Below are 71519 nucleotides of genomic sequence, written 5' to 3'. Positions count from 1 at the left end.
GAGTTCAAGACCAGCCTGGGCAACACAGCAAGACCTCATCTCTACAAAAAATTTAAAAATTAACCAGGAATGGTGGTGCACACCTGTAGTCTCAGCTACTCAGGAGGCTGAGGTGGGACGATCACCTGAGACCAGGAATTTCAGGCTGTAGTGAGCTATGATTGCAGTACTGCACTCCAGCCTGGGTGACAGAGTAAGACTCCATCTCAAAAAAAAAAAAGAAAAAGAAAAAGAAAAAAGAAAAAAAAAGATTTCACCAAAAATTAAAATTACAGATCAAACACAAAGAATATGAAGGGAGTTTCTTAACTATCAGCAAACACAGTCCTACAGCACATACACAAATTGTCCTCCAGATCACAGCATTGTAGAGCTTATTCCAAGAATGCAAACGTGTTTCAATATCATTAAATCCAATAATATGATCTATTGTATCAATAAAGCAAAAAAGAAAAAATACATGATCACCTCAATAGATACAGAAAAGGTTTTGATAACATCCCAACATCCATTCATGTTTAAAAGAACTCAAGAAAATGGGAATTGGTGGATTTTTTTTTTGGTGGATACTTTCCTTTTTTTATTTTAATTTAATTAAGTGAATTAATTAATTTTTTTTAGACAAAGTCTCTCTCTGCTGCCCAGGCTGGAGTGCAGTGATGTGATCTCGGCTCACTACAACTTGTGCCTCCCAGGTTCAAGCAATTCTCCTGCCTCAGCCTCCTGGGTAGCTGGGATTACAGGCATGCACCACCACGCCTGGCTAATTTTTGTATTTTTAGTACAGACAGGGTTTCACCACATTGGCTAAGCTGGTCTCAGACTCCTTACCTCAGGAGTGATCCGCCACCCTCAGCCTCCCAAAGTGCTAGGATTACAGGCGTGAGCCACCACACCCGGCCTGATTTTTATTTTTTAGAGACAAGGTCTTGCTATGTTGCCCATGCTGGCCTCAAATTTCTAAGATCAAGGAATCCTCCCACCTCAGCCTCCTGTGTAACTGGTACTATAGACATGCACCACCACACTGGGCTTGGTGGATACTTTCTTTTTCCTTTCTGTTTTTTTTTTTTTTTTTTTTTTTTTGAGACGGACGGAGTCTTGCACTGTCACCCAGGCTGGAGTGCAGTGGCGTGATCTCGGCTCACTGTAAGCTCTGCCTCCCAGGTTCACGCCATTCTCCTGCCTCAGCCTCCCCAGTAGCTGGGACTACAGGCACCCACCACCACACCCAGATAATTTTTTGTATTTTTTACTAGAGACAGGTTTCACCATGTTAGCCAGGATGGTCTCGATCTCCTGACCTCGTGATCTGCCTGCCTCGGCCTCCCAAAGTGCTGGGATTACAGGCATGAGCCACTGGGCCTGGCCTGGTGGATACTTTCTTAACATGATCATACACACAGACAAATGTGCACACACAATCCCCTGGGGCAAAGAGCCAGCATATTACTTAGTGGAGAAACACTAGAGGCTTTCCTGCTAATACAAAAACAAGACATGATGCCCACTTATCTCCTCTCATATTTGACATTGTGTGGGAGGTATTATCCAACACAATTAGCAAGAGTAAGCAATTAGAAATAAAGGAAGGGGTAAAATTCTTTTTATTTGCTGATGTGATGGTTATACATTGGATAATCCAAAGAAACAATAGAAAAATTATAACAAACAAAAAGAGAATTTAGCAAAGTAGCAGATTATACTATCAACATCAAAAATCAATAATTTTCAATATACAAACAAAAATTCAAACATATAATGAAAGAGAAGAAAATTATTAGCATAAACTTAAGAAGTAATGTCCAATACTTAAAACAGAAACTTAGACTCAAACAAGTAGGACATATGATATTCTTGAGTAAGGAGACTCAATACAATTGAAATGTTAATTTCCCTATATTAATTTATTAATTAAACGTGATTCCAATAAAAATACCATTAGCTCTTTTTGTGGACTTAGACACGTTGATTATCAAAGTTATTTGGCAGACTAAACAGCAAGACTAGGCCGGGCACGGTGGCTCACACCTGTAATCCCAGCACTTTGGGAGGCCGAGGCGGGCAGATCACGAGGTCAGGAGATCGAGACCATACTGCCTAACACGGTGAAACCCCGTTTCTACTAAAAATACAAAAATTAGCTGGGCGTGTTGGCGGGCACCTGTAGTCCCAGCTACTTGGGAGAGTGAAGCAGGAGAATGGCGTGAACCCAGGAGGCGGAGCTTGCAGTGAGCCGAGATCACGCCACTGCACTCCAGCCTGGGCGACAGAGCAAGACTCTGTCAAAAAATAATAATAATAATACAAATTTAAAAAAAATAAAAAAATAAAAGCAAGACCAGTCAGATAAACTCCGATAAAGAAGAGTGAAGGAAGGGGGTTACAGCTGGTCCTACCAGATATTAAGACATATAATAAAGTATGTACAATATGAGTGTGGTACTGACTCAAGAATCGACAAAAAAACTAATGAAACAAAAGAGAAAATATTGATATAGGTCTAATCATATTTGGAAATTTAATATGTGATTAAGGCAGCATTTCAAATCATTTGAGATATAATTGATTACTTAAATGGTAATATTGTGATAAACAGATAACCATGTGTTTAAAAAGCTAAAAACGGGCTGGGCATAGTGACTCATGCCTATAATCCTAGCACTTTGGGAGGCCAAGGTGGGAGGATTGCTTGAGGCTAGGAGTTCAAAACCAGCCTGGTCAACACAGTGAGAATCCCATCTCTATAACAAAATTTAAAAATTAGTCGGCTCTGGTGGTGTGCACCTGTAGTCTCAACTGCTCAAGAGTCTGAGGGGAGAGATTGCTTGCGACGAGGATTTCGAGGCTGCAGTAAGCCATGATCGCACCACTGCACTCCAGCCTGGATGACAGAGCAAGACTGTCTCGCTCTGCCAAAACAGAAAAGTAAAAATGAACTCATTTCTCCATCTTAAATCAAGATAAATTCTAAATTGTTCAGATTTAAATGTAAAAATGAAGCCATCTAAGTATTAGAAGAAAAACAGTGAATTCCTCTATAATCTGGAAGTAGGGAAAACTTTTTAAGTATGATTAAAAATCCAGTGGCATTAGGTGGCAGGACACAAAATGAACCCCAGGCCTCAGTGCCCTCATAGACTGTGCTTTTTCCTCTGTGGACCCTGCAAGACAGTTGGGAGGGAAATTGGTGTTGTGCTCCTACTTCTGACTAACGGTTTAATCATCTTCCCAATCTGTTATCTACTCATCAATCAGTAGGTGTCTACTGAGTCTCTACCATGCTTCACTTCCAGTGGTCTTGTGCTATGAAAGCTACATGTAAGTGCCCACAAGATCTTGCAAGTAATAATGGAGCTCTGTAGGCCAATCTGATACACATCAAACAATTTCAAGGGAGGATTCAAGGCAGCACACTTGGAAATGCTTAACAGTTTTCTGCATCAGTCTACTCATCTCTTGCTAGACCATGGGGTGTTTTCTTTTTTTGTGAGATTGTTCATACAAAATTGGGTGCATTCAGGGTGGTATGGCTGTAGACTTTTCTGAGATTATTCAGAGATTTCCCCCAGGGGCCAAATGAAGCTCTGAAGAGTACCTTCTTCAGAGGGAAGTAAAAACCACTGCTCAGTAAGAGTAGCTCTCTACCCTCAGGAGGCCAAGTATAAATGACACAGGAGGTAAGGACCCTCACTGTCTCTTACATGGCAGGGGCCCTATATTGGTTTGATGGAAATTTGGATCAAGGCTGGCTAATATGATGCTGCTCTGGGACTGCCACACAGGAATGGTTGGTGTCTTCAGAGAAAAACCCTTGATATGTTTTCACATACAGTTGGTAAAATTTGAACTGGAACCCAGGCCTGTTGACTCCTAGCCCTATGCTCTTCCTTCCGTGCTGTTACCCTCATACTGAGTAAAGTTCCTGTCTACTCCTCACTTCTGCACCAGAGTCAGTTCACTCACTTTGTGTGCCAATCTCAGGAGGGCCATGCTTTTCCATGGCTCAACACTGGAAACAATCATCCCAATCAGAGAATAGCAATTGTCAAACCTTTCTGGGTATTATTATATTGTCAATAAACATGAAAAGATAATTGAAAGAGGGCACACCCTTTAAGCCTGCAATCACTCCTCTAGTAGTGTTTCCTAAGGAAGTGGTTAACCATGTGCACAAAGACTTAGACATAGAATGGCTGTCCTTACAGATTGCTCATTTCAGTTCTCTGGCATGGGATGAGTTTCGAGGAAGAGAAAGAGGTAAGGGGAAAAGGAATCAGGGACAAGGAAGAAGGAAACAGCTTCACATACTCATATTCTCTTGTCACAACTCGACGGTTCTACCAAGGATTTTGATCATAGGCAAAGAGGGAGATCCACCACTACTGAATGATTCCCACAGTCCATAAGATATTACCCACCCACAAGCAGTCTCACGTTCTCCATAGCCCTCATCTATCTTTCTTCTCATCGGAGGACAATGGTTCTATTTCCATGACTCAAACCCTAAAGGCTCTTACAATACTCCAGTGCTCTCTGACAATGGTTTACGATAGGGATGAAAATTGAGACTACAGTTAAATCCTCACTTTTTGTCCATAGGTTCTTGGAAATGGCAACTTCAAGTGAAATGATGTATAATGAAACTCCTTTTACCACAAGCTAATTGGTATAAACAAAAGTTAAGTTTTTGCTTTTATAACAGTCTGTTTATAAAAGCATCACCAAATGTTTAAGTAAAGATCAAAACACTTCTAATATTAAACACTGAAATAAATTTGAGCTATACCTACTGATATGGTTTGGATCCATGTCCTTGCCCAAATCGCATGTCCAACTGTAATCCTCAATGTTGGAGGTGGGGCCCATTGGGAAGTTATTGGATCATGGGGGCAAATTTCCCCCTTGGTCCTATTCTAGTGATAGTGAGTTCTCTTAAGATCTGGTCATTTAAGTGTGCAGTACCTCCTCCCCATTGGTCCTGCTCCTGCAACATAAGACACCTGCTCCTGCTTTACCTTCCACCACCAGTAAAAGCTTCCTGAAGCCTCCCCAGAAGCAGATGCCATCGTGCTTCCTGTATAGCCTGCAGAACTGTGAGCCAATGAAACCTCTTTTCTTTATACATCACCCAGTCTCAAGTATTTCTTTATAGCACTGTGAGAACTAATACATCTGCATTTAAGAAACATTAATAAGAACAAGATAATTATCTACCCAATTATTCCACTTCAGGGTCACCGGTTGCTGAAGCCTGTCTTCAAAGCTCAGGGTGCAAGGCAGGAACTAGTTCTGAACATGATATCATTGCATCACAAGGTGCACATACACCCACGTTCACTCACACTGGGACCATTTAGACATGCCAGTTCACCTAACCTGCAGATCTTTGTGATGTGAGAGGAAACTGGACTACCCAGAGAAAACCTAGGCAGACATGGGGGAGAATGTGCAAACTTCACAGAGATCAGCCCTTGCCAGAAATCCAATTTTTCCCCTGTTCAGTCTTACAATAAAACATTGAACAAAATGACAATATTTCAGGACCCGCTATATTTCAGAACTGTAGAAGGTTGGTCTACTGGAATCGTAGTACATACAGAGCTGTGTTTCCAACATTTTCCAGCTTTTGGAAACCTGTTGAATTCTATCCTGACAGCCACTGTTTGCCATGGTCCTCAGAGTCTCCGACGGGAACGAGAGTAAGAAATATGCCACTCATAATGCTTTTAAATTTTCAACATTATAATTTAAAACTACTACAGCTCACTATTAAAAACAAACAAAAAGCAATGGCTTGGGAAGCCTCAAATATCAGTGCCAAAAAAGATTAGGGCAACCAGGGCCCTGGTGGCTTTGTGTCCAGAATTGGTGGGTTCTTGGTCTTGCTGACTTCAAGAATGAAGCCGCGGACCCTCACGGTGAGTGTTACAGTTCTTAAAGATAGTGTGTCTGGAGTTTGTTTCTTCAGATGTTCAGATGTGTCTGCAGTTTCTTCCTTCTGGTGGTCTCATGGTCTCACTGACTTCACGAGTGAAGCTGCACACCTTAGCCGGGAGTGTTACAGCTCTTAAAGGTGGCTGTTCTACCCGGTGGCTTCGTGGTCTGGCTGGCTTCAAGAGTGAAGCTGCAGACCTTTGCAGTTAGTGTTACAGCTCATAAAGACGGCATGACCCAGAGTGAAAAGCAGCAGGATTTATCGTAAAGAGCAAAAGAACAAAGATTCCACACTTTAGAAGGCAACCCCAGCAGGTTTCCACTACTTGCTCAGGCACCCTGCTTTTATTCCCTTATCTGGCCCCACCCACATCCTGCTGATTATTCCATTTTACAGACAGCTGATTGGTCTGTTTTACAGAGAGCTGATTGGTCCGTTTTGATAGGGTGCTGATTGGTGTGTTTACAAACCTTTAGCTAGACACAGAGTGCTAGAGGGAAAAGTTCTCCAGGTCCCCACTAGATTAGCTAGATACAGAGCACTGATTGGTGCATTTACAAACCTTGAGCTAGACATGGAGTACTGATTGGTGTGTTTACAATCCTCTAGCTAGACATAAAAGTTCTCCAAGTCCCCACCCTACTCAGGAGCCCAGCTGGTTTTGCCTAGTGGTTGCCACACCCGGCTTCGGATGGAGCTGCCCGTCAGTCCCTGGCTGCGTGCCTGCACTCCTCAGCCCTTGGGCGGTGGAAGATACCTAAGGCCAGGGAGCAGAGGGTGGCACCCGTCAGGGAGGCTCTGGTGAGCTGCAGCCCATTGCGGGGAAGGGTGGGGGAGGGCGTGGCGGGCTGCAGGTCTGGAACCCTGCCCCTGGGAGGCGGCTGAGGCCCGGGGGGAATTTGAGGGGGGCACTGGCGGGACCGGCAGTACTGGGGGACCCGGCACACCCTCCGCAGCTGCTGGCCCAGGTGCCAAACCCCTCACTGCCCAGGGCGATGGCGCAGGCCAGCCGCTCTAAGGGCGGAGCCTGCAGAGCCCGCGCCCACCCAGAACTTGTGCTGGCCCGCAAGCACCGCTCACAGCCCCAGTTTCCGCCGGCAGGGCCTCTGCCTCCACAACTCCTCACAAGCAGAGGGAGCCGGCTCCGGCCTCAGCCAGCCCAGAGAGTGGCTCCCACAGTGCAGGGGTGGGCTGAAGGGCTCCTCAAGTGCAGCCAGAGTGGACTCCGTGGCCAAGGACGTGCTGAGAGCGAGGGTTGCTAGCATGTTGTCACCTCTCAGCTTCAGGGTGCAGTATTAAAAGCTTGAGAGTAATTCCGGGTTTGGCTACTGATCAGCCATTCAAAGTTGTTTCCCTGATTTATTTAACCTCTCCTAATTTCTATACTCTGAAATAAACTATGGGACAGGCACAGTGGCTCACTCCTGTAATCCCAGCACTTTGGGAGGCTGAGGTGGGAGGATCACTTCAGGTCAGGAGCTCCGAGACCAGCCTGGCCAACTTGGTGAAATCCTGTCTCTACTAAAACAACACACAAAAATTAGTAGGGTGTGGTGGTGCATGCCTGTAGTCCCCACTACACGGGAGGCTGAGGCAGGAGAATTGCTTGAATCTGGGAGGCGGTAGTTGTAGTGAGCCAAGATCGCACCACTGCACCCAAACCTGGGTGACAGAGTGAGACTCTGTCTCAAAAAAACAAAGAAAAAAATATGACTTTAATATAAGATTGCTGAAATAAAGATTAAGATTAAAGGGGTTACAATTTTTAGTACCATTTGCTTACATTAATGTTGTTAACAATAATTTTCCATCCTTCACGTTATCTATCCCAGAGAAAACACCTCTGGCTCTGATTGAACCCTTGTCTGTCTGCCACCTTAAAAACCAGTCAATTCGGCCAGGTACGATGGCTCACACCTGTAATCCCAGCACTTTGGGAGGCCGAGGTGGGCGGATCACTTGAGGTCAGGAGTTTGAGACCAGCTTAGCCAACATAGTGAAACCCTGTCTCTACTAAAAATACAAAAATTAGCCAGGTGTGGTGGCGGGCGCCTGTAATCCCCACTACCTGGGAGGCTGAGGCAGGAGGATCTCTTGAACCTGGGAGGCAGAGGTTGCAGTGAGCCGAGATCACACCACTGAACTCCAGCCCAGGCGACAGAGTGAGACTCCGTCTCAAAACAACAACAACAACAAAATGGTCAATTCACATAGTGCTCAAACCAAGGTCTCCTGGTCCTAGGGGGATGATTTCACTTCTCCAGCTATTATCATCATCAACAACAGGATTATTTGGTGAGCATCTATGCGGGAATATAAAATGACTAGTCCCTAAGTCTTGGTGGTTAATCATCTGTAGGAGAGGTCACTGGGTATATAAAACATTTCTCAATCTTCTTTCAATATCACCTCCCTTAGGATGATTTTTAGACATATTTTCCTTATCAACTACTTTCTGCCCAGATAATGAAATTTTAATACTGCAGACGAAATGTTAACTCGTTATATACTATGGACCTTTGTAGTACCAAAAATCATTCCAAAGTCTATTATCCCTCTATCCTCAAAAATCTATTTTCAGCCCCTTACTGGTAATATCACCCCTCTTGAGAACATAAAATAATGTTATGAAAGCTAAAGCTGGAACCCCATTCCTGCCCCTTATTTGATGTGTGACGCTGGAATCCTTTTTCAGCCTCTGTCGGCCTGCCCTTGCTTATCTGTGAAAGGGAACTCATGATGCCTTTCTTAGAAAAACTGTTCTGTGGGGATAAATGAGAAATACCACACAGAGTATATGGCGCCTAGTAGGATTTCAACAAATGGTCAGCCAGGCCCACCTTTCTTCTCCCTCCCAGAGAAGTGATGACTGTTATCTAAACCAAGCAGCATAACTACCACAGGAACCATCTGAAAGTGGAGCAGGAAGATGGAGCATGTGCTCACACTTACATTATACATGAAGCTTTGGGGCCATTTCTGTGTTGCAGGATGGTTTGTTAAGGCATTGGGGTGAGGTGAGAAGATTTGTCATTTTCTTCCCCAGTCTTTGCTCTTCTAGATAGATATTGGAAAAGCAGTTTCCCATTGAGTCTCAAATGAAGAGAGAGTGCAGATTAAGAAGAGGCAGGAGTCACAAGCCCTTGACCCTCATACCAGACACATTACTGCTTACAGGACCTTGTGCTGGGATTTCATCTGCACCATCAGCTTCTTCAAAGAGAGAGACGTTGTTGAGTGAGTACACATAAGGGTACAATCCTAACAACATAAAAAACTACAGGTGTTTAAGTCCTAGAAGGTCATTCTTTATAAAAGGAGACCATGTGTTGTCCTTTGAGGAGAGTAAGAGTTACACCCCCATTCCTAATCATTATTAGAGGCCTCTGCAAAATTAATTTTCCATCAGTGAGTCTCAATTGGTCATCTGTAAACTGGAAATAATGATGCCTTCCTCACAGACTTGTTGTGAGAGAATGATGCAAAATATGTAATTGCACATTCTCGGCTGTAAATATTTGTGCTATCTTAGAATAAGTGCCCCTTTGCACCTTCTTCCCCCTGAAAATAGTGTTTCTGATATTTGTCTAGTAAGGTAACTTTGCAGATGTTTAGATATTATGAACCCTGACCATTTTTTTGTACCATTGCCCAAACTGCTTGATTCTATCCCTGGCTCCATCAGTTTGTGTGGTGAGCAAACTCTTTGCCATCCAGCTCTGTGCTTAGCAGCAAGTGCGTTGTAGTCATATACATCCATGAAGACAGCATAATTGTACCTCACTAGTAGGGTTGTCATGAGGATTAAATTCACCCACCAAAGTGAAGAACGTGGAGCTGGACCTTCTAAACAATGTGCTCCATCAATATTGTTAGTTGCCTTTCCTCTCTGGATCAGGGAACTAATGTGGCTTCTACCCAGACCCCTCAGGTAGGTCCCCTTCACTTGCATGCACATCAGAATTAGCTTGGAGAGCCTTTTAAAAACTTTTAGCAGAAACTCTCTTGTTGTTGGAAATAGGACTTATATATTAAAGTGCATTCAAGTGATTAAGCCATAGTAATATGGGCCTCAGAAAGTAATGTTCCATTTGACACCTGAAGTGTTGCGTGAAAGCTTATTTCCCCTTCATTCCACCAGTGCCAGATATGACCAGCTTTTGCCTTTACTGACACTTTGAACGCTCATTTCCTTACACCTGTCCATTGGAAGAGCTCTCTCAGATGATCGTTAACTTAGAGATTCACAGCTCTTGTTCCTCTGTGGTGTCTCCTGTTACAAGAGCTCAGCGTGAAAACATGGCATGCTTCTATGATGTTAAGCCTGAAGGTAAAATGAGAGGACACAAAATAGCTTATTATCTGGAAATAGGTTGTTGAATTTTTTTTTTTTTTTTTTGAGATGGAGTCTCACTTTGTCGCCCAGTCTGGAGTGCAGTGGTGCGATCTCGGCTTACTGCAACCTCCACCTCTTGGGTTCAAGTGATTCTCCTGCCTCAGCCTCCCGAGTAGCAGGGATTACAGGTACCTGTCATCACACCCAGCTAATTTTTTTATTTTTAGTAGAGATGGGGTTTCACCATGTTGACCAGGCTGGTCTTCAACTCCTGAACTCAGGTGATCCACCTGCCTCAGCCTCCCAAAATGTTGGGATTACAGGCGTGAGCCACTGCGCCCAGCCAGATGTTGATTTTTGTCCCTGACCCCAAAGGCCATGAATGAAGTGATGAGATGGCAAGGGACTGATGATGCTCTATTCTTTACAAGATGCCATCAGCTGGAGATGGAAGCCCCAGTGCAGGCTCCTGGGGGTGCCTCTACTTCCCTCACTCCCTGAATTATTTTCTGTGGACTAAGATTTGTGCTCTGTTTCTGGCTCTGATGGTGTTGGAATGGTGTCGGTGTGTGATTTCTGGGAAGTAGGAATGGGGAGGAATGCTAGGGAGGTGTCAGCTGTTAGGGAAGCCTTGAGAGGAAGGGATCCTGATGGAAGAAAGGAGTGAAAACCATGGCCCTAAGTCAGGTTTAGTCTGGCATGCACATGTTGTCTATTTTTAAATTCTTTTTCTTTTTTTTTTTTTTTTTTGAGACAGTCTCGCTCTGTTGCCCAGGCGCAATCTCGGCTCACTGCAAGCTCTGCCTCCCAGGTTCACGCCATTCTGCTGCCTCAGCCTTCTGAGTAGCTGGGACTACAGGCACCCACCACCACGCCCGGCTAATTTTTTGTGTTTTTATTAGAGACAGGGTTTCACCGTATTAGCTGGGATGGTCTCGATCTCCCGACCTCATGATCTGCCCACCTCGGCCTCCCGAAGTGTTGGGATTGCAGGCTTGAGCCACTGGTGCCCGGCCTTAAATTCTTTTTAGAGAAATTATTTTTTCAAGAAAGAGATGAGGTCTCACTGTGTTGCCCAGGCTGCTCTTGAATTCCTGGGCTCAACCGATCATCTTGTCTCTGCCTCCCGAAGTGCTGGGATTACAGGCATAAGCCACCATGCCCAGCCACATGTGATGTCTAATAATAATCTTATATTTCTCCTCCTCAGAGGCGTCTGAATTTCCTGTCAGGCTATGACCCTGTTTGTGTGCCTTGGAAACTGGTTTCTGACACTGTGAGTAAGGACAGCATTAGTGTTGTTCTCAGAAGGCCAAGTGGTGGCATGAGGATGGGAGTTGTGGGAGAGGATTGAATCCTTTGGAGGACACAGGTGGTCAGAGCAACTTTCAAGACCCCACTGATGGGAAACAGAACAGCCTCCTCTGGCTGAGAGGAGGGCAGTAGAGACAGCTAGGAGGGCAGTAGGTGCCTCTTAAAGCAGGAACCATACAGTGGCACATGAGGACCTGGACCATCAACTGTGGCTAAGTGAGATGCCGACCTGAGATGTTAGAGCACTTTTACATGCTTTCATGAGCTGGAGCTAGAACATAGGCCTGCTGATTTCCAACTCTGCACTCTCCTCATGAATTACTGCAAGCTGCCTTTTCAAAGGAAAGGCAGACTTGTTTCTTGCCATCTTGAAGACAGGGTTTCCTCATCTCAAAAAAGGGGATAGACACCGCTCCCTTAAAGAGTGGTCTTGAAGGTAAACTGCCATCTTGTGTGTGCAGAAAATAAGCTGAGTGTAAATATAATCCCATTCATGTTAATGAGACCCAGAGGTGATTGGAAAGTGGAGGGATCAGCCAATGGTGCAGTTTGCTCAGAGCACAGAGTGCTTAGCACACAGGGCTAGAAATGTGGGCTGGGTCCATGGGGAAGGAGGTGTCCTTGGCAGGGAGAGAAGGTGGGCTGCTTTTGAGGATGTTTTGAAGGCATGATTATCTTCATCTGCTTTCCTAACAGCACCAACATTATCTGGAACCATCCTTTCTTTCAAGGGCTATATTTGGCTCTGAGGCTCTGTTGCTATGCAACAGGCTCCTCTGAGCTCAGAGCATGATTCAGGGATACTAATCTGGACAGCTGCGTCCACAGAGTCCTGGAGAGAGGATGACAAAGAGGGGGTGGGAGGAGGTCTGGGAAGCCTGTACAGGAGTAAGGTCGTAGAGTCTGGAATGGCCACCTCTGGGAGGGGCCAACTGTATGGTGTAGACATGTCAGTCAACACTGGTGAGGGACAGAGCAAGCAAAGGAGATGGATTAATGAACAAAATATATGGAGTTAACATAAAATGAAATTTATGTTTAGTCTTTGAATATACATAGGAATTTTCCAAACATAACTGGCAAAAGACTCTCCAAAATGTTTCATAAATTACTCTGAAGAATAACCTGTTTTGTCATTTCGATAATTAGGGGCTTTAAAGCAATCCTAGGCAAAAAGAACAAATCTGGGGGCATCACATTATTAGACTTCAAAGTATGCTACAAGGCTATAGTTACCAAAACAGTATGGTACTGGTATAAAAGTAGGCACAAAGGCCAATGGAACAGAATAGAGAACCCAGAAATAAAGCTCAATACTTACAGTCAACTGATCTTTAAAAGGCATACAAGAACATAAATTGTTCCACTTAAATGGTGTGCAGTAGGAGAAATTTTTCAAAAACATAAATTGGAGAAGGGACAACCTATTTAATAAATTGTGCTGAAAAAACTGGAAAGCCACATGTAGAAGAATGAAACTAGATCTCTATCTCTCACCTTGTAGAAAAATCAACTCAGGGTGGATCAAATACTAAAATATAAGACCTGAAACTATGAAAATTCTTGAAGACAACATTGGAAAAACTCTTATAGACATCAGCCTATGCAAAGAATCTATGACTAAGGCTCCAAAAGCAAATACAACAAAACCAAAGATAAATAAAGGGAACTTAAGTAAACCAAAAAGCTTTTGTGTTGGGAGAAAAGCTGAGTGTTGGGAGAGAAGCTGAGTCAGGGCTTGCATGTCTGCTAGACTTGCTGGCTCCTTGCTTCTAGCACTCCCATTATCTCAAGCCACCACATGTTTCTCATTCACTTGATACACTGTTTCCTTTCAACCACCACATCCCCACCACCTGTTTGAGCACCAGTAAACAGCATGGGCTTCCAGAGCTCAGGGCCTTCAGAGCTTCCACACTTGCAATGGTCCCCTAGTCCCACTTTCTCTCTCAAACTGTCTTTTTCTCATTCCTTTTACTCCACCAGACTTCATCGCTCCCAGGACCTGGTGTTAGGTCTGATCACCCCAGCACTTCTGCACAGCAAAAGAAACAATCAGCAGAGTAAACAGACAACCCACAGAAAGAGATAAAATATTTGTGAACTATACATCTAACGATGGACCAATACACAAAATCTACAAGGAATTCAAATGAATCAGCGAGAAAAAAAGCAAAAACAGTCCCATCAAAAAGTGGGCAAATGACATGAATAGACATTTCTCAAAAGAAGATATACAAATGCCTAACAAACATAAGAAAAAATTCTCAACATCAATAATTATCAGGGAAATGCAAATGAAAATCACAGCCATACCACCTTACTCCTACAAGAATGGCCAAAATTAAAAAGTAAAAAAAAACAATAGATCTTGGCATCAACGTGTGGCAAAGGGAACACTTATATGCCACTGGTGGGAATGTAAACTAATACAACCTCTCTGAAAAACAGTATGGAGATTCCTTAAAGAGCAAAAAGTAAATCTACCATTCGATCCAGCAATCCTGCTACTGGGTACCTACTCAAAGGAAAGTAAGTCATTATATTAAAAAAGTCATTGCATACATATGTTTATAGCAGCACCATTCACAATTGCAAAGATGTGGAACCAACCTAAGTGCCCATTAATTAATGAGTGGAGAAGTAAATTGTGGTATATATACACCATGTAATACTACTCAGCCATAAAAAGAATGAAATGATGTCTTTTGCAGCAACTTGGATGGAACTAGCGACCATTATTCTAAGTGAAGTAACTCAGGAATGGAAAATAAAATATCATATGTTCTCACTTATAAGTGGGAGCTAAGCTATGAGGACATAAAGGCGTGCTGAGTAATATAGTGGACCTTCAGAACTCAGAAGGGGGAGAGTGGGAAGGGGCTAGGGATAAAAAGTCATACATTAGGTACCATGTACACTACTTGGGTGACAGGAGCACAAAAATCTCAGAATTCACCACTATTTAGTTCAGTCATGTAACAACAACAAAAATTACTTGTACCCCAAAAGCTATTGAAATAAAAATTAATAAAGAACAAAAACAAAAATTAGGGGCTTTAAATTTTAGGATAGAAAAACCAAAAATGAAATGGAGACCGATGCCTCTTTGCTCATCGCATCCAGAATTACAGCTTTAGAAACCTCAGATGAGGAATTACCAAAAGTGATAGGAGGGAGAAAGGGACCCAGGCTTGATGGCATCAGCCATGGCCTTCTGGAATTTTCCACACATTGTCAGCAATTCCTCTGTATCCATCACTTTTTGGCTTTTTTTCTTGTTGTTTTTCTGAGAGAGTGTGTTGCTCCATCACCCAGGATGGAGTGCAGTGGTGTGATCTCGGCTCACTGCAAGCTCTGCCTTCCGGATTCACGTCATTCTCCTGCCTCAGCCTCTCGCATGACTGCCAGCAGGTTGTAGTCCAGACTTATGCCACCCGAGATGATCTCTTGGAAGTCCCCTTAGCTAATCCTGACCTTAACCTATATACCGATGGAAGTTCATTTGTGAAGAATGGGATATGAAGGGCAAGTTATGCCATAGTTAGAGATGTAACCGTACTTGAAAGTAAGCCTCTTCCCCCAGGGACCAGTGCCCAGTTAGCAGAACTAGTGGCACTTACCAAAGCCTTAGAACTGAGAAAGGGAAAAAGAATAAATGTGTATACACATAGCAAGTATGCTTATCTACTCCTACATGCTCATGCTGCAACATGGAAAGAAGGGGAATTCCTAACCTCTGGGGGAACCCCCATTAAATGCCACAAGGAAATTATGGAGTTATTGCACAGTACAAAAACCCAAGGAGGTGGAATTCTTCACAGCATTCTACAAAAACCCAAGGAGGTGGAGTTCTACGCAGCATAAGCAGCTGGCAGAGGCAGCAGAAAAGAAAGAGAGAAAGAGACAGGAAGTCAGAGAGAGAGAGGGGGGAAGAAACAGAGACAAAGAGGAGACAGGAAGAGACAGAGAGACAGAAAGTCAAAGAAGAAAAGAGAGGAAGAGACAAAGAGGGAGTCAGAGAGAAAGAGAGAGAGAGACAAAGGAGAAGTCGAAGAGAAAGAAAGAGAGATGGAAGTAGTAAAGAAAAAACAGTGTACCCTATTCCTTTAAAAGCCAGGGTAAATTTCTAAATGTCTAGCCAGCCAAGGTATATTCTTCTTATGTGAAACATTGACCTATATCTGCCTCCCCACTAACTGGACAGGCACCTGCACCTTAGTCTTTCCAAGTCCAAACATTAACATTGCCCCAGGAAATCAAGACCTTATCATTAGCCCTCAAAGCTCAAGTCCATCAGCACAGAGCCATACAAGTAATACCCCTACTTATAGGGTTAAGAATGGCTACTGCTACAGGAACCGGAATAGCCATTTTATCTACTTCGTTATCCTGCTACCACAGACTCTCAAAGGATTTCTCAGATAGTTTGCAAGAAATAACAGAATCTATCCTTACTCTACAATCCCAAATAGACTCTTTAGCAGCAGCAACTCTCCAAAACTGCCAAGGCCTAGACCTCCTCACGGCTGAGAAAGGAGGACTCTGTACCTTCCTTCTTAGGAGAAGAAGAGTGTTGTTTTTACACTAACCAGTCAAGGATAGTATGAGATGCTGCCCAGCACTTACAGGAAAAGGCTTCTGAAATCAGACAATGCCTTTCAAACTCATATACCAACCTCTGGAGTTGGGCAACATGGCTTCCCCCCTTTCTAGGTCCCTTGGCAGCCATCTTGCTGTTACTCGCCTTTGGGCCCTGTATCTTTAACCTTCTTGTTAAATTTGTTTCCTCTAGAATCGAGGCCATCAAGCTACAGATGGGTTTATAATTGGAACCCCAAATGAGCTCAACTAACAACTTCTACTGAGGACCCCTGGACCGACCTGCTGGCCCTTCCACTGGCCTAGAAGGCCCCCCTCTGGAAGACACTACAACTGCAGGGCCCCTTCTTTGCCCCTATCCAGCAGGAAGTAGCTAGAGCGGTCATTGGCCAAATTCCCAATAGCAGTTGGGGTGTCCTCTTTAGAGGAGGGATTGAGAGGTGACAATGTGCCAGCAGCCCTCACTCACTCTTGGCACCTCCTCAGCCTCAGCATCCTCTCCAGCCGTGCTTGAGGAGCCCTTCAGCCTGCTGCCGCACTGTGGGAGCCCCTCTCTGGGCTGGCTAAGACTGGAGCTGGCTCCCTCTGCTTGCAGGGAGGTGTGGAGGGCGAGGTGCAGGTGGGAACTGGAGCTGCATGTGCCACTCGTGGGCCAGCATGAGTTCCAGGTGGCCCAGGCTCGGTGGGCTCTGCACTTGAAGTGGCTGGCCGGCACCGCTGGCCCTGGGCAGTGAGGGGCTTAGCACCCGGGCTAGCAGCTGCGGAGGGTGTGCCAGGTCCCCCAGCACTGCCGGACTGCCTGTGCCATGCTCAAATTCTCACTGGGCCTCAGCCACCTCCCCACAGGGCAGGGCTCCGGACCTGCAGCCTGCGATGCCCTAGTCCCCCAACAGGGGGATCCCGCACAGCCTAAGCTTCCCCGACAGGCACTGCCCCCTGCTCTACAGCGCCTAGTCCCATCAACCACCCAAGGGTTGAGGAGTGTGGGCATGCAGCGTGGGACTGAGGAGCAGCTCCGCCCATGGCCCTGGCATGGGATCCACTAGGCAAAGCCAGCTGGGCTCCTGAGTCAGGTGGGGACTTGGAGAACTTTTATGTCTAGGTAGAGGATTGTAAGTGCACCAGTCAGCACTCTGTATCTAGCTAATCTAGTGGGGACTTGGAGAACTTTTTTGTCTAGCTAAAGGATTGTAAATGCACCAATCAGCACTCTGTGTCTAGCTCAGGGATTGTAAACGCACCAATCAGCACCCTATCAAAACAGACCAATCAGCTCTCTGTAAAAACGGACCAATCAGCTCTCTGTAAAACAGATCAATCAGCTCTCTGTAAAATGGACCAATCAGCTCTCTGTAAAATGGAACACTCAGCAGGATGTAGGTGGGGTCAGATAAGGGAATAAAAGCAGGGTGCCCCAGCCTGCAGTGGCAATCCGCTGGGGTCCCCTTCCATGCTGTGGAAGCTTTGTTCTTTTGCTCTTCGCAATAAATCTTGCTGCTGCTCACTCTTTGGGTCTGCACCACCTTTATGAGCTGTAACACTCACTACAAAGGTCTGCAGCTTCACTCCTGAAGCCAGTGAGACTACAAACCCACCGGGAGGGATGAACAGCTTCAGATGCACTGCCTTTAAGAGCTGTAACATTCACCGTGAAGGTCTGCAGCTTCACTCTTGAAGTCAGCAAGACCACGAACCCACCAGAAAAAAGAAACTCCGGACACATCTGAGCATCTGAAGGAACAAACTCTGGACACACTATCTTTAAGAACTGTAACAGTCACCGTGAGGGTCCGCAGCTTCATTCTTGAAGTCAGCGAGACAAAGAACTCACCAATTCCAGACACAGAAGCATGTGCAGTGCCTTTCTTATCCTTGGGAATTGAGCACTCTCAGTGTGCTTAGAAAGTTGTACGCAAGCCCATTTGAAGTCTTTTTCCCTTTTCCGATGGAATGTCCCTGAGAAGTCATGCATCACCATTTTGTTTCTTAGTGCATATGCCCAGGAATTTTCTTCTCTCTGGCATCTGGTTTCAATGAACACTTTAATGTTAATAGCTGTGTATCATCAAGAGATTATCCCTCCAGGCTGGGTGTGGTGGCTCATGCCTGTAATTCCAGCACTGTGAGAGGCTGAGGCGGGTGGATCATGAGGTCAGGAGATCGAGACCATCCTGGCTAACACAGTGAAACCCCATCTCTACTAAAGATACAAAAAATTATCCGGGCATGGTGGTGGGTGCCCGTAGTCCCAGCTACTTAGGAGGCTGAGGCAGGAGAATGGCATGAACCCAGGAGGCAGAGCTTGCAGTGAGCCAGGATTGCACCACTGCACTCCAGCCTGGGCAACAGAGTGAGACTCTGTCTCAAAAAAAAAAAAAAAAAAAAAAAGAGATTGTCCCTTCCTGGTGCCCTGGCACAGGCGACTGAATGATCATTTTTAGAGAAGCAGTGTGATCATTGTCGAACTGTCAGCAGACATTCCTAGTGGGTCGGGGGAGAGTCCTCTCCTGTCCTGCTCATGCCTATCTAACTACCTGTAACATTTGGAAATGGTGAAGCTGTTGGAGTGTTGTGGGAAGTCAGGGACTCTGAACGGAGGGACTGGCTGGAGCCGTGGCAGAGGAACATAAATTGCAAAGATTTCATTTTAATATGGACATTCATCAGTTCCCAAAATTAATACTTTTATAGTTTCTTATGCCTGTCTTTACTGCAATCTCTGAACATAAATTGTGAAGATTTCATGGACATTTATCAGTTCCCAAATAATACTCTTATAATTTCTTATGCCTGTCTTTACTTTAATCTCTTAATCCTGTTATCTTTGTAAGCTGAGAATGTATGTCACCTCAGGACCACTATTGTACAAATTCATTGTAGAACATGTGTGTTTGAAAAATATGAAATCTGATTGTATAACATGGGTGTTTGAACAATATGAAATCAGTGCACCTTGAAAACAAACAGAATATCAGTGATTTTGGGGAACAAAGGAAGACAACCAAAGGTCTGACTGCCTGTGGGATTGAGCAGAATAGAGCCATATTTTTCTTCTTGCACAGAGTCTATAAACAGATGTGCAAGTAGGAGAGATATCGCTGAATTCTTTCCCCAGTAAGGAATATTAATAATTGATACCCTGGGGAAGGAATGCATTCCTGAGGGGAGGTCTATAAACGGTTGCTCTGGAAGTGTCTGTCTTATGCGGTTGAGATAAGGACTGAAATATGCCCTGGTCTCCTGCAGTACCCTCAGGCTTATTAGGGTGGGGTAAAGATCCTGCCCTGGTAAATTTGAGGTCAGATCAGCTCTCTGCTCTCAAACCCTGTTTTCTGTTGTTGAAGATGTTTATGAAGACAATATGTACATGACTGAACATAGACCCTCATCAGTAATTCTAATTTTACCCTTTGCCTTGTGATCTTTGCTTTGCCCTTTGCCTTGGGATTTTTATTGCCCTTTAAACCATGTGATCTTTGTGACCTACTCTCTGTTCGTACAACCCCTCCCCTTTTAAAGTCCTTAATAAAAACCTGCTGGTTTTGCAGCTCAGGCGGACATCATGGACCTAGTGATATGTGATGTCACCCCTGGAGGCCCAGCTGTAAAATTCCTCTCCTTGTACGCTTTCTCTTTATTTCTCAGACCAGCCAACACTTAGGGAAAACAGAAAGAACCTACGTTGAAATTTTGGGGGCTGGTTCCCCCAACAGTGGAGTTAGGTGGTTAATGATAATTAAAGCATTAGGGTATATTTGAGAAGACTTCTCACAGGAAGTGATGTTTAAGCAAAGACCTGAGGCTAAGGAATGCCAAATAAAAATTATAGGAGGCCATTGTTTTGGACTAACCTTTTGCACTAGGCCCCAACAGCATAGACTAAAAATCAAAATGGAGTCACCCACGCTAAAGTTCCCTTTTTTTTTTTTTTTTTTTTTTTGAGACAGAGTCTTGTTTTGTTGCCCAGGCTGGAGTGCAATGGCACAATCTCAGGTCACTACAACCTCTACCTCCCAGGTTCAGGTGATTCTCCTGCCTCAGCCTCTTGAGTAGCTGGGATTACAGGAGCCCACCACCACGCCCAGCTAATTTTTGTATTTTCATTAGAGATAGGTTTTGCCATTTAGCCAGGCTGGTCTTGAACTCCTGACCTCAGGTGATCCACCTACTTCAGCCTCCCAAAATGCTGGGATTACAGGCATGAGCCACTGTGCCCGGCCCACTCATGCTAAAGTTCTAAGTAACCAAACCCAAACTAAGTTGCTGTATGACCTTCCAGAGAAAGACATAACAGTCTATTTTACTACACACTAGCCCATTTTAAATCAATTGGCATGATAATGAAGTTCCATCTGCTTTAATTCTCACACAAAAAAGCCTGACGTTAACTGAGGTTAACTAATCAGTTGTTTTTCTATTGTTCTGCCTCTCTGTCCTTTCCTTATAAGAAAAGTATCTTTGAAATGACTAACATGATCTTTGTTCTTTCTTTCTGCATTCTTCAGCCTGTCTCTGTCTATAAAGTTAACCTCTTCTGTTCAGCTCATTGGAGACCTTACTGTATTTTATGGTATGACATGTGACCAGATTCTAGAATTATAAATAAAGCTAATTGAGATCTTTAAAATAAATTTGTTGTAGTTTTTATCTTTTGACCTATCTGGCAACCATGAAGTGAACAGTCTTCCCCATGAAGCCCTGAAAGTCTTGAGTAAATCCCTCTCACGTCTGAGCTCAGCTCTCTTTGGCATTTGAGCTCCCCAATACTTTTGGCTTTGTGGGTACCAAGGTTAGTTTGTGCTATGAGAAAGCATTTGACTTTGAAGTACGTAGGATTAGTTTGTTCTGTGGCAGGGCAGGGTTTGCAGTAGCTGAGAAGTTACCGGCAAGGGCTGCATTTTTTCACTCTGTTTGGAGATGTCTCATGTGTTTTCTCAAGATTATAGCTATACAGAAATGTGGGTTTCACCACATTTGCAGCTAGCATAAAGGGCTGCAGTTTTAAGGTAACTGACAGTAATGGCAGTGAGTGGTTATTACTGCAGGGGAGTGATCTCCGGCTTTCGGAATTCACAGGTATGTGCATTTTTTCTTCTGCACTTAGGTACGGGAAGCATCAGGTATCTGACTGGGTCAGATGGAAACTGTAAAATCATTGGCTAAGTTGGTCAAGAAGATCTTGTAACCAAAGCCATCTTGGCTCCGGGAAACCCAAGATCCAACATGAAAATGGGAACCCTAATTTCTTTCTTTTTCTTTTTTTTTCTTTTTTTTCTTTTCTTTTTTTTTTTTTTTTTTTTTTTTTTTGAGATGGAGTCTCACTCTGTAGCCCAGGCTGGAGTGCAATGGCACAATCTCGGCTCACTGCAAGCTCTGCCTTCCAGGTTCACGCCATTCTCCTGCCTCAGCCTTCCGAGTAGTGGGGCCTACAGGCGCCCACCACCACACCTGGCTAATTTTTCTTTGTATTTTTAGTAGAGACGGAGTTTCACCATGTTAGCCAGGATGGTCTTGGTTTCCTAACCTCGTGATCCACTTCTTTTGGCCTCCCAAAGTTTTGGGATTACAGGCGTGAGGCACCGTCCCTGGCTGGGATCCCTAATTTCTAAAGATCTGAGTACTTCACATTTCAGTAGACCTGCCTTAGTTGTGCATAAGGTTTCTAGCCCCAGGCAGGGCTTGGTGGTTCACACTCATAATCTCAGCACTTTGTGAGGCTGAGGAGGGAGGATTATTTTGGGTCAGGAGTTTGAGACCAGCTGTCTCTAAGACAAAAAATAAATAAATAAAAAAATTAGATGAGCCTGGTGGCACATGCCTGTAGTCCTAGCTACTAGGGAGGCTGAGGCTGGAGGATCCCTTGAGCACAGGAGTTCGAGGCTGCAGTAAGCTGTGATTGCACCACTGCCTTTCAGTCTAGGCAACAGAGTGAGTCAATATTTAAAAAAAGAAAAAAAGATTTCTGGCCCCAGAAGCAACAAATTTTTACAAAAGTGACAAAATTTTACTAAAGATAATCTAGTATTAACAATGGCCATTATGTGGAACATCATCTAAGAAAGTGTACTTGAATTCTCAGCCTTCCGAAGGCAGAGAAAATGGAATTCCTATTGGCATGTAGAAGGCTGGAGTAGACAACAGGACTCTAAAGTAGCTTTTCTAAAAGACTCATTGTGAAAAGCTAGTAAAAGGCTAAAAACGCAAGATATCCCCCATATAAAGGACTGTAAAACTTACCTAACTCTTAATGTTTCCCTTTAACTTATGTTACCTGGAATATTCCCAGTGTACTAAACAATTAAGTGTCTGAATTGCATTTCCTTTTTAAAAAAAGGAAAGTTAGGCTGGGCACGGTGCCTCACGCCTGTAATCCCAGCACTTTGGGAGGCCGAGGCGGGTGGATCATCTGAGGTCAGGAGTTCGAGACTAGTCTGGCAAACATGGTGAAACCCCGTCTCTACTAAAAATACAAAAATTAGCCGTGCATGGTGGCACAAACCTGTAATCCCAGCTACTTTGGAGGCTGAGGCAGGAGAATCTCTTGAACCTGGGAGGCGGAAGATGTAGTGAGCTGAGATCGTGCTATTGCACTCCAGCCTGGGCTACAAGAGCAAAACTCCGTCTCATTAAAAAAAAAAAAAAAGAAAGAAAGTTGAACAGTTTCCTTTTAAGGTAGAAACACTCCAAAAGTCTGCAGATAGTCCACTATTTGCTTATACTTTCTGGACAAAAAACGGAGGCCAGGGCCATAGTTTAAAAATTTCCAAAATCGGCCAGCCGTGGTGGCTCAAGCCTATAATCCTAGCACTTTGGGAGGCCGAGGCGGGCGGATCATGAGGTCAGGAGATCGAGACCATCCTGGCTAACACAGTGAAACCCTGTCTCTACTAAAAATACAAAAAAATTAGCCCCACGTGGTGGCGGGTGCCTGAAGTCCCAGCTACGCAGGAGGCTGAGGCAGGAGAATGGTGTGAACCAGGAAGACGGAGCTTGCAGTGATCCGAGATCACGCCACTGCACTTCAGCCTGGGCGACAGAGCAAGACTCCTTCTCAAAAAAAAAAAAAAAAAAAAAAAAAAAAAAAAAAAATTCCAAAGATCTTCAAAAGTTTTCTGAAGAATTCAGGCCAGAGTCTTAGAGATAAAGTCTTGCTCAGTCACTCAGCAGGCTGGAGTACAATGGCCTAATATAGCTCACTGCAGCCTCAAACTCTTGGGCTCAAGCAATCCACCTGAGGTCGTTGGAATTACAGGCATGAGCCACTGTGCCTAACAAAACAAAATTCAAAGTCTTAATTATAACTTTTTTTTTTTAAACAGAGGCTCACTGTGTGCCCAGGCTGGAGTGTAGTGGCACTATCTCAGCTCACTGCAGCCTCTACCTCCCAGGTTCAAGGGATTCATTCTCGTGCCTCAGCCTCCAGAGTAGCATGTGCCACCACACCCAGCTAATGTTTATATTTTTAGTAGAGAAGGGGTTTCACTATGTTGGCAGGCTGGTCTCCAACTCCTGACCTCAAGTGATCAACCTGCCTTGGCCTCCCAAAGTGCTAGGATTACAGGCATAAGCCACCGTGCCCGGCCCTTAATTGTAATTTATGATCCCCTATGATACTTGACCTCTATCACCTAATACATTTGGTGGGACCTGGGGAGACCCAAAAGGGTAAAAACGGCAGAATAATCTTCTCTTGAGAATGGTATCTGTAAGAATTAAAGAAAGAGGAAACACAAAAAGTTTATTTTAAAAAACAAATCTGAGAAGGGCGTCTGGCCAAGTTAGGTCAGAGGCACACTCTCTTACAGACTTAAGTTTTCAAGGATTCAGGGTGGGAAAGTTTATCAGAGGCTTGGACTGCTTCTGTGTCTCTTTGTTGTGCTTATCTGGGAGGGACAATTGTTTGTCCGTTCCCATATATCTTTCTGCAGCTGCAGGCATACCCCCCGCCCCCCGCCGTCCCCGCCGCGGCCCCCGCCACCTCCCAGAGTCTGCTTTTAGCTTCCCTATCGTAGTGTACCCGAAGGGAAAGGAATGTGTTTATTAAGGCCCACTGTTTTACTGGGGCCCATTGTATGAGGGTGAAGTTTGGCAGTTACCCAAGAGACTTTCCTCCCACCTCCCTCTGTGCCAGAGCTGTCTTATCAGTATTTCACTGTCTGCTCTTTCCGGCTGCTTGAAGTTAGAAGAGAAGTGATTTCCTTGAAATGCATGAGGCTAGAAAGGGAGCTGGAACTTAAAGTGGCGGTGTTTGTTCGAGATGATGGTGCTCCTGCTCTTTCAATATCAAGGACCTGACAAGCCCCATCTGGTCTACTTATGGGCCAGGCAAAGCTAGAAAGACTGAAATGACCTTTTGAAAGTCGTTCCCAAAGTGTTTCAGCTCCATGGCAACCAACAACCTAGAATGACTTCTAGACTTGTCCCAGAGCACTTCTCCAATAAGGGACCCCTAAAACAGCAGTTTGCGAAGTATTGTTGCCATTTGTGCAAACAACTAGGACATTGAAAAAGGGAGTGCCCGCAAAGATTTCCAAGAAAGCCCCTGAAAACAGGCTGCCCACTCCCTCTGATAATAATCTTCATGTTAACACCAGGATTTATAGGCCCCCAAGGAATGCTCAAGTTAAGTTTCTACCAGCTATTTTTTGTCCTATTCATTAAAGGACTCTTCCCTGAAGTCAGTAATCAAATTAACAAAAAATCAAAAAATCTAAATTGAAAAGACTATGAAATGAAATCTTTACAACTGGTCGGGCTCTGTGGCTCATACCCATAATCCCAGTGCTTTGGGAGGCTTAAGTGGGAGGATCGCTTGAGGCCAGGAGTTCAAGGCCAGCCTGGGCAACATAGGGAGACCCCCCTCCCTACAAAAAAAAAAAAAAATTAGCCACACTTGGTGGCCTGCACCTGTAGTCCCGGTTGCTTGGGAGACTGAGGTGGGAGGATTGCTTGAGCCCATGAGTTTGAGGCTGCAGTGAGCTTTGATGGTGACCATACACTCCAGCCTGGGTGACAGAGAGAGACCGTCTCTAAAACTATACATAAAATCAAATACAACTTTATGACATTTAGTTGGCTATTTTGAAACTCTCTGTAAAAGAGATTTACATCTGTAAAGGAAATCCCCATTAGTAAGGTTGTCTCCCTTTCTGCACCTAAACCACTAGAAACTTTAACGATGGGAAAGGTAGTGGGTTAGTTTACATAGCAATCTTACCTGTGTTTAAGGTGCTTTTTCTAGCCATCTTGTCTTAATTGGAACTTTACGTGTGCCTTTTTTTGTTTTGACAAATAATAGAGTTTCTATTAATCGAAGTTTCTATATTGCTCTAAGTATTGTAAATTGTCTTGTTTTATCTGAAAGTAATTTTTTTTTTTTTTTTTGGAAGTGCAAATTGTAGAATTGCCTGGCTAACAATTGCTTAGGGCGACGGAATGGGTGATTGAAAGATTGATGGTCTAAAGGGGAGAAGGTATTTCAAAATTGGCAAATGAAGAATCTTAATAAAGCTATAAAATCTGCTTCTTTTTCCACGTCTATGTGTGTTATGCTTATGTAATATTTCTCAACCAAAATTTGTAAGAGACTCTGACTGATTGACTTAAAGAAAAAGTGCTTGAATCAAATATTTTATCAAAAAATAGAACCTAACTCAAATGCCTTTTGGCTTATGTGACTTGAGTAAATTTTTGGTAAATAGGACTGTTTGGAAATAATTGTGTCTTCTGATCAGCAAAAATACCCATGTATTTAACTTTTGGATTTTTGGTTAAGTAGCCAATGCCTAACATTTTTATGCTGTAAAAATCATTAACAGAATAACTGGAAATGGTGGTTAGTTTTATTCAATGTCTCATAGAATTTTCATGATCTTGTGTCAGGTCAAATCAGCCTGGTTGTGCAAATTCTTATGAGGGTGGTGGGGGGAATGTTTCAAAATGACTCAGTGACTAATTAAATTCCTACAAATTCATGGTTTACTCCGAGGCTTTCACACACCACCAATCATGCAAATATATTCAACAGACACAGACAGTTATAGACAGAGAGAAGGAACACAGCAAGTAGTTCAGGAGACCAGCCTACTGACTGGGATGGGGTGGGGGGAATGCTTCTTTTTCTCTCAGCAGTGCTTCCAGTAACTGCAATGGATGGAAAAGAGGCCTCCGAGTTCTCATAGGCAGAGTTTCTGCAGGTGTCTCTGTCATAGTCCATTTCTTTGTGGTTTTTATGGTCTTCTGTAGATGTGTCCAGTATCCATACCCACATCTTCAGCTACCTTTTGGCTTCACTTTCTTGTCAGGTCTTGTTACAGTAGGTAGCTAGCCAGGCATGAGTGGGGCAGGAGAGGGCTCCCCACCCCCACACCAGAAATGTCAGGTGACCATCAGGTGATGGTTTGGCAGTTGTCACACTGCCTCTCTAAAAATGATAATTGGTCACAGGCACCAGGGAGAAAACAATTTCCTGATGATCCAGCAGTTGTCACATTAAAATGTAATTGGTCACAGGTGCCAGGGAGAGGCAATTTCTCAATAGATAAAAACACTTGAAATTGGTAATCAGCAGCTTCCAATAAAATCTCAGGTATTGGGCCTGGGCATGCACATTAAGAGACAAAAAGGCAGAGTATGTCCTTCTGGGGGTATTCCACTGGAAAAGGGAAGAAAGCCTCTGTTAAGCATGTGTACAACTGCAGTAAACACACTGCACATGCTCACCTCCCAAGTGCAATGAGGGCACTGTACATGTGGGTAGCCCACCCTAAGGGAAGAATAAAGGGAAAGGGGTGTAAGACACCAAAAGTAGTCCAGCATATACAAGTCAAAAGGTCAAATGTTGCACTTGTCCTTCAAGTTGCCCACTGGGGCCCCTTCCAAGTGTCCTTTCCTTTCTTTCGTTACTGCTCTAGAGCTTTTTAACAAACTTATACTCCTGCTCTAAAACTTGCCTTGGTCTCTTCTTCTGCCTTGTGCCCCTCAGTCAAATTCTTTCTTCTGAGTAGGCAAGAACTGCAGTTGTTGCAGACCTGTATGGATTAGCTGTCAGTAACTTGAATATTCGCCACCCCTAACAGTGTCTGGCCACAACAAGTGTCATCTTATCACCATACATATGCTTATCGCTCTCAGAGCTCAGTAGTTTCACTATCAGCTGAGTCACTTGTCATAAGTGACTCCATTTTGAGAGATTTAGGAACACAAACATTATAGATCACAAGAAAGGTGTTAAATATGTAAATTAGGCACAAATGTTTATAAATGAACTCTTCATAGTTTTAGAAATCTTTTTGGTAACTTAAATCCTTAAGTAATAAATAGTCATTAAATGTTCAGGTGATTTCTAAATAAGGTAGAATACTAAAACATTAATTACTAATCATATGTTTAAAATTTATATACCCTGGCATCTTGTTGTTGTGTGGTATAAGAAGCAAAATATACTTGGGTCTATTAGTAAACATTTAAAAATTTGTTCTGTGAGAAAGTACATGCGTCTAGAAATTATGAAATAAATTGTAGGTGCCAAAGGAACACCTCTTCTTCACTCTGTGAAGGTTTGCTGAAAAATCAGCTCACAAGAGGGAGATTAATAGGAGAAATGGCACGCACATTTATTGGCTTGCGTGGAGAGAATCACAGAGTGATTCCCAACCTCCCCCCATTGGAGTATGGAAGCTTATATACTATTTCGAGGTTACGGAAAGAATGGGGACTTGGAGCATAGCCAAAAACAGGTTATGGTGGTAAATCAGGTTATAGCTGCAAGATGGATTATGGGAGGGAGAGAAGTGGAGGCTGCTTGGACGAACGGAGGCAAGATGGTGCACTTCCGGGTTCTTCTTCACCAACTTTTCCCGCGCGCGCGAAAATGCAGCCAGCGACCTGGGAAGGTGCAGACCAACTGGGCATGCGCTAGGTGACGTCAATCCGAAGAGACCAAGATTTACCTGGTTGCACCTGCGGAACGCCCCCCGACACGCCCATGTCCCGCCTATTGCCCTCCCACTCCTAGAAAAGCCGCTCCGGACGGACGCCACGCGCGGACTTCCCAGCCCCACTCCTGTCGGGATGTCAGTACTGTATCAGGAACCCCGCCCGAGAGCCCCACCGGGGGACTCTGTCGGCCTCTTTTGCCGGAGGCCGACAGACCTCTCCCTACCCACCTTCTTCCCCTGAAGCTAGGTGACCAAAATAAATTTGCAGTTTTGCTCCTACCCTTGCCTACTCGCTGGTTCTTTTGTGCCCGCTCGGCTGGTCTTTAGAAAAACAAATCAGTTGGTGCCGAAGACCCGGGAGGAGACCCCTCCTCAGGCCTCTAAGGGTTGAGGAACCTCCTCCTGCTCCCACGCCATGGATGGACCAGGACCTGAGACCCGCTTCCCTCACTCTCACGACCTCTCTGGGGTAAGTGCCCTTGTCTCCTCTTTACCTCCCTCGGCCAAAAATCCTGCACAGGTCCGAGGCCCACTTTTGAGCCACCAAGTGGCTCGGGAGACCCATTCAGGACGGAGACGTCCACCTGAAGGTAATCTCCACTTTGGCTCCATGAGCCTCCAGTCTGTCTCTGCTGGTTCCAAAGGACGCTTTGAAGCCAGGCAGAGATCCACTTCCATTTCCATTGTGTCCATTGTGTAAGTAAAGAGGAAACAAACGGGAAACCCCCAGTCCAAATTTCCAAAGAGCACCCCCTTAGGGTGCCTCCTAGCCAATTTAAAAACCTTACAGCTCGAACAAGACCTTAGGAGGAAGCGGTTAATTTTCCTTTCCACTGTGGCGTGATCGACCTCAGCAATTTCTGCCAGCGGCTAGGCGAGTGGTCCGAAATTAATTACATACAAGGCTTTTGGGCCTTACGCTCTCATCCCGACCTGCCCTATACTCCTCCTTCTCTCCCCGCTCTCTCCACCCCCTCCCTTCCTGCCCAGACTCCTCCTCCTTGCTCCTCATCGACTAGTAGCCCGCTCGCACCCATACCCCCTTCCACGTCCTCAGCCGGCCACCTAGGGTCCCCTATTTCTGCACACACCCGCTCTAAGTGCCCTGCTGACACCCTCACTCCTGCCCCACACCCTCCTACAGTGTTAGCACCTTTGCGAGAGGTAGCTGGGGTGGAGGGGGTAGTCAGAGTACATGTCCCTTTTTCACTGGCCGATCTTTCCAAAATTGAGAAGCGTTTAGGTGATTTCTCAGCTAATCCTACCATATACATAAAGGAATTTAGATACCTTTGTCAGGCCTATGACTTAACTTGGCATGACCTCCAGGTTATCCTAACCTCTACCCTAAACTGACTGAGGTTCTAACCCAGTATACCCGGTTAGATCCGGCCTCCCCCACAGGAGCCACCATTTTGGCATCTTATTTCATTTCTCAATCAGCTCCTGACATTCGTAAAAAACTTCAAAAGGTAGAGGATGGTCCTCAGACACCAATACAAGACCTAGTTAAATTAGCCTTTAAGGTCTGTAACTCCAGAGAGGAGATGGCTGAAGCACAGCGACAAGCTCGCCTTAAACAGAAAGCACAGCTCCTAGCAGCGGCTTTACAGCCCAGTTGTAACCCCAGGCCAGAAAGCACGCACCCCACAGACTCCAAGACTCCAAAGGAGCCTGCTATAAGTGCGGCAAGGCAGGACACTATGCCAACAGGTGTCCGCAAGGTCCCCGAGCCCCAACGCAGCCTTGCTATAAGTGCAAGGCATCAGGACATTGGGCCAGTGAATGTCCTAACCCTCGTCCACCAGCAACCCCCTGCCCTGCTTGCCAGCAGGGAGGACACTGGAAGTCTGATTGCCCCACCCTGAGAACAGGTGCTGCGTCTCCACGTGACCCCCTTTCCCAGGATCCTGGGAGCTCCTTCCAGCTCCTACATCTGGACGACGACAACTGAAGGTGCCGAGACTCGTGGACCCCCATCACCCTCGCCGAGCCGCGGGTAACTCTCCTGGTAGCAGGTAAGATAATTTTTTAATCAACAGCGAGGCTACCTATTCTGTTTTGCCGTCCTTCTCTGGACCTAGCCTTCCATCCAATATCTCTGTAGTAGAAGTAAGTGGAAAGCCATCCACTCCACAAAAAACTCCACTCCTTAATTGCTGCCTGGCCAACAACTACTTTGCGCACTCGTTCCTCATTCCCAGCTAAAAAGGGCCCCTACTGAAAGCAATCAGTGGAAATCAGTTCAACTTTCCCCCACTCACCTCAAACTTACTAAATTTTCTTAACTATCTCATACTCCCCAGCCTTACCAGGACTATCCTTCTGGGTTTTGCCCATATTCCAACAAATGCTTCCATTCCTCATTCCTATACTAATACTGTGCCTTATTTTATGTTTTGTCCCCATTTTGATCAAATTTCTCCGTGTCAAGATTCCGTACGTCCAAATACCAACCACAGGCCCCGACCTTAACGACGCCCCTTAACAGCAGGAAGTAGCCAGACAGACCACGGCGCCCCTTATCACTATTACCAATAAAAGGTTGGACTGTTTGGACGAACACAGGCAAGATGGTGCACTTCCGGGTTCTTCTTCACCAACTTTTCCCACGTGCATGAAAATGCAGCCGGCGACCTGGGAAGGTGCAGACCAACCGGGCATGCGCCAGGTGACGTCAATCCGAAGAGACCAAGATTTACCTGGCCGCACCTGCGGAACGCCCCCCGACACGCCCGTGTCTCGCCTATTGCCCTCCCACTCCTAGAAAAGCCGCTCCGGACGGACGCCACGCGTGGACTTCCCAGCCCCACTCCTGTCGGGATGTCGGGACTGTATCAGGAACCCCGCCCCAGAGCCCCACCGGGGGACTCTGTCGGCCTCCTTTGCTGCAGGCCGACAGACCTCTCCCTACGCACCTTCTTCCCCTGAAGCTAGGTGACCAAAATAAATTTGCAGTTTTGCTCCTACCCTTGCCTACTCGCTGGTTCTTTTGTGCCCGCTCGGCTGGTCTTAGAAAAACAAATCAATGGCTGGCAAAGATTGTCTTGTTATGTAGATGAAACATCACAGGTAGCAGCCATCAGAAACAATAGATGGTAAATATGTTGTATAGGCCTTTAAAGTGTCAGACTCTCAGTTAATCTTTCCTAGATCTGGACAAAGAAGGGCTTCAGAGAAACTTTGGCTGCATCAATGCAGATATTTTATAGATGCAAATCTCCTACAAGAAAAGAGTTTTGTGGGGTTACTTCTGCTCATTGTGTTAATGGTGGAGGGTGTCCAGGTTCTTGGTGTCATGAAGAAGGAATTGGACAAAACGCACAAACAAAGCAAGGAAAGAATGAAGGGTTTTATAAAGTATACTCCACAGTGTGGGAGTGGGCCTGAGCATAGGAGATTAAAGGCCCCGTTACAGAATTTTTGGGAGTTTAAATATCCTCTAGAGGATTCCATTGGTTACTTGGGGTATGCCCTATGAAATGGAGAGGATGAAGTAAAGTTACAAAGTCATTTACTTGGCCTATGCCCTATGGAGAGGCTATTTCCTGTCACAGCTAAAGCGTGAATCAGCCTTATGTTCCCTACCTCCAGACCCTATTTCCCTGCCGCAGTTGGCTGTCTGGACAGCCATCTCAAAATACGTCAAAGAAGTATATTTTGGGGTGAAATATTTTGATTCTCTTCAGTATATTCATAAAATATTGGCATGTGACACAGTTCAAATTGCCTATTACATTTTCACGAAAAAAATAAGATTACTAAGAATTTAAAATTTTAATTAATATATATAATTAAAACTACTAGAAATAAAAAAATTTGTGTATGCAAAGTGTACAAGGAAAGTAAGGTGTGTTTTGGCAAGAGAAATTGTAAAAAGACATGAGAATATATTTTTGTTAAAAGAGCAAATTTCATCTAATTTGGAGGTTTTTAAAAGGATACTTCAAAATATAGATTTAGGAAGTGTCGACAAAAAGAGTCAAACTCTGTAAAATATTTAAAGGGATTTATTCTAAGCCAAATATGAGCAACCATGGCCCTTGACACAGCCCTCAGGAGGTCCTGAGAACATATGCCCAAGGAGGTGGGGGTGCAGCTTGGTTTTATACATTTTAGGGAGGCATGAGACATCAATCAAATACATTTAAGAAATACATTGGTTTGGTTCCGAAAGGCGGGACAATTTCAAGGGGGGGCTTCCAGGTTATCATTAAATTTAAGGTAAATTTAAACATTTTCTGGATGGCAATTCATTGAGGTTGTCTCAAGACCTGTGATCAATAGAAAGGAATGTCTGGGTTGTGATAAGAGGTTGTAGAGACCAAAGTTTTACTATGCAGATGAAACTTTTAGCTAGCAGGCTTCAGAGAGTATAGGTTGTGAAATATTTCTTACCAGACTTAAAGCCTATGTTGATGTTAATTTTGGAGAGATATAATGAGGCCCGTTCAACCCCCACTTCACATCATGACCTAAAACAGTCTCTCAGGTTCAATTTTAAGAACGCTGGCTGAGGAGAAAGTCCATTCAGATGGTTGAGGGGACTTAGAATTTTATTTTTGGTTTACAGAAGGAAAGACAAACAAGGCAGGGAAGGAACCAGTAAGTAGAAGAGATTTTTTAAAAAAGTTTTAAGTATGAAGATGTAGTTTTGGTAAAGAAAGATGAAAAAAGTAATTTTTTCTTTTGCTTAAGAGAACTTTTTGTGGTCAAAATGATATAGGGAAAAGGAAAGCAAATTTTGCAAGTTATAGAAAATTCGCGGAATAGACATCTCATGAAAAAAATGTTATGTGTCATCAAGTTGCCTAAAATTAGAAGCTAATTATAAATAATACAGTTTTGCCAAAAATTGAAGATTAATAAAAAAAAATAATGCACTGGTGAAGGTAAGGTTTTGGACCCCTGTGTTGGAATAACTGGGTTTTCTCAGAACATTGAGCTGTTTTTAAAAGGAAATTGTGAGAGGTTTTTCTTTACCTTTTAGGTAACTGGCCTAGGGAACAGAGATTCTGTGTTTAATCAAGATAATTTTTTGGGCTTTGTGCCTATGAAATCTTTTGTCACTTTCATTTTATTTCATAGGGACCTGTGATCCTATTTTGATCAAGTATTCTAGACCATTGATAGTTGACATACTTCTCAAATATCAAAATTAAGTATTTTTGACATTGAAGTAACTTTGAAATATTATGACAAGCCCTAGAACTTCTGAAAGTAGTTGTAAAAGAGATATTACACCAAGTCAGCTTATCTGATATGCTCATTTATATGAGAAGCACTGTCTAAATAAGGAATGATGGCTATTCTTCTTTTGAGTTATATTTACATGGATATATTACTAATATGTGTTCTGAAATTGTATAACATTCGTGGAACTCTGATATGTCTTGGTATAAATGCTATCAGTCACAATGTTGTTTCAGAAATAACGAAATTCTTTTTGTCAATTCTACCATTATTATAATAGACTCTCATCAGGTTTTTAACAATGGCTATTTTCATATTTAATGTCCACAGTTAATAGCTTTATTCTGATGCCGTTTTGAAAGCGTCTCGCAAACAATTATAATCCAAAAGTGTTATGGTTTCAAGGAGATTCATAGAAATAAGGAAAATAATTCTGACCAGTACAGGTTTTTAATAACTTTGAGTTCATACGATTAGACTATATTTCCATAATTCTAATGAAAAAATAGAGTTTGTGAAACTGATGACCAAGATTAGAGTAAGAATTACATGAGACACAATGAACTGATGAAAAAGAGTTATGGGTTTTTAAGGTTTCTTTATTTCAAACTTCTTTTTTTTTTTTTTTTTTTTTTTTTTTGAGACAGAGTCTTGCTCTGTGCCCCAGCTGCAGTGCAGTGGCACAATCTCAGCTCACTGCAACATCCGCCTCCCGTGTTCAAGCAATTCTGTGCCTCAGCCTCCGAGTAGCTGGGATTACAGGCGCTCGCCACCATGCCCAACTAATTTTTTGTATTTTTAGTAGAGACAGAGTTTCACCATCTTGGCCAGGCTGATCTTGAACTCCTGACCTTGTGATCCACCTGCCTCGGCCTCCCAAAGTGTTGGGATTACAGGCGTGAGCCACCACCCCCAGCCAGCTTTTTTTTTTGAAACAGAGTCTTGTTCTGTGCCCCAGCTGGAGTGCAGTGGCACAATCTCGGCTCACTGGAACCTCTGCCTCCAGGGTTCAAGCGATTCTTCTGCCTCAGCCTCCCGAGTAATTGGGACTACAGGCGTGTGCCACCATACCCAGCTAATTTTTTTTTTTTTTTTTTTAGTAGAGACTGGGTTTCACCATATTGGCCAGGCTGGTCTTGAACTCCTGACCTGGTGATCTGCCTGTCATGCACATCCCGTCCGTGTGAAGAGACCACCAAACAGGCTTTGTGTGAGCAATAAAGCTTTTTAATCACCTGGGTGCAGGCGGGCTGAGTCTGAAAAGAGTCAGCGAAGGGAGATAAGGGTGGGGCCGTTGTATAGGATTTGGGTAGGTAAAGGAAAATTACAGTCAAAGGGGGCTTGTTCTCTGGCGGGCAGGACTGGGGGTCATGAGGTGCTCAGTGGGGGAGCTTTTTGAGCCAGGATGAGCCAGGAAAAGGACTTTCACAAGGTAATGTCATCACTTAAGGCAAGGACCGGCCATTTTCACTTCTTTTGTGGTGGAATGTCATCAGTTAAGGCGGGGCAGGGCATTTTCACTTCTTTTGTGATTCTTCAGTTACTTCAGGCCATCTGGGCGTATACGTGCAAGTCACAGGGGGTGCAATGGCTTGACTTGGGCTCAGAGGCCTGACACTGCTCACCTCGGCCTTCCTAAGTGCTGGGATTACAGGCATGAGCCACCATGCCCGGCCAGAAACTTTGCTAGTTCTTATAATGTTTTCTTTTCCAGATTTAAGAAAACCTTTGTTTCTTCTTTTAAGCTATCTATAGCTTACAACAATTTGGTAAAATATACATTTGTAAACAAAAATTGAAGCATTTACACACATTTACCACGCAATAGTTTTTTTTTGGTTTGTTTCTTCATTGAGATGGGATCTGAGACAGAGGTTGCCCAGGTTGGTCTGACACTCCTGGACTTAAGTAATCCTCTCACCCCAGCCTCCTGAGTAGCTGGAATTGCAGATATGCACCATATGACCACACAAAATTTTAAATGTTTCCTTACAGCTATCTGTCAAACATGAAATGGTGTCTCTCTAGCTGGAACAACAACTCAAAGAAATCCACGGTAATAATACAGAATGGCTGGGCTTCCAGCTAAAACCAACCCTCAAGCCTGGAACCTCAACCCTAAAGCCTGGAACATCGACCCTAAGTAAAAACAGACCCCATTTTTCTGCCCAAATGACTGCCTTTCTGGCCCGCCCTGCCCCCTATTCTGTGCCCATAAAAAGCAGACCGGCTGACAGAAAAAAAAAAGAAGAAAAAAAAGCAGCAAAAGTGGCTGATGCAAGTGGTTGGGGATACAAGCTGCTGAACATTGGGGATGCATGTAGCTGAACATCAGAGACAACAGATAGACATGGGTAACTTTACATGGTGCGGCTTTGGAGGGGAGCCTGGCTGGAGATGGCTGGGCTTCAGGGAAAGATCACCTCTTCCTGCACCACTCCCTTTCCAACTCCCCATTCTGCTGAGAGCCACATCCATCACCCAATAAAATCCTCTGCACACACTACTTTTCAGTCCGTTCATGTGAACAGATTTTTCCTGGATGCTGAACAAGAATTCAGGTGTGAAAAAGGGCTGGCACCCTGAACCTTCACTGAGCTGTAACAGCCATCCATGGACTGCAGGCTGAGTGAAATGAGCCACTCCAGTTCCTCCCTACGAAGGGGGTCAAGATCAAGAAAAAATCCTATCTCAGTAATGAGGAGGACACTGTAACCTATAAATGGCATGTTGAGTCCAGAAACCCAAAATGATGGCAACTGAGAGTAGTACTGATGTCGTAAATTTTTATCACACTCTCACTTACCAAAAGAGGGGGAATTGTCAAATAAAAATTATGGAAAGCCATTGTTCGGACAGGAGGCATTAGCTAGGGCTAAGAGGAGAGGTCAGAGCTGATCTGAGACTAGCCAGATACATCAGGAAGGAAATACTTCATGATCTGGTTCATTCCTTGGAAATCCAGTGTGGAAATCCGTTACCCAGCAGTTGTGCATGTCGGGATAAATATGTAGGAAAAAAAATATATATATGTAAATAAACATTTTATATATATACACGTATTACCTAAAGAGATACACATCTGAAAAACGAGTTCCAGTCTATTTGCATTGTATAATTACCTTGGATATCTTGGATATCTGTAGGTCATTGTGAGGGGATCTTATAAATGAAAAATACAGAGTGATTTTATTTTCTAAGTATACATTTTTAGTGTTTAATATTTTGTTATTAGGGAGATTCACTGAGAAATACTTGAAAGTATTGAATAGCAAATTGACAAGTTCACATATATTTACTATCTTTGTTTGTGTGGCTATAATAGAATGCCATAGAATGAGTAATTTATAAATAGTAGGAATTTATTTCTCAGAGTTCTGGAGGCTGGAAAGTACAAGATCAAGACATCAGTGGATTTGGTGTCGGGTGAAGGCTTGCTCTTTCCTTCATTGATGGCACCTTTGCTGTGTCCACACATAGCGGAAAGGGCAAAAAAAAAGATGAACTTGCACTCTCAAGCCCTTTTATAAGGGCACTCATCCCATCTATGAAGGTGGAACTTTCATGGCCTAATTACTTCCCGAAGGCCCTACCTCTTAACACTGTTGCATTGGGGATTAAGTTTCTACATGAATTTTGGAGGAACACAAACACTCAAACCATAGCATTTACCATTTTATAAAAATGTTCACATAATATTGTTTTATAGAAAAATAAAGATTTAGGCTGAGTGTGGTGGCTCACGCCTGCAATCCCAGCACTTTGGTAGGCTGAGGCAAGTGATCACTTGAGGTCAGCAGTTTGAGACCAGCCTGGCCAACATGGTGAAACCCTCTCTCTACTAAAAAATACAAAAATTAGCTGGGCATCGTGAAATGTGCCTGTAATGCCAACTACTTTGGAGGCTGAGGCAGCAGAATCGCTTGAATCCAGGAGGTAGAGGTTGCAGTGAGCTAGATCACACCACTGTACTCCAGCCTGGGTGACAGGGCGAGACTCTGTCTAAAAAACAAAAACGAAAACAATGCAGATTTAAACGCACGACTTCACAGTTTGTGTAGGTGTGTGCTTTTTCGGTCTTACACTTCTTTCACCCCAAATGTTCACACCCTGTCGTATGCAGATATCTCTTCAGCTTACTCAGGGGCTGGACTTTCTCTCTCAGGGCACTGAAACCTAGGAAGGGACTTCAGACAACATGTTACTGGCAGAAGGTATCTGAGTCACATGGCACCAAAATATGTTAGTGGTGGTAAATATTCAAGTTACTGGTGGCAAAGATATATGGGTCTGCAGCAATCTCAATTCTTGCCGCCTCAGAAGAAAGAATTCGACTGAGGTACATAAGGTAGAAAAGGAGACCGAGGGAAGTTTCAGAGCAGGACGGAAGTTTACTTAAAAGCTTTAGAGCAGGAAAGAAAAAAAGAGAAAGGAATGCTTGAGTCCACTCGGTCAGTTCTTGAGATCTTACTGGAAGTTGCCAATTACCCGTTTCAGGTGTTTTTGTCTATTGGGAAACTGCCTCTTCCTGGTGCTGGCTGAGATCAATTATTTCAGAGAGGCAGTGTGACAACTGCTGAACCATCACCTGATGGTCACCTGACATGCCTGCCCCACTTATGCCTGACTAGCTACCTACTGTAATAAAGTGGTGAAAAATTCCAGAAAGTTCTGGCTGATGCCCTGGCACACAGAGAGGCTCCTAGTTTATTCCCTGTCGCTAGCCTGAGACTTTAAGAGCTACATTTCTGGCTCTAATCATTAGAAGTATCCATCTACACTGACTGCATTTTATTTTGTCTTTAAGAAAGTACTTGATTCTTTTCTACTTTCATTACAGTGACACACTGAACTTTGACTTTATATTTTCCTGGTCTTTTTTTTTTTTTTTTTTTTTTTGTATTCTCTCTCTAGGATGGGCTTTAGTTAATTCCAGTCACACGAGTATTTTCAGAACATTCTCTTACTTTGCCCTAACTTAAGTAAACCACAAATATTATAAGAGTTTAGAAAAGCTGTGCATAGAGGGGGTCACCCATCATTCCATGGTTCTCATTTCCACTTTGTTTCTCCAGGTCACATCTGAATCATTCCAGACAAGCTCCTATAGCTTATTAAGCCTCAGCACCTTCAGGGAGCTGGTGATTCTGAGTTCAGAGTCCCCTTGTGAGGAATATATGGAGAAAAAAGTAATGTAGCAAGTACAGAGCTTGCGCTAAGATAGGCACTCAGAGTTCTCTGACTCTGCAGAGTAAATGAATACAATGTAATGCACTGGAGATGACCAGCAAGCTGAGTTCTCTGTGTTTGTTTCAGTAAGTATCTGGGTCCTAGGCCTCATGATTGTGATTGTTGCTAACCACCTTTGCAGGAGTGGCTACATTAGAAACATCTCCCTGGGTGTTAGGCTGGCAGCAAACTTTCGGGGGTGGTAAGAACAGGAAGTTAATTCTCCTCTGACTCCTAGGACACTCCTCTCTCTGCTTGGGGAAGGAACTTCCTGTAAGCAAGGCTTGGGACTTGCTCTCACCTTCCTCAGCAGCCCTCCTCAATCTTCTCCAAACTCCCGTCCCCAGGCCACACAGATTCTCCTCAAGAGAGCCCTGTAAGGACATTGGTAAAATGTCACTGCCTTCAGGACACACCATGGGTGAGTTGGCCAGCATGAGGCTGGAGTCTCAGGTCTCCACAGGGCAAAAGGGACTGAGCCCCCTTCCCCACCTTACCCTAACCCACATGACACCCAGCCAATCTCCCTTTAGATGGGGGTGGGCAGTGGCAAGGGCCCAGGCCTCAGTCTTGTGGTCTTCTCAGGGCCAGGGTTTGAGGTATGAGGATGGTCTCCTGAGGCAGGGGTTGGTGAAAATTAACATTCCTTGGTTGTACACCTAGAGGTGGTAGTGGGGCAGGGAATAATACATTTTTAATCTTCACACTAACCATTCAAGGTAGATTGTATTACCCCCTACCCCCGCCCCAGAAATTTCTCAAGGCTTGCTTTACGGCCCAGCGTATGACTTATTCTAGAATGTTCCATGTGTAGTTTTTCTGTGCAGTGTTCTATGTCGTTTAAGCAAACTTATTACTCATGCCATTTAAATCTTCTCTATGTAGCTGAATTTTTGTCTGCTAGTTTTATCTGTTACTCAGAGAGGTGTGTTAAATTCCCACAGTCACTGTGGTTTTATTTATTTCTTTATTTACTTAGATCAGTTTTTGCTTCGTATCTAAACATAGATTGGTCCACGTTAAGACATGCATACAAATTTAGAATTACTTTCTTTTTTTTTTTTTGGTATAACTTGAAACTTTATTTTTAAAGTATTCTGAAAATTTTTCAATAATTTTAACCACCACCTACTTCCCTTAAGCACACACACATTTTTATCTTACAATTATAAGCCTTATTGCAGTCCAAAACAAGAAACAACAATTCTACTAAGTTAGCCAGCCAATCAAACTACTTCAGTAAATAATCATGCTACAGCCTGGAATCACTCAAACAAAAAATTCTTCTAGTTCTCTTTAAAGATATTTGTTTATTTTTTCATAAAATCAAAGTAATTAATTCAACAATACTAACAGTTCTAGCATGCAACAAACCATCTAATATCTAATGTTTAATTTTTTTTTTTTTTTTTTGAGATGGAGTCTTGCTGTGTCGCCCAGGCTGGAGTGCAGTGGTGTGATCTCTGCTCACTGCAAGCTCCGCCTCCCGGGTTCACGCCATTCTCCTGCCTCAGCTTCCTAAGTAGCTGGGACTACAGGCACCTGCCATCACGCCCGGCTAATTTTTTTGTATTTTTAGTAGAGACAGGGTTTCACCATGTTAGCCAGGATGGTCTCGATCTCCTGACCTCGTGATCCACCCATCTTGGCCTCCCAAAGTGCTGGGATTACAGGCGTGAAACACTGCGCCCGGCCTAATCTTCTTAACATGTATATTTTCATTCCTATAAAGTTTCCGTAAAAAGCTTGCAGTGATAATAAAGGTAAATAAGTACAGTTGTCCCTTGGTATCCACGGGGTATTGGTTCCAGGATCCCCCCAGCCTGCCCACCCACAGATACCAAAAATCCAAGTATACTCAAGTCCCTTACATAAAATGGCATATTTGCATATAACCAGCGCACATCCTCCTGTATACTTTATCTCTAGACTAATACCTAATGGAATGTAAATGCTATTTAAATAACAGTTATATTGTATTTTTTATTTGTATTATTTTAATTTTTTTGTCCTAATATTTTTGATCTACAATTGGTTTAATTCACAGGGAAAGAGTCTGTGGATATGGAGGACCAACTGTGTTTTGTTACAGGTACTTCAAATAGCACTTTAGTACATCTTTGACAACATTTTCACAATAGTCCAACTTTCAATATGAAACAGCTTAAAAAGGCATGGGTCAAAAATAAAGTATAGTAGTATCACTTAGGCAAATAAAGCTTCATAATCATACAAGCACAACAGTGTTAGGACTCTCCCTGTTTAGGTTGGGAAAAAGAGTATATAAAATATTTCCTTCAAATAAAATTACATAAATTGCTTAGAAAAATGCCAAAATCAATAATTTCAGATATACTAAGGAAAAAAACCTTGAACATTATTTGAAAATATAAACTAGTTATTCCTTGCTTTTGTGTAACGGATGAGTTCTTGAAAAGTTTTGTATAAAGCAAATTCTGTAAACTATTATCTTGCTTGCACTGGAGGAACATATCCCAAGGAAACCTAAGAGAAAGTGTTATTTAAAGCATGTGATTTTCCTCTGTTTTTGTTGGCTGTCTCTACGTAATAAACAGGCGCACTTCTATGTCATTGGGTGTGTTACTGAGACTGTCATGTTTCATCTCTGTAAATTAAACCCAAGTTACTTAAAAATCACCTGTAGTAAAAGAAGCAAGCAGATCACCCCCACCTACTATCCCTCCCGCCTCCCCCTTCCCCAAAAGGGAGTTCTCAGATTATGATGCAAAACTTACAATTGTTCATTTATCCACATTCTCAACAGAGGATTTTCCACTATATTTAAGCATGGTAGGATAATTACCCACCTGTTCCTCTTTTCAGCTTAGAAACATAATGATTAATTCCTTTTATTGCTGGAAAATGTCATTCCTGAAGATTTTATAAACAAAGGCAAATGTGAAGGACAATTTGTCATTATGAAATAAGTCCTTTGTAGTTTAGAATATTTTCCAAATCATAACAGTTCTATTTGGAAAGATACCCACAACTCTACAAGCATCTTATCCCTCTACAGGAATGACTACTATTGATTAAAATAAAAATTTAACAAGGATCAAAATAAAATTCTGTAGCATTAGACTCTTGCAAAAATAAAAACTAAAACTAGACCTAGTCATTGCCATTTGATCAAACTTAGAACAGGCTTAAATAATAGGACCACTCCATTAAAGAGGCATAAAAAGAAAAGTTTACTAAAATAAATGTTAAAGTCTTATGGAGATGAAGATCTCTAGAATAGAGTCTAGACTACTGCTATAATTAATGAGCAAATAAATGACTTGAAATTATCCCTCTGAAAATATAAAACTGCATACATATTATGAAAAAGACTATGGCACTTGGAAAATATTCCTGGTAAGTAAACATGGCAAATGTATATGGATACATCCTAGCTTCTTGTCTACTTTTAAATTATTTTGTGAAAGATGGCACTCACTGGGAAAAAAAAAAAAAAAAAAAAAAAAAAAAAAAAAAAAAAAAAACCTTAATCACCTGAAGAAGTGAGATTACCACATAGTTCTAAAAATAAATAGCTTTGAAAAGACCAGTGAAAAAATACTATAATTTTCTCATCCATTTTCACCTTTAGTGCCTCTGTAGTTCTATAAATTAAAAAAAAAAATCCAATGCAATTTGAGCCACATGTGGACAAAATTATGCTTTCATATGAAATGTAAAATAAATGAAATATAGCAGGACTATGTACTGCAGCTAAAAGCGAATTTTTGCCTCTCAGTTTTTTGAGTATATATAAAAAGAGATGGCATGTCTTAAGGAATAATTCCTTTAAAAAATGAATTTGACTAAATTATTTGTACAGCATCATGAATTTATATTTTTCAGTACAGCCAAAGCATATGTTTACAATATTAAAATGCCTACTTTATAGCATCAAATCATGTTCTTGCCTCTGAAAATTAATTTGGCTGTTTCTAAAACATTGTATTAATTTTCTATGTATTTTACCTACTTACTATGCAGGACAAATACTTGTGAAACCATTCAACTTAATGCAGGCCTCTTGATAAAAATGCATTTTAAATAATACAGGCTTTAAAAATAAGGTCACCAGAGACCACAATTGTTAGTGGTTGCGACAGTTTACATAACCGAATCCAAGGCAACCACTTTCTCTTGTGGTCATTCTTTAAATTGAGTAAGTTGATGTCTCTTCCAGTGAGGAGCCTGTCTGAATGTTTTGCCACAAGCTGAGCATTCGAATGGTTTCTGCCCTGCATGAATTAGGTAGTGTTTTTCCAGTTTAGATGGAGATCAGAAACTCTTAGCACAAATACTGCATCGGTACAGGAAGACATCATTTTTCTCCTGATGCTCTGAATAACTGCAAAAAGGATGGCTTTGCTCTGATTCCAAAAGTACATTAGGAAGACAGGGCTGCCTGGTGCTACCAGGAATAAAATCCTGTGAGTCTGCCTTAACTCCTAACATTTAATTTGACACTGAAACCTTGTATTTTTGAACACCAGGAGCCTGACATTGTTGGGAATCATTATAGTTAACATTATTACCTGGATGATTAGAAAGATTGTTCAAGTTTCCAAATTCTACTTGGTAAAGGGATGCATAAGGACTCTTTTCATTATGAATCTGTTCATGTCTTTTTAAGTGAGCTGACTGTCTAAAAGATTTCCCACAAATATTACAGCCAAAAGGCCTCTGTCCAGTATGAATTAAATAGTGTCTTTTTAGTTTGGATACAGAAGGAAATACCTTCTCACATTTGTCACAAGGGCATATCTTATGTCTAGTAAGTATGTTTTCCCTTGGAACTGAAAAACCACACTGAAGTACGTCACAGTTATTAAATAATTCCTCACCTGATGAGCCACAGATTGACAAGTCTTTCTTATTCACCGAATTATCAATGCTTAATAAGTTTGCTGTTATAAGGATATCTTTCATTTTTTCCCCACATTTTGGTTCTGGAACTGCTTTTGCCAAGAAAATGGCAAAGTCAATGTTTTCTTTTTTTTTTTTGCTGCCAATTGTTTTATATGTTCCATGTTTGCCAAGAGAACCCACAAATGTTCTTTGGGTTTGTTCAGAGCTCAGCTCACCAGAAATACGATCACAATTTTTCAAGAAACTCTTTTTAAATACGTTTTTCCCAGATCAAAAGTTATCTAATTTTTTACTCCTAGCACGTTTAAGCTTGGCCAAGATTCTTTTTTAACAATGGTTTTATAGTTGTAGCTTCTTTTGAACCTGCTTGGAACTTTGCCACCTCTAGCAGGAAAACACATGTGTTCATTGAGAATCTACTGTGATTCAAAACACTTTTCACACTTTGGACATTGAAAAGAGACAATATAAATTGAGTGGACATAAAGTGGATTATTCTACTCAGATTCACCAATATCACCATTTTCAAAACCACGCTGATTTGCCTTTAACTTATTAGGCAGGTGGCGATATTCTGTACGCCTCTTCTTTAATAAAAGAGCCCGAAAAGCCTTATTTCTAGTATGGATTTGTTTATGCTTCAGAAGTTTGCTTTGAATCTTAAATCCTTTTTGACAAAAACAACATTGAAAAGATCTTTCTTCTGAATGTGTAAGTTGGTGGATTTTTAAGTGAGGTGACTGTTAAAAAGATTTACTACACAAGACACATTTAAAAGGCCTCTGAGCAGTATGAATAAGTACATGCCTATTAAGTTTTGACTGTGATGGAAACATCTTGCCACAGATTGTACTTGCATGAATATTCTTTCTTCTCTTCGTGTTATATGTGGGATTGGACTTACAGCACGGGTGTAATGCCCATCTTTCCTCTGGTAAAAGTATTATACACTCCATACATTGACTTTTCTTGCTTGGCCTCTAGCGATCTTCTGACCTGTTTAACCTTATTCTGATAGGTTTCATTGTAAAGTTGTTGGTGCTTCACAGATGTCTTCAGATTTTTTAAGTGGCACTGACAAACACTACATTTAAAAGGCAGATTATGAGTTAGTTGATGCCTCTCCAGATGAACTAGTTGTCTAAAGGTTTTATGACACACATCACATTCAAATGGCTTTTGACCAGTATGAATGAGATAGTGCCTAGCTAATTTTGTTGATGGTGTTTCAAAGTGCTTGAAGCAAATATTGCAAATATATGGCCTGTTTCTAGGTAGTTTGTTGGCTACCACGCACTGTTGAGTCTTTAGCATTTTTAAATTGTTTTCAGCCATCATATTTTTCAGTGATATACTCTGATGAGCTCCATAGTGTTCTTACACCAATGTTGCCTCAAGGCTGAAAGTCTATTTTCTTGTCTTGACTAGTACCATTAAAACGATGTGAGGATTTCATGAAGTAGGCAAACAAGAAATGAAAGACCTTAGCGGAATTGAGGCAGGTCCGACCCTCCCTGGGGGTCTTTCCACTTCTCAATCGGGTTTCTGAAGTCCTCCTCACACACCTGGAGCTGGTGAGGGCCTGGGAGCCACACACCTCAGGCCCAGGTGCCGCGAAGGCAGTGCGCACACTTGCTTTCTTAGTATCTTCTTGTTGATGTGAACCTTTATCATTATGATTTCTTTTCTCTAGTATTTCTTTTTATTTTCTCTTACTAATATGGTTATATAAGCTTTCAGTCGGTCAGTGTGTAAATGGTATGCATCGTGCCATTTTTCTTATTTTCAAATATTCTATATTATTAAATTTTACATGTTTCTTTTCAGGATAATTTGATGGAATTTTTTATCTAGTGTGATACTCTCGGCCTTTTAATTTGGAATACTTAAGTCTAATTTCTTTTAATGAAAATATAGGTATGATTTGGTTTAAATAGACCATATTACTATTTTTATATTTTATATTTATTTTTTTTTTTATTTTTGCCTGTTTTAAGTTCTTTTTCCACACCTCTCCTTTGAAATGATTAATAGTTTTAACTATTAAAATTTTACCTCATTTGGCTAAAAAGTGAAACGTTCTGCCATTGTTGCAGTGTTTATCCTTAGGATTACAATATATATCTTTGGCCTATCACACGCCATTCTCCTGCCTCAGTCTCCTGAGTAGCTGGGACTACAGGCGCCCACCACCGCGCCCGGCTAGTTTTTTTGTATTTTTAGTAGAGATGGGGTTTCACCGTGTTAGCCAGGATGGTCTGGATCTCCTGACCTCGTGATCTGCCCATCTCGGCCTCCCAAAGTGCTGGGATTACAGGCATGAGCCACCGCCAGCTGGCTAATTAAAAAAAAAAAAAATTGTAGAGGCCGGGCACAGTGGCCAAAGCCTGTAATCCCAGCAGTTTGGGAGGCCAAGGTGGGCAGATCACTTGAGGTCTGGAATTTGAGACCAGCCTGGCCTGGAGGTCTGGAATTTGAGTCCCAGAAATAAGGAGAGGGAACAGTGGAGAAGGTGGAGAAGTAGTGTTAGATATGCTTACCACATGTTTTTTTGTTGTTGTTGTTTTGTTTTGTTTCGGTTTTTTTGAGACAGAGTCTCGCTCTGACGCCCAGGCTCGAGTGCAGTGGTGCGATCTTGGCTCACTGCAAGCTCCGCCTCCTGGGCTCACTCCATTCTTCTGCCTCAGCCTCCCAAGTAGGTGGGACTACAGGTGCCCGCCATCAAGCCCGGCTAATTTTTTGTATTTTTAGTAGAGAGGGTGTTTCACCATGTTAGCCAGGATGGTCTCGATCTCCTGACCTCGTGATTCATCCGCCTCAGCCTCCCAATGTACTGAGATTATAGGCAAGCGCCAACGCGCCCAGCCGCGCTTACCACTCTTTTTAAATTCTCTCTTTCACTCTTCTGGTAATTAATTTCCATAATTATGTCTCTCCAAGATTCATTCTGGATATTTTCTTCAGCAATGTTTTCATTTATCTGATTCTTCCTTGAGGCAGGGAACTTGCCTTTGACCCTTGAGCCATAATACCAAGCTTTTAGGGTAGATTTTATTATTCTCCAAGTAGAGGTGGGAATTGAGGGTTAGAAATGATAAGCAATTTGTTCCAGGTTACCCAGACTGAAAAGGGCAGAGCAAGGACTATCATCATAGATCAGCATCACCCAAACCCAAACCTTTCTGCTGTGCTTGTTTTCTCCTTGGCTGTGAATGTTCCCCAACTCTCATCTCCCAGGAGATGAAACTATAGTGAAGTCTTTCAACTTTTTTGGCACTGTGGTAGACTTCTTTCTAGATTATAAAAATCACCAGCCTGTGCAACACAGGAAGACCCCATTTCTAAAAAAAAAAAAAAAAAAAAAAAAATCAGCCAGATGTGGTAGCATGTGCCTGTAGTCCCAGCTACTTGGGAGGCTGAGGTGGGAGGATCTCTTGAGCCATAGAGGACAAGGCCACAGTGAGCAGTGATCATGCCACTGCACTACAGTCTGGCAATAGAGCCAGATCTTGACTCTAATAAATAAATAAACAAACAAACAAACAACAAACATCAGTGAATTTTTTCATTATCCATTATATTTTCCCAAGATTTTTTTCTGGTATTCTAAGTGTTGATATGCTGTTCTCAATTTAAGGTCACACTGATCAAGTTGCTCAAAGAAGAGCAAGATGTTCGGATATTTACCAAAGGAGATTGAGCAGTAGGTCTGAAAAAGTCAATCCTGGCATGCATTCTTCATCCCATCAGCAGCAAGATGGAGAAGCAGCAATGCATGGTGCCCACGTGGACTCTTCAGTAAGATAGTAAGTGACTAGTCAGCATGGCTGGAATGTACTAGCCGATGAAATACATAACCATGTAGCTGAATATGTCATTCTTTCCAACTTGACAGAGAGAGGAATGACAGAACTCGATTAATGGTTGAGCAAACTTCATTGTAGCCCTGGTATCAGTGGATCAAATGTGTGTAAAAGACTTTCAGAGCATATGCGAACTACCTTTTCTCCACTTGCTCACAGCACCCCCTACGCTATTTCACCCTATAATCGGAAAGGCAGTTTTCGTAAACAAGACCAAACCCATGTTAACATGGAGAGAGAGCAAAAACCTCCAGAGAGAAGAATGGAGGGGAACATGCCGGATGGGACCTTAGGGAGCTGGTTCAAGATCACAGTGAGTGTCCTGGCAAAATGGATCTAATGTTCTGAAGGAGAACGGGGGAGCTGTGTTGGATTTGTGTAGACACTAGATCCTTTTGTAAGGGCAGGAAAGTTTGTAATCTGTCCTTTATTACTAGGAGTTAACATCCTAGATCATCTAAGAGTAAATTCAGAGAAGCAATGTAAAGGAAACTGACTGCAGAGAGAACGGAAGAGGTCATTTACAATCAAAGGAGGAAACGAATGCTAAGGAGATAGAGTATCTCCACACCAGATGCTTCAGTTTGGCTCAAACTAAGGGTGTGAGGGGTTGAATTAGTGGGGTCCTTGTCAAAGGGGCAGGCCTAGTCTGCCTTAGGTAGACTCTTGTGGGACTTTATAAAAGAAAGCTCATGTTAAACATCTTAAATTGATTATTCTAAGAAAACTGAATAGTAAGAAAGGGTGTTTAGGAAATCCATGTGTGCTTAGAAATAATAGATATTAGAAATGATGAATGACATAATAATGAAATACATAAGTTAGCAATAATGGATGTTGTCCTATCTTCAACTATTTTAAAGTCTGAAAGGAACATATTTGGGTACAATTTTAATGTTTAATTCCATTATGTCAGTCTCCTTTCCTCACTCATTCTTTCTTTCACTCATAGGTTCCCTTCGGCATAAAATACAATGAGAAGTGGCTGCTGAATTTGATTCGGAACGAATGCAGTGTACCCTTCATCCCAGTTGAGGTAAGAAAGGACCGTGAGGCAGACGAGAGAAAACAGGACAGGTTGGGGACTGGATGAGCAGAGACTCTGGCCTCATATTTTATTTCTCTTGCAACTCTCCCTATAGTTTCACTATGAAAACATGCATGCCAGCTTCTTTGTGGAGAATGCCAGCATCGCCTATGCACTGAAGAATGTCAGTGGCAAGATTTGGGATGAGGATAATGAAAAGGTGTGTGTCAAGTGAATGACCAGGGCTAGCATCGAGCAAGAGGGCAGAGCAAGTGTGAGGTCTTACTTGATCTTGGGGCTCAAAGTTCCTAGTGCTTACTCAGCCCCTCGGGTTCTCTGCAGATATCAATCTTTGTCAGCCCTGCTGGTATACCCCACTTTGTGCAGAAGGAGCTGAAGTCAGAAAAGGTGGAGCAGATAAAGGTAATAGAGACTTACGGCAAGTTGTTCACACAAAGCCAGACCCACTGCTTCTTCCCCACCTATTGCCCCCTTCACCACCTCAACTTCAGAGCCTCTGAAAACCATCTCTATACTCTGCAGCTGGCCATGAAGCAACAGTGTGATGTCTCCCAGGAAGCTCTTGATATCCAAAGACTCCCCTTTTACCCAGGTATGGCTGATAACAGTAATTCTATGGCAGATGAGGGCAGTGGTGTCTGTGTGAGATGGAGACTTAGAGTTGGCAACTTGGGGAGGAGTTAGTGCTGATGCTGTACCAGGCGGGTCCCTCTCAGACTTCTGATTTTCTCCTCTCTGCTTTCTGGAGACATGATGACCCGTAATACTAAAATGGCGTCGAATCCTGGAAAGTGCATGGCTGCCTCCCTGCACGTCCATGAAGAGAACATACCTACGGTGAGGCCTTAGGCTCATGCTGTGATTGAGGGTGAAGGTGGAAGAGATTAGCTAGGAGGCTAATTGGTCTAAGATATCCCCTGCTGGGGGCCTTCACTCTTAATTCTTAATTCATTCCTCACCATAGCTTTTGCCCTTGAACCCAAACAGCAACAAAGCCTACCAGAAGCTTGACATTATGCCAAAGGCCCCCGACATTAACAAGCTGAATTTCTTGAAAAATAAAATGAGGTGTAATACTCAGATAGTTCTTTGAAGAAAAAGGGGGAGGAGGGTTCATTAGGGTAGTGACAAGAGGCAAGAAAGTGGATTTGTTGGCAAGGGAGGAGACTGAGGGTGCAGGGCCCTCCGGGTGCTCTTTCCTGAGTCTATGTGGTTCTTCTGCATAATTGCAGGTGATGTCTGCAGAGGGGATGGACAAATGGAAAGGGATAGAGCCAGGAGAGAAGGGTGCGGACAGAAGCCCAGTGTGCACCACCTTCTCGGATAACTCCAGCAACATAAAGTCAGTCATACCCTCTGTCACCGCCTGGGGCCCTGACCTGTGCTTGATAGTGCCCTTCTGCAGGAGGAGGCAGCACTGGTCTTCTGGGAGGACCACAGACCCTCTCCTTCCCCTTCGCCCCACTCCTCTCTCTGTGTCACTCACTCATCTGTGCTTAGAGGTCTCCTTTCCTTCATCTGACATGCTGCCCTTTTCACCTGCTCTGGGATGCATTTCCCGCCTGTCTCCACCCAGCCTCCTTCAGCGTGCCCTCTGTGAGTGTGCAACAGGAAGTGGGGCTCCCCCACTTCCTCAGGACCAGCAGTATTCAGGTGCTGGTGCCCCGGACCCAGAAGAGTCCTCCAGCCCAGGTCTTCATGCTGAGACAGGCCTTTCTGCCTCCATGCTGAGACAGGGTTTCCCTCCCCTGTCCTGAAGGGGATTCTCCTTCTCTTGCTCCAAATAGGTTCTCCCACCCGTCCTGAGCTGGCATGGGGGCTTCCCTGCCCCATACTGAGGGCTGAGGCCCTGGGTGGCTGCTGTCATGCCATCTCTTCTCTGGCCCAATGCCAGGAGCTGGGCCCTCCTCGGGGAGAAACCTGGGTTTCCTGAGTCAGGGGACCAAAAGTGGGCCACCTTCCCGAGGCAGGAGTGGAAGGCAAAGGGCAGAGGAGGTTGAGGAGACAGGCCTCTCGGGGCACTGCCTCTCCTTCCCTCCACAACTCACATTGTCTTGCCTGGGCCCTCAGAGGAGTCCTGGATAGCCCAAGACAGGTAGCATTCCTTGGTCAAGGCGTCAGCACAGAGGGGCACAGGTGTCAGGGACCATCACAAGAGAATACTGTGGTCGGGAGAGGGGGTCCCCAGACTCTGAACCCCATGCTGAGCTAGGGCCTGACCCTTTACTCCTCCATTTCCCATGCCCAGCTCAGACTGAGCTCACACAGGTGAGAAAGGCTCCAGCTGCATCCAGTGGGCCCCAGCCCAACAGGTGCATGTTTTCCTTACCTGCCTCCGTCCCCAGGATCAGCTGGGGGTAGTGAGGGAAAGGGCTGCAGCAGGGGCGCCCTTTTCTTCTCTCTTCCTCCTTGAACTCCACCACCACGGTAGAGCATCTTTCCCTTCCCTTTGCTTTGCATCCTGTTTCTCCATTGTCTCTCCTCTCCTATGTCTCACCTGTCTCTCCCTCCCCTACCTTCACCCCGTTTCTGCCATCATCCCCCTGCCTTCCCCTTCCTGCCTCCTGAGCCTGCATCACCCCCTCCCTGTCCCAGCATCCTGGGCCATCCCTAAGAGCTGACCTGGTCTTGGACAGGGCCAGGCCAGGCAGATTGATGGACACCCAGTGAGGTAGCAGAGCCCTGGGCTCCCACCCCATTTCCTGCTCCCTGTGGAGCCTTCAGTGGGGACCTGGACAAAAGTGAGAGAGGGATGGAGGGAGGGGAAGAAAGTCCTGAAGCCTGGGCTCTCAATGCTGCCCAGGGCTGCAGGGGCAGGGACTCCGGAGTGTAGGTGAACACACTGCACTGTGTCTCTGATGTAGGTGTGATTGCTCGCATGAGGAGGACAGCTCCACAGTTTCGCTTACCGTTGTCCATTTTGTTTTGATTTTCGGCAGCTCCATCCTGGAATTGTTCCCCAAATTATTAAGCCTGGTAAGCATATTTCTTGATCATTGACTTTCCTAATTGGGACTGATGCTGCCCCCAACTGCCCCAAACCCCTTTAGATATTGTCCCAGTTACATTTATGGATCTAACCCTTAAACCTCAAGGGAGGGGGAAGGTGATACAGTCCCATGTGGGAAATTGGCAGAGCCTGTGGAGCTTCTTCACACAAGTTCACAATAGCCTTCAGGTGGCGGCAATCCCGATTGTAGTCTTGCCCATGTAATTTCCAGAATGCTTTCACACCTGATTTCTGATCGCACCCTCTCCTGGGTCTTTCCTTTTCCCTAATTATCCAGTGCCACCTCCCTACTTTGCACTATTGACTTCCTCTTGCCTTCCCCAGGACGGCCAGCAGTCACCCAGACCAACTCTGTGTGGTACTGAAGCCCACAAGATGTTACCAACCTGTAAGGTGAGAAGAGAGGATCCAGCAGGGTGGTGCATGAGAAAGGGGGGGTACCATCTGTGGTCCTGGGGACTCTTTATTCCAGGGAAGCTTCTTTGGATCTGAGATGTTGAAGAATCTAGTCCTGCAATTCCTGCAGCAGTAAGTATCCCTGGGAATCTGAGGCAAGAGAGGGTTAGGTCAGATGAGGTTACCCAAGTACAAGTCTGCCCACAGTGAGACTTTTAAGTCTCATTTGGCACCCAGGCCACAGAGGTAGCCTATCCTCACTGGTCCCCAACAGGTATTACTTGATCTATGACTCTGGAGATCGACAGGGTCTCCTTAGTGCTTACCATGATGAGGCCTGCTTCTCCCTGAGCATTCCCTTCAACCCCGAGGACTCAGCCCCGTGAGTATTATAGCTCAGACCCTGGTCTGGGGCCGTGTGACTCCCCTGCAGAAAGACACCAACTCCTGGAAATGCCCTCGCTGGCCGGACCACCCACTCCTGCTCCTCTTTTTCTCCTAGGAGCAGCTTATGCAAGTACTTCAAGGATAGCAGGAATATAAAAAATCTCAAGGACCCCTGTAAGTGCGTGATGGAGAAGACTGGGCAGGGTAAGGGGGTGTGACAGGAACAATCACACAACCGAGGTGTGGCAGCCCCCCACATCCTTGCTTCTCTTCTCCTCTACAGACCTGAAGGGGGAGCTGCTGAAGCACACAAAACGTGACATTGTGGACTCCCTCAGTGCGTTGCCCAAAACTCAGCATGACCTCAGCTCCTTCCTGGTGGACATGTGGTGCCAGACGGTGAGCACCTGCTTCCTCCCTCGGGCAGGCCCAGAGAGCCAGAGGTGGGTAGGAGGTTAAAGGGGATCCTGAGCATCTGAGCCCTTCCCTTTCAGGAATGGATGCTCTGCTTTTCTGTCAATGGGGTGTTCAAGGAAGGTGAGTGTCTGTAGAGTCCCTTCCCCAGATCCCCCACTGCTCCCTCCCCCTGGCTGGGCTCCCTCTCAGAACTCCCCCAGCTTCCCTGATTTCGTTCCTTTCCTTCCTCTTGTTCCCTCTGTGTTTTCCTACCCCAACTCTGCCCACAAACCACCCTGATCTGACCTAGGTCCACGCCTGTCTGCCCTGCACAACTCAGGCTTGCATTAAGGACACAGACTATGGAGTCTGACAGCTCTCATCCCAGGTCCTTACTCTGTGAACTTGTGCTAGCTACTTAACCCTTCACTTCCCTCATTTGCACAATGGGGCTAACAATAACCCATCTCTTGGGCTACTGTGAAATAGGAATCAAGTGAACTTGTGGTTTTCACAGGGCCCCACACATGATAAGGGCCCTATCACTGGGAGCGGATTATTCCTGTTCTTGCCCTCCCCATTCCTACCACATCTGCCTGACTCCAAGTGAGCAATTATCCTGGTCTGGCCCCCTTCTGTGTGAGTGTCAAGCAAGACTGATTGGGGAACACCGTGTGAACATGTAAAACCTGTGCAACTCTAAGGCAATGTTGTTTGTTGTCTTTGAAGTGGAAGGACAGTCTCAGGGTTCTGTTCTTGCCTTCACCCGGACCTTCATCACTACCCCTGGCAGCAGTTCCAGGTTAGTGCTGTGTTGTGGGTGGGAGCACCCATCCCAGCCTGGGGCCAGTGGTGTGGGAATGTGGTGGTGCAGTCCTCGGGGTGTTCTCAATGTTGTAAAAAACTGACAGTCTAGTGTAATAGTTAAGAGTATGGGCCAGGAGCAGTGGCTCATGCCTGTAATTCCAGTATTTTAGGAAGCTGAAGGTGGGAGTATTGCTTGAGCCCGAGAGTTTGAGACCAGCCTAGGCAACGCAGTGAGACCCTGTCTCTACAAAAACACTAAAAATTAGCTGGGTGTGGTGGTGTGCATCTATCATCCTGCCATTCAGGAGGTTGAGGTGGAAGGGTCTTGACCCCAGGAGGTTGAGGCTGCAGTGAGCCTAGATCACATCACTGCACTCCAGCCTGAGTGAGACCCTGTATTGAAAAAATTTTTAAAACTGTGTGGGCTCTGGAGTCAGAGTATGAGTTCTCTCCTGATGCAATACTCACTGTGACTTTGGTCAAGGCATATGACCTCTTTGTAATTCAGAATCTTCCTTTGAAACTGGTGATTACACTGTCTATTCCCTTGGGCTATTGTAAAGGGCAAATGTGAGTGTAAAACCATCCTTGGGTTGTAGGTAAACCTGCAAAACTGGTGAAGCATATAGGCAATCTCTCCAAAGGTGGGCTCTGTGGAAGGGTTAGAGGGTACCAGCCAAAAAGCTAGGAGGCAGGCACAGTAGAGGTATCGAAGAAATCAGGTTTCTGAACAGTAGGAAAAGATCCTTGTAGGGGGTGGGGAGACGTCTTTCTCTCCAGCTACCTGATGGCCCATTTTTCCTCCAGTCTGTGCATCGTGAATGACAAGCTCTTTGTGCGGGATACCAGCCACCAAGGGACCCAGAGTGCCTTGTTCACCCTAGTGCCCACAGCCTTCTCCAGCGTGCCTGCCTTCTCCCAGGAGCAGCAGAAAATGGTGCAGGTTTTCTCTGTCCAGTCAGGGATGAACTACCAGTTGTCTCAGAAGTGAGTGCTGGGCCGGGCGTGGTGGCTCACGCCTGTAATCCCAGCACTTTGGGAGGCCGAGGTGGGCGAATCACGAGGTCAGGAGATCGAGATCATCCTGGCTAACACAGTGAAACCCCGTCTCTACTAAAAATAGAAAAAAAAATTAGCCGGATGTGGTGGCTGGCGCCTGTAGTCCCGGCTACTTGGGAGGCTGAGGCAGGAGAATGGCGTGAACCCAGGAGGTGGAGCTTGCAGTGAGCTGAGATTGTGCCACTGCACTCCAGCCTGGGTGACAGAGCAAGACTCTGTCTCAAAAAAAAAAAAAAAAAAAAAAAAGAAGTGAGTGCTGGGTGTGTATGGTGATTAGTGATTGGTATGCGCTGGGAGGAGCAGGGGAATGAATAATGGGAACTTGCAGATGGTTGGCTTTGCTTCTTTATTTCACTCAGTATCAAACTGTACATTTGCCTTTTGGTATATATTCAGCTACCTAGTTATTTTGAACAGGTGTACAGTACTTCTCTGAATTCTGTCAATTGAGAAAAATGACGAGACAAGTCTCAATCATTGTAGGAGGTTTATTTGCCAAAGTTAAGGACATGTGCCCGGGAGACAGGTCTACACCTTTCAAAGATGACTTTGAGGACTCCGGATTTAAAGGGGAAAGGGTAGAATATTGAGAAGTACACAATTTTCATGTAAGGGGGAGGGTGGGGAAAGATAGTTACTCATGCCTTTGTCTGGCTCAGTGAATCTGCATTTTTTTATATAAAATGACATAGACAAAATGGGGCGGGGGAGCAATCAGATATGCATTTGTGGCTGGTGGACAGGGGGGTGACTGTACCTGTAAAGAAAAGCTATCAATTTACATTGTCGTGGTGAAATTTTAATAGCAACACCTTACAGTAAAGATCTTGCAGCTCACGAGAAATTTCCTTGCGGACAAAATATGGGGGAGGCGTGTAGCTTTTCATCTTATAGCCATCTTATTTAGGAACCGAAAGAGGAGGCAGGTTTGCATGACCCAGTTCCCAGCTTGACTTTTCCCTTTAGCTTAGTGATTTTGGGATCCCAAGATTTATTTTCTTTTCACAGTTCCGTGGATCCTGTTCCTTTGTTGGTAGATATTTCGCTTTTCAGGGTTGGTAGACACTTGGCTTTTCACAGGGTTCCTTCTGCTGCAATAAATTCCAGAAAACACAGACATGTTTCTGTTGCATAGATTAAGAAATGGCATTGTATTGTCAGAGTGTCTCCACTTGGGTATTAATGGATGTTACCTGTCCTTCCTCCACCACAGCTGCCTTCATAACAACCAGTGTGACTACGTCCGAGCTCCTCATGTTCTTGCATGGCCCAAGGTGAGGTCTAGGAATTCAGGCCAAGTGAGCAGAGGTTGGGTGACCTGGGGATGGAACTTTGGGCTTCCCGCTCTGCTGATCTCCCAGCTCCCTCCTGCACTTCCTCTCGGCCAAGGGCAAGATCCCAGAGAAGGCCCTCACATAGCCTGACCTAGGATTCTGAAAACAAAGCCCTAAGAGGAAATCCTTAAGTGTCATAATCTTCAGCCTCATCATCTTCCCTGTATTTTTATTCCAATAGATGTATTTCGCTGTGACTGAACCAGGAGATCTGGCTCGGGCTAAGAAGCCAAAGCCCAACTCACAGGGCTGACTCTCATCCTTCCAAAGGGGCCAGTTCTGTGTGCTTGTCCACCCTTGTCACCCCCAGGATCTCTATTTCTTTTCACAATAAAGAATGATGTTGCTTGTTATGTCAAATCCCTGCAAAATCCATTTGAGTCAGGCATTATAATCTCTGTTCTACGGAAAAGGAAAGGAATATTCAGAGAGAATGAGTAATTCCTGGGAAATCCTAGAGTAGAGTCTCAAATCTTGGACCCACCCTTAGGACAGAGCTGTGCTCCAGAGGGCCATGTGGCTTCCAAGGTGGGGAGTGCTCTCTAACCCTGTTAAACCTGGAGGCTAATATTCTATGTCCCTAGTCCATCAAGTAAGATATTTTTTATGCAGAAAACATTATTACTTTCTTAGCCATACAAATCTATTCAAATTTAAAAAAAAATCCATTTGGGGGAAAATAGCATTAAAGAATGCACGAAAACCTGGGAAAAAAAATTGCCCACATATATGATGGACATAGGATTAATAGTCTTCATATATAAAGAAATCAGTAGAGAGAAGGGAAAGTGATATCAATCTCAAATCGTTATAAAAAGCAATTGCAGTCAGGCACGGTGGCTCAAGCCTGTAATCCCAGCACTTTGGCAGGCTGAGGCAGATGGATCACTTGTCAGGTGTTCGAGACCAGCCTGACCAAAATGGTGAAACCTTGTCTCTACTAAAACTACAAAAATTAGCCAGGTGTGGTGATACATGCCTGTAGTCCCAGCTACTTGGGAGGCTGAGGCAGGAGAATCGCTTGAACCCAGGAAACAGAGGTTGCACTGAGCCGAGATTGCACCACTGCACTTTAGCCTGGGTGACAGAGCAAGACCCTGTCTCCAAAATAGTAGTAATAATTTCAAAGTAAAAAATAAAAAGCAATTGCAGTGGCCCCCCCAAAATCTATGAAAAGCTATCCAACTATAATAACTACAAAAACATAACTGCAGTCATTGAGATAAGATGGTAATTTAGAAAAAAAAGCTAAAAACTTATTTTCAGAAAAATAACATTGTATGTGTGCACACACATGTGCATGTGGGGAATCGTGTCTGTATTGACGTAGTAGTTTCCTAGAGCTGCCATAATAAAGTACCACAAACTAGGTGGTTTAAAACTGCACAGATTTCTTTTCTCACAGTTCTGGAGGTCAGAAATCCAAAATTAAGATGCCAGTAGGGCCATGCTCCATCCAAAGGCTCTAGCGGAGAATCCTTCCTTGCCTCTTCCAGCTTCTGGTTGCTGCTGCTGATTTTTAGCTTGTGGCAGCATAACTGGTATCTCTGCCTCCATCTTCACATTGTCTTTTTTTCAGTGTCTTCTTTCCCTTTCAAAGACACTCACTGGATTTATAGTTCACCCTAATCCAGGGTAATTTCATATCTAGATCCCTACATTAATATCTGCAAAGACATTTATTCCAAATAAAGTCCCATTCTGAAGTTCCAGGTGACATATCTTTTGGAGGCCACTCTTCAACCTCCTACATTGTACCCTCTGGCCCCTGAAAATTCCTATCCATCTAATGTGAAAAATACATTCACCCCGTCCCACCATATCCAAAAGTTAATGCATTCCAGCATCAGCTGTAAGTCAAATACCCTGTCTAAATACCAACAACTCAAAAAGTCCCAAATATCATCTAAATCAGGTATGAGTGAAATCTGATCTATGAACCATGTAGGGGCAAAATTCCTTTCCATCTGTGGACTTGTAAAACCAGAAAACAAGCAACCTGCTTCCAAAATTCATTGGCAGGACAGGTATAGAATACACATCCCCATTCTGAAGGGGAGAATATGAAATAATAAAAGCAGTCACTGATTCAAGCATGTTTGAAACCTAGCAGGGTTTTGCTGGGCGCGGTGGCTCACACTTATAATCCCAGCACTTTGGGAGGCCGAGGCAGGTGGATCACTTGAGGTCTGGAATTTTAGACCAGCCTGGCCAACATGGTGAAACCCTATCTCTACTAAAAATGCAAAAATTAGCCAGGCATGGTGGCAGGCACCCGTAATCCTAGCTACTCGGGAGGCTGAGGCAGGAGAATTGTTTGAACCCGGGAGGTGGAGGTTGCACTGAGCCAAAATCACACCACTGCACTTCAGCCTGGGCGACAGAGTGAGATTCTGCCTCAAAAAACAAAAAACAGAAACCTGGCAGGGTTTCAAGGCCTGAGAATTACCCTCTGTGGCTTGATGCTTTATTGTCTGGGCCACAAAGGCATCACTGCTCTACTGGCCTCCTCCTCTGTATCCATGGCTCTGCCCTCTGAGTCTTCCTTTATCTTAAAGGATGCCAGATGTTAACAGTCAAGTAACTCTATCATCCTTTTTACTGCCTGTAGAATCCTAGATGTCTGATAGCTTTCTTTCATTTTTCCCTTTTTTTATTTTCTTCAGGTCAAGCTGGCAGTGTTTTTAGTGGTATAACGTTCTTCTAAAAAAACCTTGTGGGTCTCCTGTGTGTGTCAAAGGGATCCATGCCATCAGACAAGAGGGTTATCCACAGATACTTTCTGGATACTATATATTTTTCCTCAATTGGGCTTAGAGGATTGATTGGATTTATTAATCACACATTAAATGTCTTTAGCAAAAGGTATCCAGCCACACTCTTGGCTCTTTATCCAAAACACACTTAAAATCTTTCATGTGTTTATTGCTACTTGTATGTCTTCTTTGGAGAAATGTCTAAGTCCTTTGCCCATTTTTGAATTGGGTTGTTTTCTGTTGTTGTTCTTGCTGAGTTGTAGGAGTTCTTTATATTTTCTAGATATTAATCTCTTATCAGATACAAGATTTGAAAATATTTTCCCTTTTCATTCCATTACTACATCCTCTGATGCACAAAAGTCTTTCATTTTGATGTAGTACAATTTATCTGTTATTTTCTTTTGTTTCCTGTTCTTCTAGTGTCATATCCAAGAAATCATTATGACATCCAATATTATGAGGCTTGTCCCTGTGTCTTCTGCTAAGAGTTTCATGCTTTTAGCTCTTATAATTTTATCTTTCATCCATTTTGAGTTAATTTTTGTTTATGGTATAATGTAAGGGTATAACTTCATTCTTTCCTGTGTGGATATCCAGTTTTCCCAACAACATTTGTTGAAAAGACTGTACTTTCCTCACTGAACAGTCTTTGCACCCTGTTGAAAAGCATTTGACCATTTATGCCAGGATTTGTTTTTAGACTACCAATTCTATTTGTTTACATGTCTGTCATTCTGCCAGTACCACTGTTTTGGTTACTGTAGCATTGTATCAAGCTTTGAAATCAGGATGTGGGAGACTTCAAACTTTGTTCTTTTTCAAGATTGTTTTGGCTAATCGGGTCCTTTGAGTTTCCATATGAATTTTAGGATAGATTTTGATTTCTGCGAGAAAATCATTGTGATGTCGATAGGGATTGCATTGAATCCATAGATCACTTTGGGTAGTATTGATATTTTAACAATACAATGTCTTCTAATCCATGAACACAGGATGTCTTTGCATTTATTTGTCTTCTTAAATTTCTTCCAGTAACATTTTGTACTTTTTAGTGTACAAGTCTTTCGCTTCCTTGGTTAAGTTTAATCATAAGTACTTTAAATGAAATTGTTTTTTAATTATTCTTTCAGATTGCTCACTGTTAGTGTATAAAAATGTAAATAATTTTTTTTTTTAAGAGCCAGAGTTTCACTCTGTCACTCAGGCTGGAGTGCGGCGGTGTGATCATAGCTCACTGTAACCTTGAACTCCTGCACTCAGGCAATCCTCCTGTTTCAGCCTCCTGAGTTGCTAGGTCTATAGGCATGCACCACCACAGGTGGCTAATTTTTAAAATAATTGTTTTTGTAGATCAGAGTCTTGCTATATTGCCCAGGCTGGTCTCAAACTCATGGCCTCATGCAATCCTCTCACCTCAGCTTCCCAAAGTGCTGGGATTACAGGAATGAGTTACTACACCCAGCCTTGTGTATTGATTTTGTATCCATCAACATTGCTGAATTCATTTATTACTTCTCACAGATTTTTGGTGGAGTCTTTAGGGTTTTCCACATATAAAATTATTTCCACTGCAAACAGAACTAACTAATTTTATTTCTTGAATGCCTTTTTACTTATTTTGCTTGCTTAATTGTTCTAGCTAGGACTTCCAGTACTGTGTTTAATAGAAATGGCATGAGTGGGCATTCTTTTCTTATTCCAATCTTAGAGGAAACACTTTCAGTCTCTCACCATTGAGTATGAATTTACTTGTGGGTTTTTCATATATGGCCTTTATTATGTTAACATAATTTCCTTCTATTCCTAGTTTATTGTTTTCAATTGTGAAAGGGTATAAGTTTTGTCAAATGCTTTTTCTAAATTGAGATAATTATGTGCATTTTCCCCCTTCATTCTGTTAATGTGGTACATTACATTACTTGATTTTTATATGTTGAAGCACACTTGTATTCGAGGAATAAATCCCACTTGGTCATCATGTATAACCTTTTAATATCCTGTTGAATTTAGCTTGCAAGTATTTTTTTGAGGATATTTGCATCAGTATCCATAAGGGGTACTGTTCTATAGTTTTCTTGTAATACCTTTGAAATTATTTCAAAAGTTATATTTACACTGCACTATAGTCTATTAAGAGTGCAATAGCATTATGTTTAGAAAAATGTAGGCTGGGCACGTGGCTCACGCCTGTAATCCCAGCACTTTGGGAGGTCGAGACGGGTGGATCACGAGGTCAGGAGATCGAGACCATCCTGGCTAACACGGTGAAACCCCGTCTCTACTAAAAATACAAAAAATTAGCTGGGCATGGTGGCGGGCACCTGTAGTCCCAGCTACTTGGGAGGCTGAGGCAGAAGAATGGCATGAACCTGGGAGGTGGAGCTTGCAGTGAGCCAAGATCGTGCCACTGCACTCCAGCCTGGGGACAGAGCAAGACTCCATCTCAGAAAAAAAAAAAAAAAAAAAAAGAAAAAAATGTAAATAGCCTAATTTTAAAACACTTTATTGCTAAAAAATGCTAATGATCATCCAAGCCTTCAGTGAGTCATAATCTTTTTGCTGAAAGGATAAATAGTCTTACCTCAATGTTAACGGCTGCTTGTTGATCAGGGTGATGGTTGCTGAAGATTGGGTTGGTTGTGGCAATCTGTTAAAATAAGGCAACAATGGCTGGGTACAGTGGCACATGCCTGTAGTCCCAGATACCTGGGAGGCTGAGGAGAGAGTATCCCTTGACTGCAGAAGTTTGAGTTCACCCTGGTCAGCCTAGTGAGACTTCTGACTCTTACATTTAAAAAAAGACAACAATGAAGAGTTTTTGTTGTTTTTTTTTTTTAGACGGAGTCTTGCTCTGTCGCCCAGGCTGGAATGCAGTGGCATGATCTCCACTCACTGCAAGCTCCACCTCCCAGGTTCACGCCATTCTCCTGCCTCAGCCTCCCAAGTAGCTGGGATACAGGCGCCCGCCACCACTCCTGGCTAATTTTTTGTGTTTTCAGGAGAGACGGGGTTTCACCGTGTTAGCCAGGATGGTCTCGATCTTCTGACCTCGTGATTCACCCATCTTGGCCTCCCAAAGTGCTGAGATTACAGGCGTGAGCCACCATGCCCAGCCAATAATGAAGTTGTTGCTCCACTGATGGACTCTGCCTTACGTGAAAGATTTCTCTGTAGCATGTGATGCTGTTTGATAGCATTTACCCACAGTAGAACTTCTTTCAAAATTGGAATCAATCTTCTCAAACGTTGCCATTGCTGTATCAACTAAGTTCATGGCATATTTTAAATCCTTTGTTGTCATTTCAACATTGTTCACAGCATCTTCGCCAGGAGCAGATTCCATCTCAAGAAACCACTTTCTTTGCTCATCCATAAGAAACAACTCCTCATCCATTTAAGTTTTATCATAACATTGCAGCAATTTATTCACATCTTGAGGCTCTACCTTTTTTTTTTTTTTTTTTTTTTGAGATGGAGTCTTGCTCTGTCACCCAGGCTGGAGTGCAGTGGTGTGATGTTGGCTCACTGAAACCTCCACCTCCCGGGTTCAAGCCATTCTCCTGCCTCAGCCTCCTGAATAGCTGGGATTATGGGTGCATGCCACCACGCCTGGCTAATTTTTGTATTTTTAGTAGAGATGTGGTTTCACCATGTTGGTCAGGCTGGTCTCGAACTCCTGACCTCGTGATCTGCCTGCCTCAGTCTCCCAAAGTGCTGGGATTACAGGCGTGAGCCACCATGCCTGGACCAGGCTCTATTTCTAATTCTAGTTCTCTTGCTATTTCCACCATATCCGCTGTGACTTCCTCTACTAAAGTCTTGAAACCCTCAAAGTCATCCATGATAATTGGAATCAACTTCTTCCAAACTCCTGTTAATGTTGATATTTTGACCTCCTCCCATGATTCAGAAATGTTCTTAATAGCATTTAGAATGATGAATCCCTTCCAGAAGATTGTCAATTTACTTTGTCCTAATCCATAAGAGGAATCACTATCTATGGCAGCTATTGTCTTATGAAATGTATTTCTTAAATAATAAACCTCAAAAGTCGAAATTACTTCTTGATCCATGGGCTGCAAAATGGATGCTGTATTAGCAGCTACGAAAACAACATTGATCACTTTGCACATCTTCATCAGAGCTCTTCAATAACTAGGTACATTGTCAATAAGCAGTAATATTTTGAAAGGAATCTTTTTTACTGAGCAATAGGTCTCAGTAGTTAATTTAAAATATTCAATAAACCATGCTGTAAACATATATGCTATCATCCAGCCTTGGTTGGTTGTTCCATTTCTAGAGCACAAGTAGAGTAGATTTAGCAAAATTCCTTAGGACCCTAGGATATTCAGAATGGTCAATGAGCATTGGCTTCAACTTCAGGTCACCAGCTGCATAAGTCCCTAAGGAGAGTGAGTCTGTTCTTTAAAGCTTTGAAGTCATGCATTGACTTCTCACTAGCTATGAAAGTATTAGATAGCATCTTCTTCCAATGGAAGGTGGTTTCATCTACATTGAACATTTGTCATTTGGTGTAGCCACCTTCATCAATTATCTTGGCTAAATCTTCTGGGTAACTTGCTGTAGCTTCTATATCAGCACTTGTTGTTTTACCTTGTGCTGTTATGTTATAGAGATAATGTCTTTTCTCAAACTTCGTGAACCAGCCTCTGCTAGATTCAAATCTTTCTTCTGCACCTTCTTCACCTCTCTCAACCTTCACACAACTGAAGAGAGTTAATGCCTTGCTCTGCATTAGGCTTTGGCTTAAGGGAGTGTTGTGGCTGGTTTGATCTATTCAGACCACTAAAACTTTCTCCATATTAGCAATAAGGATGTTTTGCCTTTTTGTGCCCAGGCTAGAGTGCACTGGCACAGTGCTGGCTCACTGCAACTTCCACCTCCCGGGTTCAAGCGATTCTCTTGCCTCAGCCTCCTGAGTAGCTAGGATTACAGGCACAGGCCACCACGCCTGGCTAATGTTTGTATTTTTAGTAGAGACAGCGTTTCACCATGTTGGCCAGGCTGGTCTCAAACTCCTGACCTCGTAATCTGCCTACCTCAGCCTCCCAAAATGCTGGAATTACAGGCGTGAGCCACCACACCTGGCCCTATTTTGGCTTTTGACATGCCTTCCTCATTACACTTAATAATTTCTAACTTTTATTTTATTTTATTTTATTTTATTTTATTTTATTTTGAGATGGAGTCTCATTCTGTCACCCGGGCTGGGGTGCAGTGGCATGATCTCAGCTTACTGCAACCTCCACCTCCTGTGTTCAAGTGATTCTACTGCCTCGGCCTCTTGAGTAGCTAGGACTACAAGCACACTCCACTACTCCCAGCTAATTTTTCTATTTTTTTTTTAGTAGGAACAGGGTTTTGCCATGTTGCCCAGGCTGGTCTCAAACTCCTGACCTCAAGTGATCTGCCCCCCCTTGGCCTCCCAAAGTGTTGGGATTACAGGCGTGAGCCACCACACCCGACCAATGGAATTGTTTTGAGAGTCCAAAAGTAAAACAACATGACTAATCTCAACTGAATTTTGACAAAGGTTCCAAGACAATTCAGTGGAGAAATAATAGTCTTTTCAACAAAAGATGCTGGGCCAACTGGATAGCCACATATAAAAGAATGAAGTTACACTCTTACCTCCCGCCTTATAAAAAATTAATTCAAACTGAGTCAAAGACCTAACTGGAAGAGCTAGAACTATAAAACTCTTAGAGGAAAATATAGGGATAAATATTTGTGACCTTGGATTACAAAGGATTCTTAGATTCAAATGACTCTTGAATTCAAAAGATTCTTAGATATGACACCAATACCAGAAGCAGCAAAGAAAAAGATAATCTAGACTTCATCAAAATTAAAAACTATTGTGTTTCTTTTCTTTTCTTCTTTTTTTTTTTTTTTTTTTTTTCTTTTGAGACAGAGTCTCGATCTGCGGCTCAGGCTGGAGTGCAGTGGTGCAATCTCGGCTCACTGCAACCTCCACCTCCCAGGTTCAAGCGATTCTCCTGCCTCAGCCTCCTGAGTAGCTGGGACTACAGGCAGGTGCTGCCACACCCGTTTAATTTTTTGTATTTTTAGTAAAGGCGGGGTCACCATGCTGGCCAGGCTGGTCTCAAACTCCTGACTTCAAGTGATTCACCCGCGTTGGCCTCCCAAATTGCTGGAATTACAGGCATGAGCCACCGTGCCTGGCCAAACACCATTGTGTTTCAAAAGGCACCATTATGAAAGTGATTAAAAACTCCACAGAATGGGCTAAAATATATGCAAATCATGTATGTAGTAAGGGATTTCTGTCTAGAATATATAAAAACGCTTGCAACTCAATAATAAAAATAACTCGAATAAAAAGTGCACAAAGATTTGAATAGACATTGATCCAAGGAGGATATACGAATGACCAATAAGCACATGAAAAGATGTACCACATTATTAGTCATCAAGGATATGCAAATAAAAACCACCATGATATACCACTTCACCCCCACTAAAATGGCTGGAATCAAAATTTCAGATAATAACAAATGTTGACAAGAATGTGGCGAAATCAAAACCGTCATACACTACTGGTAGGAATGTAAAATATTCAGCCACTTTGGAAAATAGTTTGGCAATTCCTCAAATGAGTAGTCATATTGGAATCATAAAGCTTAAAAACATCATGCTAAATAAAAAATCCAATTTCCAAAGAATACATATTATGCAATTTTATTCCTATGAAATGTCAAAATAGGGAGATGTATAGACAGAAAACATATTAATAATTGCTTTGGTATGAAGAGGATGGGGGAATAGGAGAGTGACAGCAAAAGAATAGGAGGTCGCTTCTTTTTTTGAGACGAAGTCTCTCTGTCGCCCAGGCTGGAGTGCAGTGGCTCGATCTCGGCTCACTGCAAGCTCCGCCTCCCGGGTTTAGGCCATTCTCCTGCCTCAGCCTCCGGAGTAGCTGGGACTACAAGAGCCCGCCACCATGCCTGGCTAATTTTTTTGTATTTTTGGTAGACATGGGGTTTCACCGTGTTAGCCAGGATGGTCTCGATCTCCTGACCTCGTGATCCACCCGCTTCGGCCTCCCAAAGTGCTGGGATTACAGGTGTGAGTGCCCGGCCAGGAGGTCACTTTTTGAGGTGATGAAAATATCCTAAAGTTGACTGTGATGATGATTGCATGTATCTATGAATATATTAAAAACCATTGAATTTTACACTTTAAATGGGCAAATCTTACGGATTGTAAATTGTATCTCCATAAAGTTGTTTCTAAAAGATAAATTGAGGCTGGGTGGGGTAGCTCACGCCTGTAATCCCAGCAATCAGGAGGCCGAGGTTGGCAGATCACCTAAGGTCAGGAGTTTGAAACCAGTGGGGCTAACATGGCTGAACCCCCATCTCTACTAAAAATAAAAATAAAAATAAAAATTAGCTGAGCATGGTGGCATGCACCTGTAGTCTCAGCTACTCTGGAGGCTGAGGCAGGAATATCCCTTGAACCTGGGAGGCAGAGGTTGTAGTGAACCAAGATCGTGCCACTGCACTCCAGCCTGGCTGACAGAGTGAGTCTCCATCTAAAAAAATAAAAAAATAAAAAAATAAATAAATTGAGACTTAACCAGACTTGGTTATTATTTGAACATGAGGGACAATGTAGAGCGATTCAAGGATAGTAGCCACATTTCTGGGTTGGTCAATGGGTGAGTACTAAGGTAAAAAACAAAGGAAAATAAACATGTCTAAAGTGAGAAGAAGTGATGAGAGAGAGCGAGGGAGAGAGACAGAGGAAGAAGAAAAAAGAAGAAGGAGGAGGAGGAGGAGGAAGAGAAGAAGAAGAAGAAGAAGAAGAAGAAGAAGAAGAAGAAGAAGAAGAAGAAGAAGAAGAAGAAGAAGAAGAAGAAGAAGAAGAAGAGGAGGAGGAGGAGGAGGAGGAGGAGGAGGAGGAGGAGGAGGAGGAGGAGGAGGAGGAGGAGGAGGGGAGGGGAGAGGGGAGAGGGGAGAGGGGAGAGGGGAGAGGGGAGAGGAGAGAGGAGAGAGGAGGAGGAGGAGAGAGGAGAGAGGAGAGAAAAGAAGGAAGAAGGAAGAAAGAAGAAGAAAAAGAAGAAATAGTAGTATTACGGGCTTCTGAGTTGAGAAAGCCAATATAGTGAGAATGGTCAGTGGAGAGTGTTCCTCGGGCCCTAGCATAAATGAAGAGGTATCAGAGCGGGCATGGACTGGCAGATAGTGACCCTGCAGCAAGACGAGGCTCTTCTGGGTGACCTGGATGTGAGACAGTTAGGGTGAGGGTCTCAGTATTCTGCACTACAAAATCAGGTGAAAGATAGCAAAAATGTCCCAAAGAGGCTTTTCCCTGGGGTGGGTGAAAGAGAGAAGAGAGCAAGCAGGTTTGAGAACTGCTCCCCACTCCTCCCACCTCCTCAATTACTTCTAGGCTTTTCTTGGAATCTCTCACCACAGAGCTGTAGAAAAGCCCTATTCTGGTTTCCAGAATGGGAAGAGACTTCCCAACTATGCTCAGAAGTGAGTCACTAGGTGGGAATTTGGGGAAGAAATGGAGGGAAGGAGGTAAAGTGATATATTAAGGTCACCACCTTGGTCACCTGTCCATCTATATTTTTGGAGTAAGCAACAGAATTAGGAGTCCGAACGTAAGAATTAAGAAGCTCTGTAATATAACAGTGAAAGAGCAGCACCTTCCCAACCTCTTGTCAGGGCAGGGATGCTCTATCTCTGCATCACTCAACCTGCCTTGGCCTCACAGCTCTTCCTTTTGCTTAGATCTTCAAACCATCAACAGTGAAAGCCACTAATTTTAGCAGGTGGCATTAGTTGTCAGCAAATGTTTTTTCATATTTAATGAATGTTTATTATAATAGAATAAAATAAAAATGTTTCTTAAACTTGAAATTTGTCTCAGAAGGATGAAAAGGTAGATTATTTACATAAAATGGCCAAGATCTGACAACAGAACTGTTTCCTGAAGATTTACTTCACAGATTATTTTGAAAACACTAACTGTGTTCAGGAAAATTTTCTCTCCTTTTTTTCCATAAAAATTTCAAACAAGTGAGAATGCTCTAAAAATGATGATGTGGAGCCCAGAGAAAATGTTTTCTGTGTGCTATAGATGAACATAAACTATATATAAATATATTACTTTCCCAGGTTGAAGTGTTTCTTTCAAAAATAAAATTTGATTATTTTCAATTTTGTGAAGCATGCTGATTTTTAAAAAGGAATTAAAGAGAAATTATTAGGAAGCATATACATAGCCAGGGAGAAGAGGAGAGAAAGCAGAAAAGGCCAAGGCCAGGGTCCGGGGGTTTGGGGTGGGGGAAAGGAAAGGTACAGACCCTCCCAAGTAACTGAAGATGGGTAAACTCCAACCGCAAGGCGATGATGCCACTTGTGGGCCCTCAGATTGGAGAGGACGAGATGAGTGACGGGGCTGTGCGCACTGGGGCACCGCGCACAGATGGGAGAAGGGGGGTGTCTGTGTGTTCCAAGAGGGGAGTACCAGTTGACTGGCAGCCGGCCCGTGGGGGTTGGTGGGAAGGAGGGTGAGCTTGGCGGTGACGCACGGCCCTCACGTGACTGGGAGCTGCAGAGCTAAGCAGCCTTCGGCGCAGTCGTCACTCGCGTCTAGCTACCAGCTCCCCGCTGCCCTGCGCTCGGCGGGCTGGCATCCGGCCCGGGGGAAAGCGGAGCAGGTAAGGGCCCCCGGGCCGGTGCGCCCTGACCAGGCCAGCGGCGGCTTACCGACCCCCTGAAGGGCGCAGAACAGCGCAGGGGGTCCCGGCCAGCTTTCTCCACAACCCAACATTCTTGAGAACATAGTGGTCCCCTGGGGTGGGGAAGCAGGGGTGGCTGGGGCTCCAGGGGCAGCAGAGCAACCAAGAGCGATGGAAAACCATTCCCGAGTCCTTGCAGGAAAACGGTGAACATCACGGGGGGCGGGGCGGCCGAGGGTGGGGGCGGGGGGCGGGAGACGCGGGGCGCTGGCAGTGAGGAGGGCCCTGGGCGCGGAAGGAGCCGGGTGCCCGCGGTTCCTCGCTAGCGTTCCGCTGCAGCAGCCCCCGCTCCCCGCGCCCCAGCCCGTCTGCAGGTCTGCGGGGCCAAGTGTCCCGGCGGCGCACCTCGCGGCGACAATCGGGAGAAGGAGGAGACTGCAAGGATAGGCCCAGGTCAGTGCGAGGGACGGTGGTGGGGGCGGGTGCAGAGTGCAGTCTGAGGTCCCCTCCCAACTCCCCCATCTCCCGTCCTCCATTTTGGTGCCTGCCGAGATCTGGGGATGGATCTGTAGGGAAAATGGTGGGTTTGTGGGAAGGGAGGGGAAGACACGAGAGGTCGTTGGGGCGGGGGTGGGGGGCTCGAATGGGGGCCCCCTAGTGGGCGCACTAAGCCTCTCTGGTGGGAAACATGAAATTAAAACAAAACATGTTGATATCCATGACGCGGAATCCTGAAAAATGAGTATCCGTGCCTCTGTCCTCGGTACTGAAGCGTTCACCAGCTGTTCAGCCCCTTCTCTCTCCTTTTGTCTCCTAGGAGTAATGGAGTCCAAAGAGAAACGAGCGGTAAACAATCTCAGCATGGAAAATACCAATCAAGAAAATGAAGAAAAGGAAGAAAAGGAGCAAGTTGCTAATAAAGGGGAGCCCTTGGCCCTCCCTTTGGATGCTGGTGAATACTGTGTGCCCAGAGGAAATCGTAGGCGGTTCCGCGTTAGGCAGCCCATCCTGCAGTATAGATGGGATATGATGCATAGGCTTGGAGAACCACAGGCAAGGATGAGGGAAGAGAATATGGAAAGGATTGGGGAGGAGGTGAGACAGCTGATGGAAAAGCTGAGGGAAAAGCAGTTGAGTCATAGTCTGCGGGCAGTCAGCACTGATCCCCCTCACCATGACCATCACGATGAGTTTTGCCTTATGCCCTGAATCCTGATGATTTCCCTAAAGTTATTAGGGAGACAGACCCCTGCTTTCGAAATTTACATGTTCATGATGTGCCCTTGTTGTAAACCTTTACCTGTCACTTGTTTACGTGGGTCTCCTATTACCAGCTTCTAATTGAATATTGTGTTTTTGAACCAGTCTGTAAGATTTTTGTTAGCAGAAGAATTTTACCTATTGCATGGAAAGATGCTCATTATATATTGTGAAGTTAATAAAGCAGCTTTAAAAAACAATCTCTATTTTTTTGTTTAAAAATTTATATTAATCTACTTAATACATGAAAAGTACTGAAATTAAATATACCAAAGGATTAATATAGGAACTCATTCTATTAGATGGGTTAATGTATTTTTTATATTTTCTGTAATTTAAGAAGAATTGGAAACCTTTTTAAATAACCTTTGAAAGCAATAGAGTCACTTAATAAATACTTGCTGATCAGCACTACTCACAATAGCAAAGACATGGAATCAACATAAATGTCCATCAATGAGAGACTGGATAAAGAAAATGTACATCATGGAATATTATACAGCCATAAAAATAAAGAAATCATGTCTTTTGTGGGAATATGGATAGAGCTGGAGGCTATTATCCTTAGCAAACTAATGTGGGAACAGAAAACCAAATACTGTGTGTTCTCATTTATAAGTGGGAGCTAAATGAAAACTCATGAATACAAAAAAGGGAACAACACACTGGGATCTGTAGGGGTGGAGAGTGGGAGGAGGAAGAGGAACCTAAAAGATAACTATTGGGTGCTGTGCTTAATACCTGGGTGATGAAATAATCTGTACAACAACCCCCCCACCTGCCCCCGGCCATGACAGGAATTCACCTATGTAACAAACATTCACATGTACCCTGGAACCTAAAAGTTTTTTAAAAAAGGAAAAAATACTTGCTGATCAAATTTGGATCTCTTAGCCAGGTAAATAAACCCAGGAACTTGTATAAATTGGGGGTGGCATTTCCTTCACATGACTGGAATGAGGTCATTTGTGTGAGACCTGTGTTTACCTGTTTTTTCTCCCATCCACACCTATTATGCAAGACTCCCATCCTCAGATTTTCCCTTCAGATATATAGCAGAGTGCTCAAAGTAGGTCTCACTAGTCCAGCATACCTCCTGTTCTCAGGATTAAAATGTCTGTTGGATGTGTAACTTAGATTACTTGCCATTCCTAAAGGAACACTGGGTTCATTTAGTAATGTCACAGTGTTTCTAAAACTATGCTAATCTGCCACCTGTGTGAGAATCACCAGGGGACTTTCTTGAAAATGTGGATTCATACACATTATTAGCCGCCACCATGCCCGGCTAATTTTTTTGTGTTTTTTAGTAGACACGGGGTTTCACCGTGTTAGCCAGGATGGTCTCGATCTCCTGACCTCGTGATCCGCCCGCCTCGGCCTCCCAAAGTGCTGGGATTACAGGCGTGAGCCACTGCACCTGGCCGGTATCAATTCTTAAAAGCCATGATAACTTGCAGAATATAAAGAATATCTGAATTCTGTTCAGGGAAGCATTAAAATGTAAAGGATGAGATCATGAAAAAAGCATTAGATTTATTACACAACAATTTGAATTTTGTTATCTTTTGTGGGATATTGGGTGATTTCTTTTGTACTCAATTGTATTTTTCTTAACATGGATTATGTTAAAAAGAAATACAAGCTAACAACAGATCCAGATCCAAAGAACTATTCAGTGAGCTTACAAAAGCAAATGAAGCACATAAAAATTCCCATTGGCAGAACTGAGATATGTAAATTTCATGTTAGCCTTGGATAGAGTGTTCATGCCTTAGTGTAGTTATCCCTCCTATGGAGTGTAGGTAAAATCACTGTCTTACTTTTAATCAATAGTACACAGCAAAAGTGACAGGATGTCACTTCTGTGATTATGTTACAGAAGATTGTGATTGTCATCTTGCTAGCGGATTCCTTGTCTCTCTTCCTTCCTCCTTCCTCCCACTTGCTGGCTTTGATGAAACAAGCTGCCATGTTGGAGAGGCACATATAGCAAGGAATTGAGAGTGTTCGCCAGTCA

At 43.6% G+C, this 71519-nt stretch overlaps 2 protein-coding genes and 1 pseudogene across 2 annotated transcripts; 2 read left to right on the top strand and 1 right to left on the bottom strand.

Annotated features, from left to right (window-relative positions):
- The first annotated feature begins 38793 nt into the window (after nt 1-38793).
- Nucleotides 38794-56098, top strand: NXF3 (nuclear RNA export factor 3). Its single transcript, XM_010383485.2, has 20 exons — nt 38794-38972; nt 47076-47244; nt 47461-47614; nt 48254-48337; nt 48444-48548; nt 48671-48751; nt 48872-48941; nt 49098-49186; nt 49582-49691; nt 51289-51325; nt 51684-51752; nt 51832-51887; nt 52030-52137; nt 52258-52316; nt 52426-52541; nt 52637-52679; nt 53268-53340; nt 54153-54282; nt 55618-55678; nt 55920-56098. The coding sequence occupies exons 1-19, from the start codon at nt 38945-38947 to the stop codon at nt 55627-55629; spliced, it is 1593 nt and encodes a 530-aa protein (XP_010381787.1). The 5' UTR covers nt 38794-38944; the 3' UTR covers nt 55630-55678; nt 55920-56098.
- LOC115898714 lies at nt 42677-44776 on the bottom strand (annotated as a pseudogene).
- An 11894-nt stretch (nt 56099-67992) lies between the features above and the next one.
- Nucleotides 67993-69695, top strand: BEX1 (brain expressed X-linked 1). The gene is made up of 3 exons (XM_010383484.1): nt 67993-68218; nt 68603-68692; nt 69057-69695. Exon 3 carries the CDS (start codon nt 69062-69064, stop codon nt 69446-69448), a length of 387 nt encoding a protein of 128 aa, XP_010381786.1. The 5' UTR covers nt 67993-68218; nt 68603-68692; nt 69057-69061; the 3' UTR covers nt 69449-69695.
- Nucleotides 69696-71519: the final 1824 nt, after the last annotated feature.

The sequence above is a fragment of the Rhinopithecus roxellana genome, chromosome 7 (assembly GCF_007565055.1).
Source record: "Rhinopithecus roxellana isolate Shanxi Qingling chromosome 7, ASM756505v1, whole genome shotgun sequence".
In the NCBI taxonomy this organism is placed as follows: domain Eukaryota; kingdom Metazoa; phylum Chordata; class Mammalia; order Primates; family Cercopithecidae; genus Rhinopithecus; species Rhinopithecus roxellana.
Note: the sequence above shows the minus strand (reverse complement) of the source record. Positions and strands in the feature narration are given on the sequence as shown.

What these genes read in the sequence shown, in the direction of transcription:
- BEX1 (XM_010383484.1), top strand. Translation starts at nt 69,062, where the DNA reads ATGGAGTCCAAAGAGAAACGAGCGGTAAACAATCTCAGCATGGAAAAT.
- NXF3 (XM_010383485.2), top strand. Translation starts at nt 38,945, where the DNA reads ATGTCACTGCCTTCAGGACACACCATGG. An exon ending in TCCCCAAATTATTAAGCCTG is followed by an intron (nt 51,326 to 51,683) that starts GTAAGCATATTT and finishes TGCCTTCCCCAG; the next exon opens with GACGGCCAGCAGTCACCCAG. An exon ending in ACCCCTGGCAGCAGTTCCAG is followed by an intron (nt 53,341 to 54,152) that starts GTTAGTGCTGTG and finishes TTTTTCCTCCAG; the next exon opens with TCTGTGCATCGTGAATGACA.